Source organism: Megalops cyprinoides, chromosome 5 (genome assembly GCF_013368585.1).
Source record: "Megalops cyprinoides isolate fMegCyp1 chromosome 5, fMegCyp1.pri, whole genome shotgun sequence".
Classification (NCBI taxonomy): Eukaryota; Metazoa; Chordata; class Actinopteri; order Elopiformes; family Megalopidae; genus Megalops; species Megalops cyprinoides.
The window spans coordinates 6067316-6139404 of NC_050587.1; the positions used below are offsets into that span (position 1 = coordinate 6067316).

General features: G+C 41.2%; 5 protein-coding genes across 8 annotated transcripts in view; all 5 read right to left on the minus strand.

The window, feature by feature from the left end:
* Nucleotides 1-12603: 12603 nt before the first annotated feature.
* Nucleotides 12604-14232, minus strand: LOC118778542 (putative nuclease HARBI1). Its single transcript, XM_036530128.1, has 2 exons — nucleotides 13470-14232; nucleotides 12604-13210 (listed from the first exon to the last, which is right to left on the minus strand). The coding sequence occupies exons 1-2, from the start codon at nucleotides 14227-14229 to the stop codon at nucleotides 12771-12773; spliced, it is 1200 nt and encodes a 399-aa protein (XP_036386021.1). The 5' UTR covers nucleotides 14230-14232; the 3' UTR covers nucleotides 12604-12770.
* Nucleotides 14232-17249, minus strand: LOC118777607 (myb-related transcription factor, partner of profilin-like). The gene is made up of 4 exons (XM_036528704.1): nucleotides 17093-17249; nucleotides 16020-16391; nucleotides 14270-14600; nucleotides 14232-14238 (listed from the first exon to the last, which is right to left on the minus strand). The coding sequence occupies exons 1-4, from the start codon at nucleotides 17193-17195 to the stop codon at nucleotides 14232-14234; spliced, it is 813 nt and encodes a 270-aa protein (XP_036384597.1). The 5' UTR covers nucleotides 17196-17249.
* Nucleotides 17250-32643: 15394 nt separating this feature from the next.
* Nucleotides 32644-35740, minus strand: LOC118777608 (doublesex- and mab-3-related transcription factor 2-like). The gene is made up of 4 exons (XM_036528705.1): nucleotides 35715-35740; nucleotides 35060-35307; nucleotides 34557-34659; nucleotides 32644-33695 (listed from the first exon to the last, which is right to left on the minus strand). The coding sequence occupies exons 2-4, from the start codon at nucleotides 35264-35266 to the stop codon at nucleotides 32644-32646; spliced, it is 1362 nt and encodes a 453-aa protein (XP_036384598.1). The 5' UTR covers nucleotides 35267-35307; nucleotides 35715-35740.
* A 4339-nt stretch (nucleotides 35741-40079) lies between these two features.
* Nucleotides 40080-43651, minus strand: LOC118777346 (doublesex- and mab-3-related transcription factor 3a-like). Of its 4 annotated transcripts, XM_036528160.1 has the most exons (3): nucleotides 43083-43651; nucleotides 41913-41930; nucleotides 40080-41220 (listed from the first exon to the last, which is right to left on the minus strand). In XM_036528160.1, the coding sequence occupies exons 1-3, from the start codon at nucleotides 43453-43455 to the stop codon at nucleotides 40271-40273; spliced, it is 1341 nt and encodes a 446-aa protein (XP_036384053.1). In that variant the 5' UTR covers nucleotides 43456-43651; the 3' UTR covers nucleotides 40080-40270. The 4 variants fall into 4 exon arrangements, with proteins under 4 accessions (XP_036384053.1, XP_036384054.1, XP_036384052.1 ...); XM_036528161.1 differs by lacking the exon at nucleotides 41913-41930 and having other exon boundaries at nucleotides 40080-41226; nucleotides 43125-43651; XM_036528159.1 differs by lacking the exon at nucleotides 41913-41930 and having other exon boundaries at nucleotides 40080-41226.
* Nucleotides 43652-49816: 6165 nt separating this feature from the next.
* The window catches only part of dmrt1 (doublesex and mab-3 related transcription factor 1), a 23302-nt gene continuing 1029 nt past the window's right edge, over nucleotides 49817-72089 (minus strand). Inside the window, exons 2-5 of the mRNA XM_036528162.1 lie at nucleotides 70289-70469; nucleotides 65645-65802; nucleotides 61900-62068; nucleotides 49817-49987 (exon numbers count right to left, since the gene is read on the minus strand). Coding sequence (XP_036384055.1) covers nucleotides 49839-49987; nucleotides 61900-62068; nucleotides 65645-65802; nucleotides 70289-70469 — 657 coding nt within the window. The 3' untranslated portion in view covers nucleotides 49817-49838. The remainder of the gene's footprint in view (nucleotides 49988-61899; nucleotides 62069-65644; nucleotides 65803-70288; nucleotides 70470-72089) is intronic.

Below are 72089 nucleotides of genomic sequence, written 5' to 3' on the forward strand. Positions count from 1 at the left end.
AACAAGGGATTTTACAGCCATTCGCCAGTGGGGGGCGATGATTAAGCAGCCAGCTGTAGTAAACTGTTTGGGAATTTGACCAGGACAGAAGGAGTAACTATTTCAATAACTACCCTGGCACCTTTGATGACCACAGTACGTCAACTCTTACAGCACAGAGTCCCTGTCAGCACTGTGGTGTGGGCTCTGTACAGAGTATAAAGGGAAGACTGCCCCCTACTGACACAACACTACAGCAACCTGTTTTTGTCTCGAACTCTTTGATCCAAATGCTAGCCTGGCTAACCTGTTCTAATCCAAAGCCTGGTCCCATTCAGCCCCATTTAACTCTGTCCAATTGCTGACCAATCCAAATCTCTCAGATCCACATGTTAACAAATCCAAATCTCTCAGATCCAACTACTAATCAAGTCTGGCCCCATAGGTCAGCGAGGAATGATGGAACAAGCTTATGCTGGGACCACAACTCTCAGTGTTATTGAAATTCTACTGTTATACATGCAGACATTTTATGTACAGTGATTTTACGGCTCACATATATACCATTAAACTGACCTCCAGTAAAGTAATTAATGAATGGAGTGTAGTGGAGCAGTGCTCGCTCTCTGAACCTGGCCTCTCAGCATTCTATTAAGCATCCAGAGGTGCAGTCACTGCTGCTTCCTGCTGGCCCGGTAAGGGCCCATGAGCACAGCGTACCTGGTCTGGGTCCAGCTGCTGCCAGGCCACTGGGACTCATTCTCCTTCTTCAGTTTGCAGAGCTGGAACATGAGCAATTTGTGCAGACAGGGGATGATCAGGACAGCCTCCTGCTTGTTCAGGTCCACCTGAACAACCCAAATCATGCCGGTGATTACAAGGGGAGTGAGCTTTTCTCAGCCTAAAAACATGTCTCAAACAATGATGCCTTTTCTGGGCATTTTAAATGATTTTCGGTATCGGTACAATTGATGGGGGACAACTAAATTCAGGGGTCAGTTTGATGACTGAAGATAGCATCTATATGTCAGTGTCACATTGATCAGTTACTGTGATGGCTGGCACACAATGCCTTCAAAACACGTAGAGTTTAACGTGGCTGATTTTTTTTTCTTTTCATTTAAATGTAGCGTACTTTCTCTCCAGTCAAGAACAAGAGGGGATTGTGAGGTGAAATGTGCTTCTTCTCTTGAAGATGAAGTGTAGACTCTTCTGCAGTATAGACCTTGTGAGGAAATTGTGACAGGAAGTCATTGTGTGTGCTGACCAAGCGATACCCACAATCACAAGCCTCCAGCAGGTCTGGGGAGAGAATGCTGAATGCTGCACATGCAGTAATCCATGCAGCATCTACACAACATCCTTATGAAATTATGAACAGTCATACATATTTTTATCTCTTTTTAGAAAAGAGGGTTTCGAATTGCTGGCAAGCATGTGCTTGTCCTTGATGACGTGGTCACAGTTGGCCTGACCCAGCCTCAGTGAAGCAGGTGATACTAACGTCAGGGCTTTCACATTATGTACAGGAAAGTATGAAAAAAGGTGCAATTAGAAACAGCACACAAGGACGGGACATTTCTTCAGAGACAATGATTGCACATTGCAGTTACGGAGCAGGACATGTAAATGACAACCCTGGCCACATTCCCTACAAACTGTGAAATGAAATAAAACCTGAGAGACAGGACTACACTGCTAATTTTGCATTAGCTTTTTTTTATTAAATTCTTAGTAAAGATGGACAATTCTTACGCGGACCATACACAAGCCCATAGCAGTGAAACACTGCATTTGTCCCATCGAGACAAGGTGGGATTTGACATTTGCTGATGTGCAATTGATGATTCCAACAAAGGAGTAAAAGGAGAACAATAAGCTAAATCCAAAAGCACATTGCGGCTGTATTAAAAATGGCAAAAGTAAGTAGGCTGATCCATCTGTAAAAATGCATCTTGCAGGACTCCCATCTAATTGCCATGGTTGTGCAGTTTTCTAAGTTGTTTTCTGCAAGATTTTGTACTCACCATGGCAACTGTGACAGAGCACCTAAGAGAGATCATTACATGCCTAGATTTCAGAAGAAACATTAAAGAAGTTAATTCATCCAAAATTTGAAATATGGAAATTAAACTCATGCTGGCTATTTGGTAAAAGCAGTAAAAAAGCTTAACATGCGAGGACAAAGTGCATTGTGGTCTAGCTCAATGTGTCCTTCACATTTCCTCTGCTCTCCTTTCCTGCTTTCAGTTCTGAGAGCCTGTAAATCTGCATTTCACTGAGAGATTTCTGAATTGATAATTGCTGCATGAATACAGGGATGCAATTGTATTTCCCTCCATGAGATGTGAGCATATCGGTGTTTACATCGATTTCCAATCCACGCAGAGCTGTTTGCCTCTTTTGGAGGTATAGCTCTAGTTCTTGTTACCATGACAACATGAAATTAATAGTGGATTTTTACCAAAGGTATGAGGAGTGCATCACTGTCTTCTTTAACAGTTTTCCAATCACTGCACCACTGTAAATCTCTGGATTAGCTCTGCTTTGGCACTGGATTTGGCACTGCATTTACTTGGTTGTGCTTTCTAATAAGTAGCTGGAGGGGACTGCTTCTGACCTGTCTGTGATGGCATGGGACACTCCACAGTGTGGCCAGGAGCATGCCTCCCTTGTCTGCAGGTTGTGCCGATTACACACACACACTCACAAGGCCATAGTAATAGTAATGACTTGCATTTACTTACCTTCTTTCAGGCGTAACACGCCTTGGTGGTGAGGAAAGGATCTGATTATACAGGCAGACTGAGGGGTGGTTAGATGGCCAGAGCTTGATTGGAAATTTGTACAAGTCATCAGGGCAACATTCAAACACCTCACAAGTGTCAGGGGAATTTTAATAACCACAGTTCACCCAAGACTGCCCCCTACTGGCCCAACAACACCACTTAGAGTCACCAGCTAGTTTTCCTAGGATGGACTTCATCCAACTAGTTGCCAAACTGAAATCCTTAACATATTTTCTATATAGGTGAATGGTGAAACTGCAGGAATGCAATGCTACACCAGCAGTTTAAAATGTGTTTTATTTTCCAGGAAAAAAAGCAGAGTGTTGATCTCCTCTGACAGACTGACACTTTGCCAGAGATGTGCTTTACCTCTCAGTCTGACACCTCCTCACAGTTAGGATCAATGATCAATCCTTTTTTCCCCTCAGCAGGTTTAGCAGCCCCTCTGTCTTCCTCCCGGAGAGAAAGAGGCCATTACAGTCAATTCCTCCCCCGAAATGCCTGCAATCACGACATTCTCCAACAGCGGCAAAGAAATTTATCAAAAAGAATCAACATCAAAGTCATTAAAGCACTTTAAATGGGGAGAGTGCACGCTGAAGCGAACAAACAGCCAAGCCAGAGGAGACCGCGCACATACAGGGCGTGCAGCACATAGACCCAGTGGGACATGGAGGGAACACTCTTTGTCTCACTTAATCTCTCTGGATTGTCCGTTTTAATGAGAAGAAATGACACACATCCTCTTCAAACCCGCTTCCCCCGCTCCCTGATCAAGGGGCTACAAAAAAAAAAAACAAGAAACCATTAAAGCCAAAAGGTTTGAGATGGCTTTGCCGAAAGATAAAACTTTTTTTTTTTCTCATCAGTCTCAGTGAGTGCTATATTCACTCAAATTGTGACATGACATTGATGTTCAATGACAATTTAATTTTGTGCAACCTCCTGGCATCAGTGTTGGAACACTTCCAAATTCTGAGCTAAAATGACATTGTATTATAAAGGACCAAAGCTTCATTGACAGTTAATCCTCCTGTCTGAATTGAATCCTCTGAGGGCGGGAAGAGGGGAGGAGGACTTGGTTCACACGTATATTATAAGAAAGGCATAATGTGTCTTTTTTCATAAGAGCTGAACCTTTGAATGCATCAGGCCACAGGAATGGCATTACCAATAAGGCCTTTTGCTCTGCTTTTTTCACTAATCAGCAGGGTTTGCAATATTACAATATTATACAATACTTTTCCATATATAGCAAAGCACTCCTGTAACTTCTCTCAGCAAACTGAACTCATTCCTTTATAATTTAGCCCTCATTCTTAGAATTAAATGCGCTTGACACATTAGCTTTCCAGACCAGCTCTGAAGTGTGGAGTCAGGCAGCTTGAAAGAGACTGGAGAACGCATATCTCTGTAGACTGTTCCTCTGGGCTCATCCAGACCCCTGTAGACCCTTTGCTCTGGCTCATCCAGACCCCTGTAGACCTGTAGGCCTGGAGCTGACTTCACTCTGGTTCTCCTGTGTCTGCAGCCTCCTGGGATTCAGTATGGGAACTGACACTTTTCACCACACTGCTTTCCTCTATGGGTGGCATTATCTTATCATCAAACATCAAACATTGCCACATTAGCATGCATGCAGATAATCTGAAAATTTATTAGCGTAATTACAATGGTTATCTTAGTCTGTAATATTGTTTTGTTGTTGTTCATTCTTTTTCCTCAAATTGTAAACATCCAGGCAAGAGGACCAATACAATGTCTAGTCAGAGCAATGGCAAATCATAGAACATTATATCCTAGAACCAAAAAGCTGCATAACACCCAAAGTGCTCCCAATGTCTCTACTGTCTTTTCCCTTCAGACTCTGGGATAATTTTCATAAAGCAGGATTAAGAAGGATTTAGAAGAAGCATCTCCTAAACACCAGAGTATCTTTGAGATGAAGCTATGGCACAGGCCACAGGGTCCATGACTGGAAGGGCTGAAATGACTGATTGATAGTTCCTTGCTCTACCACTTGTTGTCTATTGAAGGTAGGACAGCACGCCGGATAATGAGTGAATGCCTGCTCCATAATCCCAGCCCACCCCATGCCCATCCAGACTCCCACTGTGACCCCATCACACAAACCTGCAAGCCCATGTGATTCGCAGCTCCTGGATGTACCAGCTAAATGCATCCCAGAGTGCCAGACCATTCAATAAGGCGGTTCAGGTGCTCCTCCAGACACACGCTGAGAACAGGTGTCATCTGCAGGGAGAGCTGTGCAGTAGACCAACGCAGCTCCAGCACATCGGCACCGAAACTGGAGCCCAGCCTCCGCTGTTCTGGGATGCATGTACGGGACCTTAGTGCCACTATGGTACCTGAGGACAGAGACACCTCTAAAGGCCAAACCCCCATAACAGAGTGCCACGCCCACTTCCCAGAGGGAGGCGTGGCCTTGGTCAGTGAGGTCACCTAAGATGCCCCAGACTGGCCTTGAGCTTCCCACGTTTTGACAGGTGATATTTCAGCCATATCGCTAACCACGGGTATGAGGAAAAAATGGCGTATTTCCATATTAATTGAGAAGCTGACTAAAAAAAGCAAACCTTTTCAGTGTGAATAACGTGCGTCAGTGCTAATGCAAGTCAAGCACTCAAGGAGATCACAAGACTCTAACTGGCATGATAGGAGGGCTCCTGTCAGTGAGCATGTGTGTGCACATAATATACCCTTCACCTCTCCCTCTCACAAACTTATAAAAACCACTTAGCAGTAAGATGCTGTCAGGAGTGGATCTGAGGCAGGTGGAAACTCTCCTTCAACCATCCCATTACACTAGTCATTATATTTACCTTTACTATAAGGGTCTAAGGCAGTGCAGGCCCATCCTGAAGCAGATAGCCACTGCTGCAGTTTATTCTCTGATGAAAGAATTACAGCATTAAAGACAGACTCTAAATAACCACAGTAAGAATACTCTGTATATAGTTAAACATTGAATCTTGAATCAATAAATAATCCCTATTCAGAAGTGGTCAGACAAGGATAAAGTGTATAATACAGGAGTATGTGACCTGAAGAGAAAAGATATGCCTGGTTGCCTGTATTATTTCTCAAAGTCTGCCCTAAAGGCTCTTGGGTGAATGAGCTGTCAGGCATGGGACACAGTGCAGGTGCATTCTGGGAGAGTGAAGGCCATGATCACCACTTGCAACCTAAATAAAGCTTCTCAGAAAGTCTTTCACGGAACAGCACACAGCACTGTGTTCCATGTTTTAAGGTTGAAAAGTATTGGATTACCACCCCTGGCCAGGGTCTGGCTTCTGTGATGGGGTTGTGTCTTTGTGTTGCTAGGACTGAAGGTGGTCCTCCAGGAGGCCTATTCAATGGTGAACCATACCTGCCATTACAGCAGCACTGAGCATCAGCCTCATTTAATCTTTTCTGAATAACTGAGTGGTACATATTTACCTTAACACTGATGTGGGTATCTTTAGCAACATGCTATTTTCTAAGGGGTTTAATTGGTACATATTAAACACAGAGTGTTCACCAGACAAGTATGTAAGGCCCATTAGCTGGCTGCTGTGGCTTGGCTAGCAGCAGGATGCTCTTACCCTATACTGCCAGCTGCAGGGCTCTCTGGGAATTGACTTTTACCCTTGGGCATCTGTTTGATGCAGATGTACCTCTGAAAGCATATGAACCACAGTAACATTTCTGGGTATTTTATGCCCCCCAAGACTCTGCATAGGTGAGTGTGTGTCAGTTATGTATACTGTGTCTTTTACTAAATCATGTTTGGCTGCACACCAGGGCATTTACATGGTTGTAGCCATATGGTTGTGAAATGCTGTTTTAGCACAAAGACGAATAACATGTGTGTGACCACAGGACTTGGAGGAGGTCCATATTTTAGATTTTTTTTCTACAGTTACGAGAAGCTTATCTAACACCTTCTCCTCCTCAAATTTCCAATCATTTAAAACATCTGTGGATAATGGTGGGTGTCTTATTCAATTTATGTACATTTTTTAAAAACTCTGCCTCATATCTGAAGTGATAACTTTATTTCCCAATGACATGGCTGATATTGTAGGCAGAACTGTGAATGTTCTGTTTCACAAAAAAATTTTAAAAGCATAAAGTAAAATAATATTAAGGAGCTTACTGTGTGTCACATAGAAGATTCACCAGATAAAAATTCCCTTTTGGGTAAACAAAAATAATTATTTGAAATTAGCAGACAGTTCCACGTTCCTTGTTTAACCAGATATATTTTCAAATGCGTATGTATAGAACAAATTTCCTTTGGAGCAAAAAGGATAAAAAGGCACATTACTCTCGCAATACTAAATATAACCACAAGATGGCAATAATGTCTGAGATCTTATTATGAGTACAAAGATCCATCACGTGGAAATTCTCCTGTACAACATAAACTTCAGTTTTCTTTTCACTGTTGGTAAGAACACCTGAGCTGAATGACAGCTCTCACCATTAACAACGTAACAGTCAAACAAACCTGCCCTGGTTCAAACAATTATAAGCAAACTGCACTTCACATCACACAGTATCTGAGAGTGAACTTCTTTGGACAGGCAAATGTTCAGTCAAAAATGCATTCTCTAATATCATTCCCAATATAAACCTAATATGATGGCCAACTGACCTTGCCCTGCTGTTAAAATCCAAAGGGCACTGGACATTGTTAAGTACAGCATTTATCCTCCCTCTTTGTTCATGAAATGATACACTGTCAGCTAGCTTCTGTCTAGTCTTCAGGTGCTAGGATCTAACCGCATCATTGAAAATCTTTTTTCAAGATGTGGTGGGATTCCTCAGCGGTCATGTAAGAGATGAGAACACGGGAAGTGCTGTCAGTGAAGGCTTCTTTGTAGCCGCCTTTGAAACAGGTGCTCTGGCAGTCAAACGCCCACCCCACTCAAGATCATAACCACCTCGACATCTGCTATTCTGGTTTAGCTGTCCAGGGTGCTATGCTTCAATGTCCTTATCATTTGAGATTTAATGTCAAGATCTATGTGGACGACACATTTTTTTATTTTTCAGTAGTGGAAGTTGTTATGCATTCATGTTTTAGTAATTCTGATGTATCTGTTGTAAAAAGTTGAACCAAACCTTGTAGGCCACAAGTAGCCCCATGCAATCGAAGTGCCAAAGGCCAGCAAACAGCCACGGGTTCTCATCAGCCCCTGCTCTCTCCTTAGAGATTATTTTCTGTTTGAGTTCCTGCTTTTAATTACCCCTCTGAATGTGTTGTGATTTTTAATATTGAGAAAGGAAAAGTTCTGCTTTAAATGTCTGAAAACAAAAACTTTCTGGATACACCCAAGGGCCCTTCACCCAATGGATCCTTTAATGGTACTGCTTTATTTCATTTAACTCACATCACCAATGCTGTCAGAAAGTATAAAAACAAGCCTTCTGCTGACAGGCTACTATTTGACAGCAGAAGTTTGTGTAAAACATTTCAAAGCTGATGACAGATTTCTTTGAAAATAGATCATTATAACTAATTGCTGTATAGAAAAGCTGATCATTTCTTTTCACTGAAGCATTTGATTCTATTTTTGGTCAGAGTGAATGAGACAGTTTTACTTTTTTGTCTGTATTACAATGAAAATTTTAGTTACTATGGCTTGATATTTTTCTGTGTCATGCCTGACACATCTCCTTGCCTTGAACAGTCATGTTCAAAACCAACAATGACATCAATAATAATAACTTTTTTATTGTCGTTATGAATGTATCTTTTTGCAAGGTGTATGGATAAGCAACTATACACAATCTGTATATTTTTGAACATCACCCGTACATTTGCTATCTTATAACTGTTAATTCCATGAATTGCAATGCAAAATCCCCATTAGCTCAGCAGGCCCTGTAAAGACAGGGAAAGACTGGTATAATCATGGATGTGTGGATCAGTGAAACACTAGGAGAAGACAGACTGCATCTCAGCAGCCAGGCGCAGTGGGGAAATTTAGCGATTCGTAAGTAATCCCTGCCTGAAACATTAACGAGGATTAAGATTGGCCGGGAAGGGATCTGCTAAATAATCGTCAGGAGGAAACGTGGCATGCGTAATTCTGTGTATACAACTCCACTGTTTTACATAATGTATGTAATTGTGTGTTACAGTTAAACCATCAGCCATCTTCATGGGCTGTTTCTGTCCCCATTAAGTAATCAAAGCCCATTTATTTATTCTTTCTTGATTTGCAGTTCTGTTTGCTCTAGTCCTTAATGTCAGAAAGGTGTTTGTTAAGTACAGAAGACTTGACCTGCTTGGGAGCATGAAACATCAATAATGCTTTAAGCCAGACTCCCTCCTCAAGATAACAGTCATGGGAAATGAATCTCAAACAGTGTCTCGGGGAAAAAAAAATCCTTCAGCGCACAGCAGCTGGAGACCCTAACACCTAGGAATAGGAAGCAGCATGGAGAGGTGTCCATGTAGCAGACTGCACCTTGCAGATGCCACCCCCACCCCTGGTTGTGCAAAAGCTAGTGGATGTCTAGTGATCTGATGATTTAGCCTTCATGATTTCCTTATTTTATTATACTTCTCAGGAAACCTGTAGCAGTTCCTTAGAGAAGATTAAACTTATGAAAATAAATGATACATCAACAAACTTGTATTTAATACATGTGGACAAATTTTGACATTGACAGAAATAAATGCTATTTTATTTATTTGCACTTACATTTATTTTTGTCCACATCATTTTAGTCAACATATATTTCCAATTTTGACAGGTTCCTTTGCCACTTTAGATGCTGTTCTCCGCTGGCACCATTCTGAGCGTTTCCTGTGCATTTGAGCTGTAGGAGGCGTTGGCACAGCTGAGGAAGGCAAACAGCCATGCAGCGAGAGCTGTGTGTGCTGACTGTCAGATGCCGTTCCGTGCTCCACAGACACTAAACTACCCACTCAGCACCAGAGTAGACTAACTACAAGTGTGGAGTGGCTTTTGATGTTTATCAGTGCAACAGTTGGCATATTTTAGAATTCCCTGTTTTTTTAATTGGAATAATGAAATCTGATTCAAGTGTGAATCGTAGCAATGTAGCTGGTGCTTAAAATTGTGCAAACTATGCCAAATTCATAGGGGTTGGCAACTTGGCATATATCTGAGAGACCTTCAACCTCAGTCTTAGACCTTTTCAACTTCTAACATGCCCCCATCAGGCCTTTTCTTGAGCTGCCCAGCAGATCTGGAAATGCAGGTATTGGTGCCTTCCATGACCAGCATGGTTCTTATTCTCTACATTCTCTCACTTCTCTCTTAATAAGATACCACAGCCCAGGGCTTTACTCATCACTGGACAAACAAGGATCTTAGTAATCCATAGTGCAATATCTTATCTGCATGCAAATTTATTTTCTCTTTCAAAAGTTTTAAAAGGGCTGTGCTTGCCAAAACATGGCCTGCATGTTTGTCCTCAGATAAAAACGTATGTATCTGTAAAGATCATCAGTAGTTTCTTCCTGGGTTATATTAAAGGGACAATCCAAATTTCAAATTCCCTTTTTGAAATAGTTACTGTCTCATTAAGTTTACTCTAAAATCATTCTGTGATGCTTTCATGTCAGATTGTCAGTGAGATTCCAGTGGCCATTCACATGCTTTCTGTAAATAACTTGGGTATTGGGTTTTTCCCAATACATGAGTGCTCTCTTCAGGCGTATACCTCTGAGCCAACAAAAGTTCAGCATGACATTGTAATCGATCATATTACGAAATGTGGAAAGGTTATGTCAATGGAAAATTTAGTCTTTCTTTAAAATTGAGACCTAACCAAATGCCACAGATTACCTACTGGAGTGCAACACTCATAAAACAACACACAATTGGATTTTTCTTTTTCCCTGAGGGAAAAACAAAATAATTTATTACTGGAAGCATTCGCTATTTTAGACAAGTCTCACTTCAAGGTTAATGTAGAATTGATGGCTTGATTCAACACTAAAGACTTGCACTAAATAGATTTTTGTGGAAGCTTTACATACACCACTGACAGTGTGACAAGAGATGCAAATGTTTCTGAAACTGCACAGATCAGTTTACTTGCTAATTAGCACAAATAAATGACAGCAATTTATCCACTAAATTCAATGTGGCTTCTGCAGATTCTCCTTTATTTTGCATCACCAGCCCCAGCCACTGTGGAAATGAAATGAGTGCTATACAGTATATCAGGACAAAAGAATTAAATTCACTCACATGAACACCAGTGTAATTTCAGTGTCTCAGCAACATACTCCCATTCGCTCTGATTGCGGTGCCAGCACAGCCTCATCTCCTGGCAGAATGACACCCCTCTAGGCTCCTGAATGGTGCAGAATGGGCCTAATCTTATGCTTTGCCAGGAAATCAGCTCAGGATTGCAGCAGTTTACTGCAAGGCCCCATCCTGATATGCACAGATACAAGGATTTCCATAAAAGTGACATTTTACAATCGCTTTGTGGTAATGACAGTGAAGCCTCACAGACTGCCATGGCAACGCTCACCATGTTTACCATGTGCAGGCATGGTGTGTGTCCTGCCAGCCTGTGACTCCACAGATGCCATACCTGCCAGGCCAGTGGTTGCACTTCAAGTAATACCAATACCAGTAAAATCAATCATAAAGGAGAAGTATGTCTATGGAGTTCACTTTGCAGTACACAAACAAATCTTTATTTATGGAGTTTTTCACCTCTTTACTAGATTTACTGTCCTTGCCCAATACAATGTGCAGGTAATTCTGCAATGGTTTCATGCTGCATTCCATTTTCTGCAAATTCTAATGTAACATGTCATCAATGTAAGGATTACAGATCATTTGGTTTTGAGTTGGGGGATCTTGAGATGCACAGCAATCCCTCGCCAGCTACGGATGTTGGCTTTATGGGGGTTTATGGGAAATTATGGGGGTTTAAGGGGCTGGAGGAATTAAGAAGGTGCTTAAACACCACAGAGCCAGTTCATTCACCGAACACACAACAGCATCAACACACAGGTATAAATATGCATTAAAGAAAATAAAAGGACATTCACCTTGAATCTTGGGGAATGAGGTTAAACACTGAGCAATAGTACAACGGCATGAGCCAGACTGGTTCAGTGTGTCTCTCAAGTGCATGTGTGGGCTACACAGCTCTTTTACATGCCGCAAGTGACTAAGGAAGAGCATGGAGACCAGGATGAGCACCAGGAAACGGGTAGAGGAACACAGACACACGGGATCAGACATTCCCACTGTCATCTCACACACCCAAGCCGCAGAAAACCACAAACACAAAAGAAACTCAGCCAGCATGATACACACACTTTGGTATAAAAATGGGAAAGTACAGACACCTGGAATCTGCAGATGGTGAAACCGCAGATGGAGAGGGACTGCTGCATTTTAAAGCTAAAGCAACCTATCTATCATATCTAATTACACAAGGACCAAAACGCATGTAAAAAATAGGAAAACTGTAAAAATGTGAATGAAAATATAAATGTACAAAATATGTAAACTGCTAAGAATAAGGTGTGAATGAAAAAGACTGTATTAATCGCAAAACATTGAGACTGTACTGGATAAAATGTACCAGAATTTTAGCTCCTTTTCAGGCACATTTAGCACTCTCATTTATTCTGATTCTTTGCTTATTATAGAATAGGGTTTTTCATGCAATGTTCTCACACTGATTTGCTATCTACAACACAGCCTACATTAACAATTAAAGTATACACTGTGCACCCCAGTGTAAGAGAACCAGCTTCAGCAACTGACTAGTTTTCCTTAAACTGCATTATAATTGGGCTGTGTGGTGTCTCTGTCTTACACCCACTTACTATAACTGGAAGATAATACTGTGTAGTCTTTATATCAGGCTTTCTATAGTCAGTGATGCCAAGTCTATCTTCTACCTGATCAGCCCCAGGCTTGCCGTAGGTTATCACACTGAAATGTGCTAACCCATTGTAAAATGGGAATTCTTCTCGCCCTATGCAAAAAATTGCTGTATGGTGAAGGCCTGCTTCTCCTGGCCGGCAGTGACCCTGAGGGCCACGATCTCCTCGCTGTCGGACAGTGCCTCATCGTCACTCTCGCAGTTGTAGTCGTCGTGGGCAGAGGGGAGGTGGGCGAGGGCGGTGAGGTCGGCGAGGGCGCCGGCGCCATGCCCGGGCAGCTTGACGTCGCGGAGCAGGGCGATGTTGTGCAGCACACAGCAGGCCAGGATGACACGGGCGCTGGCCCTCGGGGAACACTGCAGTGGCAGCACCGCGCGGTCCAGGCAGGGGAAGCGGGCCTTCAGCAGCCGCACCGTCCTGCCCACCACCGCGTGGCTCTGCCTCAGCGCCTCGTTGTAGCGCACGTCTGCCTTGGTTTGAGCGTTCTGGAGGGGCGGCAGCAGCCACTGGTGGAGGGGATACCCAGAGTGGGCTGCAGGAGACAGGGAGAGGAGTGGTAACAGCGACGCACCCCTACAGCACAGCTAAAGCATCACTCATGAGCATCACTACGGCACAACTAAAGCATCACTAAAGCCACTCACAGCACAGCTAAAACATCACTCATAAGCATTACTACAGCACAGGTAAAGCATCACCACCAGCATCACTACAGCAACCTACAGCACAGCTAAAACATCACTAATGAGCATCACTACAGCCCCCCATAGCAGAGATCTGTGCAGCTGTACCTATGAGGTGGCCCTTGCCAAGGCCCCCCTTGCTGCAGAGCGCCTCCAGGGGACTGTGCTGTAGGACGTGTGCGCAGCTAAAAGAGCCCGGGAAGCGTGCCACGGCGCTGGTGATCCTGCAGTCTGCCGTCGTGGTGATCTGCAGGTTCATGGAGTAGAAGTGCTTGCGGTTGACGTACAGGTTGGGGTTCACCTCGGGGCGCCTGATGGCGATGTGGGTGCAGCCGAGCGCTCCCACCACCCCCGGGAACCCGGCGACGCTCAGAAAGTCCTGCTGCACCTGCTTCTGAACCGCCAAGGAGGGAAACTTGATGAACTGGTCCGAAACGGTCACAAGAGCGTCCGACACAAGCTCGACCACGTTCCTGACCACTGCTGGGTCGATTTCGAAGCAGTCCCCCATCGGGGACTGAAAGGCGCCGGTGGTGTAGAACGCAAGCGCGGCACAAACCGTCCCCTCCACCTGCATCCAGGTGTTCGATACATGCGGCCTGAGGAGGGAGCACAGGTACGCTATGGTGGCACGGTCGAAGTGAAAGCGCTCCAGGAGGACGTCGTCGTGCAGGAGCGCCAGCTGGATGGGGAGGGAGCTCACAGCCAGCGGGGCCGAGGGGGGTGGGGCCACGGGCCGGGAGGCAGGGTCACTCTGGGGCGAGACGGACAACGGCGGGGCGGCCGCGAGCGTGATGTGCTCGATGTAGCGGTGCACATCCCCCACCAGCCGTCGCAGCACCTTCACCGCCTCCACCTGCACCGACATGCTCAGGCGCTGCCGGTTCACGATCGCCGCCATCACTGGCGTGCCGTCGTCACCCTGCAGGCGACCCGGGTGTCGGGAGGCAGGGGCCGTGACCCGGTCGCTCGGCTGCCCCAGCTGCCCCTCCTGCTCGTCCTCCGGGACGTCCTCCTCTCTGCTCCGGCTACCACCAGCAGAGGCTTCCGTGTCCCCGGGCGCCTCATCAGTGTCCTGGCTGGGGTGACCCCTCCCCCCTTTAGCAGGGTGCCGGGAGCTGTTGACGTCCGTGTCCCCAGGGTGACCGGAGCAGCTGGCAGAGCTGAAGAACCCTGCTGCCAGGTGACCACCAGAACTCGTGCCATCCGTCTCTGCTGGGCTCAGGTCCATCCGGGGTGCTGTAGAGGAGAGAGCAGTCCTTAAATATCTGAGCACAATCCATACCTGTCAATTCCACAGCGGCCTGTTCAAATGCACTGCAAACCTTTCTTCAAAGCAGTTCCTTTAGTGCATCAGAGATCAACATGAGAGGACAGCCACAATTCCAACTTTAATGACACTGTTGAAAGATGAGGCCCATGCCACATCTCAGAGGTGTTTGCATTTATTTATTTATGTATACAGCACTTTTCATGCATGTCTGTAACACAAAGTGCTTTACAGAAAGAAAAAACTAAATCAAATGATAACATAAGATAAGACAGGGATATACCATACATTAATACTTATAAAACTCCTCCCCACACCCTCCCGTCCCAGGTATACAATAAAACAATAACAACAATAAGACAATAAAAAACAATAAACAATACAAACTGGGAATAAAAGAAATGAAACAAAACTCAATAAAAGGCCTTTTTTTAAAAGTATGTTTTAAGTCGTGATTTAAAAGCTGAAACTGAGGGAGAGCCTCTGATATTCTGTGGGAGAGTGTTCCACAGTTTTGGGGCATAAAAAGTAAAAGCAGCCATGGCCTCTAGTTTTAAAACCAACTTTTGGGACACAGAGTAGGGCAGCAGAAGACGATCGCAGTGCTCTCTCTGGTTGGTGCAGTATGAACATGTCTTCAATATATTCAGTGCCATCCCATGTTTTGCCTTAAAAACCAAAAGTAAAATTTTAAAATCAATTCTAAAAGAAACTGGAAGCCAGTGCAGGGATTTGAGTACCAGGGTAATGTGATCATATTTTCTAGTCCTTGTCAGAACCCTGGCTGCTGCATTTTGAATGACCTGCAGTACAAGCACAACTTTAAGGAGATATTTAGCTTATTCTGACTAGGCCTGAGGCACATGTCTTGAAATTTCCACCTTAAACCAATCATCTTGCTCTGAAGTGTGATTTGGTGCTAGGTTATTCCAACGAAATGTGTCATCTGTAGAGTAGGCCACAAACCTAAACACAGCAGGGCTATGCAGGTTTACTGCTAAGGTCAGAACATCTCCACAATTCTATAATGTCAGTGATACCTTAAACAGGTCTGCTGCTCATACAAACCTCAACGAAGCATATGATTAATTAAAAAAAAAAACTTAAGGTTTTAATTAGTTACAACTGGCAAGGAAGTTCTGACAATAGGCTTCAGGAAGATGAATACACCCTAAGGGGTGTATTCACAATACTTGCTATACATGAGTTGTGCTCCAATCCATCAATAATCACTGTTAGACACCAGTGGGAACTGGGAAATAAAAACCTGAGGCAAAAATGAAACTGTGAAATGACAAAAAAAAATATTTTGAGTTGCATGAGAGTTTGAAAAAACACGGGAGAAAATACCAGGTCAACAGTATAACCGTCCGAGTCCATAAACTTACCGCCTATATCAGGAACATTGCACGGCTGCACCGGAGGTTGCTTCAGCAATGACAGCAGCTTCTGCTCCAAGGGGGTGAGCTGCGGCGGCGGGGTTTGGCCGGAGTCGGCGTGGGTGGACGACCTCTGGGCTTCCACTTTGTCCAAAAAGACCCGCTTCATGTAGAGCCATTTCTTGCGCACATCCTCGCCCGCCCTTGCGCCTTTCGACGTCTCCCCGAGCTGCGCCGCGATCTCGCTCCAGGTGCTGGTCTTTCGCCCCCACGGGAGGAAGCGGCTCTTCGCTCCGTAGAGTTCATCCCATCGCTTTATCACCTCTCTGATCAGTTTCTCCTCCTCCTCTTTGCTGTACCGCATCCGCACGCGTTTTCCATCTTTAGCGGGAAAGACAAGATTTACGTCAATGCACGGCAGGGGTGCAAACTAAAAATGCTACAGTGAGAACGTTCACAATTAAGGAAATTGTTGTCCGTTTGCATTATCCCTGCTGTCTATCCGTAGATGCAAGTCAACAGGCGCTGGATTTCAGAGTATTATGGTCTAACCATTTTGTTACTTTGTAAAAGCAATAATTTGCCAGTTAGCAAAAATGCCAGTGTAAAAAAAAACCACAGTGCTGCTTGGTGGGAGGCTTTACTGGCAATGACTTGCACCCACTTTGGGATATTTACAGCTGGCTGGACAGCTTACCACATAAATAAAACAAAAACAATAAGACTGAACGTCTGTCATTAATTCACTACATACAACCGCACACGCCATCGCCTTCACGTTCGTTGTGACCATTTTCCCCACGTGTTGTAAACAAACAGATAGCTAGCTAGCTATTGATTGGCTAACTCGAATGCGGAAGAAACTGGCTGACTCCAGTCAAGTAATTACCTAACATGCAAGACTACCAAACTGATCGCGATGTAAGTTAGGTGTCTCCTAACACGTCGAACGCACGGCGCATGACAACCCAAAATATGCAACACAAAAATGCAAATGCCGTACTTGACTTTAATGTGATACTAAGTCAGCCAGTTTGCATCAGTAGTTGGGCTAATGCTAGCTCCCTAGCTGGCTGTCATACCATCATTCTCAGGAGTCGATTGACCGCTCGCCTGATTCTTTCGCTTCAGAGGTATCGCTCCCCACTGCGAATGATCTGCAAATGTTTGATTCTGTCTTTCCATGTATACCGTTATTGCATTATTCACAAGGATGGCACAACTAAACAAACAGAAACTTTAAACCATTGTCCTATTTGCAACTAATGGCGGCTTTTCTTTCAAAGAGGTCAACTGAGTGCTGTCGTTTTGGATTGGAGGATGAATTCTTTATTTGTTCGTGCGCTTTGTAATGTCAGACGAATGCATTGTCGCCTCCTTGCTGCCATCTACAAGGCCGGAGGTTGCACTGCACCCACAAGAGGACGCCAACTCACGGATCGCATTCTGACTGCAAGCTTTCTGCTACATATATCAGCTGTCAGATTTCCCATGCTTTTTATGTTTTTCAAATAATGATGTCAACCCCGGTCTGCAAAAAAGACACTCGTCATATCAGCAAACTGAAAACATCTCAGCAAGACATTTTCATCACAAACATTTGTGTTTCTAAAGCCTCCTGTAGCAAACTCGTCCATATTTTACCCACCACCCGCAGAACACCCTCTGTCTCTTTTATAACAGCTGCAACATCTGATTAAATGCAAGTGTCCAGATATTTAATTATCTAGCAGGTGATCCAGCTTTTTAAAACATGCACTATGCGTAAACAACATAAACAGCAGAAATATGCGCCATGACTGTTCTTCATTCTTGTGTGGTAAATGATCAGTTTTGGACAGGTTTAACAGTTCAATAAAACAAAATAATGCTGAAAAATCAGTGACAGTTGGGAACCCAGGCTAACAGCAATAACAGTGTAAGGATAAAATAGCTGATTATACACAATCACAGCATCACCTCTGCAGCACTACTCGAGCAGAAACAAAGAAATTAAGCCATCAAAGACATACTCCTCATGGAGCTGAGGGTAATTAGCGCAGCTGTCAGAGAAGGTTTGGCACCCCCCATGATATTTCTGTAACAGCAAGAGAGGGGAGACAGATGACACCTTGCTCATATCAGTGCTGCTGAGACAGTTGTGCTAATGTGAGTATGATACTGTTAGCATGCGTTATCATTTTTTGAATGTTGATCAGGGTTGTTGCATCAGAGGCTGATCCTCATCACCTAAGAAATGCAGTCCTTAGTGTCTTACAGCCGACTCCAGAACTCCAGAAGCGGCTCTGGTCAAGAATCACGCTATGTCTCTGTTTAAACAGAGAGATGTCCCTGCAGGGGCTGACGGAAAGTACAACGTTATTCACCATACATCTGTACACAGGAACACAGGAGTGATTGACCTGATCATGATTTTCCCTCTTCTGAAGTTTCCGACTTGACTTTTATCCCCCCCAAATCACGCCCATCTCACAGATGGACCTGCACCTGAGTTCACTCCCTCTCAGGGGGACCTAACATAGTGAGTAGGAGTGTGGGGTGGGGAACCCGTGAGGAAACCTGACAATGTGCTCGACCTGTGTTCATTCAGCCCCGTCCCTCTAAGGTCCAAGGCTGGGAAGCTGTCAATGACAAGACAGCAGAAAGAACTGGGACTGTGGCCAACAAAACAGAGCACTCACCAGGCCTATCCACCTCCCTGAGTTCTGCCAACTGTTGCTTACTATCAGGTGCAACGACTTGCGATTCCATCTGACATTCCAGTGAATTCCCATATGAAATGTATTGAGGCCAGCTGGCTGACTCTTATGTGAGCATACTGTGGAGAACTAAAAAGGTTTGCATGTCTGGGAGTGGAATGTTTGGACAATTTGAACACATAATCTTTAATTTACTGCACAGTTACTTTTAATGATGTCTGTAAACGGAAACACATTTTTACTTTTCACATCCAAAAATTTGACAATGTTAAAAAAAAACCCTGGAAAGGTAACTTTGTATCAAGGCATGTCATCCCCACTTGATCTAAACACTGCACCCAGGATCTGTCAAATAAAAGTACTTGCTTTGATGCTAAAAAAGTACAAAAAAATAGTTTTGTGAAAGTGGTTCACAAGCAAATGAATTTTCAGATTATATTAGCTGAACTTTAGTTGTTTTTCAAGGCTGATCCTCTGCATATTCTTAGGCCCTGACTGTGAAACACTGTGATTGGCAGGACCTGACTGTAAAACACTGTGATTGGCCAACCCTGACTGTGAAACACTGTGATTGGCAGGACCTGACTGTAAAACACTGTGATTGGCCGGCCCTGACTGTGAAACACTGTGATTGGCAGGCCCTGACTGTGAAACACTGTGATTGGCAGGACCTGACTGTAAAACACTGTGATTGGCAGACCCTGAGTGTGAAACACTGTGATTGGCAGGCCCTGACTGTGAAACAATGTGATTGGCAGGCCCTGACTGTGAAACACTGTGATTGGCAGGCCCTCTTGAAGCATGTGTTTACCCTGAGTTACAGTATGAATAGTTAATGGTCATTACAAATGCAGCAGATGCTGATATCAGGGAAATTCAACAAACATTAGAAAAACAGAAGAAATATGCATAATTATTATTCTTCATTTACAGTATGAATAATTGATGCTCATAACGAATGCAGCAGATGGTGATACCAGGAAAACGCACAAAACAACAAACAGAAAATAAATACAACAAACAGTAGACAAATGATAGAAATATGCATAATGATTATTCTGTTCTCCTACCATGTTTTGTTGGCATATAAAACAATTAGTGATTCTTGTGAAAAAATATTTTTAATATGAGAAAGAGGACTTAAGTGTCTCGGTGCTGGGAGTGTTGTGTTTTGGGGCCATGCCCAGTACTTGCACAGATTTACGAACAGATAATATATATATATATATATATATATATATATATAAAAATATATTTCAAAAAGATGTTTCTGAGGTATCTGTTCAGTGGAATTTTTACGCTACTTTTGGTGTTGATCAGCCCTTAATGGTAACGGCATCTGCTTGTGTACTGGTGTATCTGGGTACACTGGTGTAATATTCATGTAGTTTACTGCCTCCCAGTGTTCATATGGCAAATCTATCCATGTTGTGTCTGCGTGGAATGATTTCTAAGGACAAGACTTCATTAATGGTAACTGTAATTTCCAGGAAATCACTGTGCCCTGGTGGTGTATCAGTGTAGTGTGTAGTTCATAAGACTTTGTTGTTTGTCAAGGCCGGTTATGAAGTGCTCATGGAACCTATGTAACTTCTGTCTATTTCTGCTCTTGTGGAAGTTTGGAAGTGAAGTTCATTGAAGTGTCTGACACATGAGGGTCTGTCAGTGTTATTTTCTTTCTTTCAAATGAGCTCTGATGGATATTATCAAAGTTGTCCTCTTTGAGGAGATTTCCCAGGGCTCCTATGACACTGTCAGTGACGGGACATTGATTTCTGCAGCTGCCATGGAGACTGAAGGACTCATTCAGTCTGTTCTTCCTCTTCGATGGGGGGGGGGGGGGGGGGTTCACACAAAGGGAGATTACCTTCAGGATATTTCCATCACATTTCCATCAGAAAACAAGTTAGACTGTACAGCACCCTTCAAGATTCGACGTGAGATTATCAGTCAGTAGCTTGGCCCTCTCTCTCTGAGCCTAAGAAACGTCCCCTTCATCATTCAGGAGGTGAAGTCTCGCTCGGCAATTGGCAAGAATTTGTGGATCCCGCTGGCTGTTAATCAGACAGGTAATATGATTTGTGGGAAGATGCACTTATTTTGTCAGCGGGACTACAGTGCAATTTGTAAAAATAAAAAAAATTGCAAGCCGATACTACATTACAAAAGATAAGACTGTAGGGAGAGTCAGACCCATGTCTGTATAGCAACAATTCTATAGTATGATAGAGGCTTCCTGCAATATAAATGATTGTAAAATGTGCTGTTGGCAGGACAAAGTCTTTTAAAAAGTTTTAACTGATTTTTACCTTGTTCATTTGTTAAGAACTGAATTTCGTGAGTGAAGGAAAACATGAAGGCTCCAGTCAATCCCAATGTTGCATTTGCTCAAAGCATTTGCTGATTATATACATTCACTAGCATTTGCTCAGATCAAGTTTCATATCACTTTACTGACCACACAGTACCTCAGTGCCAGACACCTGCTGCTGTGTCTGTGGGTAATTTGACCTGAAAATCAAAAACATACATCTTAATAAATTCCCCCAAATTTTCAGATGAGCATATTGTTTTACAACACGCAGTGATCCCTATATTTACACATTAGTTTATGCTGTTGTGAATTTAGCAGCACTTGTGGAGACAATTATCCAGGGACGCTGGTAGAAATTATCAGCCTCTGAAAGGTTAATGCACTGGGCCCCTATATATATGTAACAAAAATATATGGTAGAATCTTTGAGGGCCCCTGTTTGCTTGGGGTCCTTGGAATCGCATGCATGGTGCATAGTCCTTATGCTGGTTGTTTGGGTATCATTTTAAAATGACACAGGGAAGCAATGGTCTAAGCCAGGCTGGTGCATCTCCCAATGCTCCAGTTTCCTCATAAAAACACCCTCCAGCAGTAAGGAAAACAAACTCACTTTGTAATTGCATCACTTCAAACCCAGCAAGGTGGTCTTCACTTAACCCTGCAGTGGAAACCCATCAACCTCCCTCCATAAACATTTATGGCCAGTGGAGGTAACGGGGAATCTAATTTTCTGACAGGAATTCCCATGAAATATGAAAACATTTCACTCATTTGCTCTCTATCTGCAATTAGTTGTGGTTGTTCACATCAAAGGCCTGGCCTTCCACCTGCATATGAACTACTGTGCTTCACAGTGGCATCCTCATAGCACAATGAAATATAAAATATCAAGTTTACACGGTTGTATGAACTTATAAGAAAACCTCCTGAAATAATAGGAGAGTTTTCACTCTTGTTAATGTGAAACATTTGGTGCAGATTGCAGGCCTCTGAAGAGGGACTGCTTGGCAGGAAAAAAGAGGCAGGCAGTTGAGTCACCTGCAGGGATCTTATGATTTAGATGTCATTATGGTCCCTGGAGAGCTGAATAGCTAACTATCCCCACTGGGATGACTGAATTCCTCCATGACTGCTTGGCTGAGTTAAGTTGGGTAGTATACACTTACGTACTGGCCACATTAATTCCAGTGAAAACTTGAAACGGTTGCTAAAACTTCAGAGGCCTTTATGACTCTTCAAAACGTAAGCCTCAGCTGTAAAAGCACTCTAACCCAAGGCATGGCAGCATTAAACTGTTTTTTTTTGTCTCTCTTTTTTATTTCTAGAGCAAAGCATGCTACTATATTTCAATTGTTTCTGAGGTTAAAAATGTTACATTTTTTGGTACATTGATTTTATTTTCATTCGCTCAATTATTTAAAATAGTTCCTTCCTCACTTTGTGAGGGAAAGCCAGTTGGACCCATTTGAATGAATCACTTTTTGATCACAGTGACCTTCATGGTGGTCTAACTTCAAACAACATGTTGGAGACTGCTGTGGTGTGGTCTTCAACATGATTCATCACCTTTTAAAAGTTACAGCAATGCAATAAATGTTTGTTTGAAGAAAATTCAACATATATCGAAGTGAAGTCCTCAGTCATCAGACATGTTTAGTAATTGCTGATCATTGATATTTAGTTGCACAAGCAGTAAATGAACATTTTTTTAAGTTATGTCACATGCATTTTTTTTATCATACGTGAGACTGGTTTCAGAGAGGGCACCCATTTATGAGCTTGATTGAGTGAACAGCCAATCTAGCAATAAAAATTGTTTAACAAAATCTAGAAACCCTGTCAAATAATAAAATTCTAACATGTTCTACAACATGTACTTGGTTGTTACATTCACTCCTTTAACATGTCACATTGTTTGAGTAGAGATACTGTCTTCTGAAAATGAATCATGAGAGACAGCTGTATTCAACTGGTTTGTGCAACATATGTTGACCCACTTCAAAAAGCATACTTCATAATTCTGAAACCACCAGGAAATGTGATGCAAAACGACTTCATTCCTGTCAACTCATTTACCTGCTAGCTATGTAGCAATTACAGTGAGGGAGAGACATAATTAGTAAAAACAAAAAAAAAGCTTTGTCACTTCCATCAGATGCTGGAGTTCCCAGCAAAGTGAAGTATGTGTGATGTCACAAACATTGTGAACCCCCACAGCTGTGAGCAGTAATTGGCCCCAGTGATTGAAGAGCCAGCTCAAGAGCTGTGTAAGCAAATAAATGGCTGTCAGTTAAAGTGAAGGGCCATAAAACATGGCCTGGTGCGACTGAGGTCTGGGGCCGTTTTCAGCCAGCTCCTCCTCAGAAATGTGATGCATCATCACTAAAGAAGCCTTTGTGAGGAATGGCGTGAGGTTTAACTACCGTCTCTGTCTTTCTCATCAGCAAATTCAGACTGTGGAGAAGCATGTGGCAGGGAATCATACTAAGGTTAGGGTATAGCTTCAGCCTAAAGGCTTAGCAGTACTGAGGCCAGGGACTACAGCCTTAGTTCAAAGCCTTAGTAGTACTAAGGTACTGAGCAGCTGCATACAACTCAAAGCAATAGCACAGTGTCATTTTCTTTTACATTTTGTTGTATGATGTCAGTGGCGTGTTCATCAAACATTCAACATTTATTGTATCCATCTGAATAGTGGAGTCTCTCGGAATTTATCTCTGAGGTTATTTCCTGAATAATTTAATTTTATATGTACATGATATGTACTAATGTAAAAATCTGACCCATTTGTAACAGACTTTGAAAGCAATACATTTCTGTACCCTCCATAGCTTGAATATATTTTGTTATATGTTTTTTGTTATCACTATTTTTTGATAAAACATACTGGAAGCAATTGAGATGAAGATTTATTTTTGCATGAGTTTGACTGTATAGACTTCCTGAATTGGAGTTTTGCTTTAACTCAACAATTCAATTTGACAGCAGACACAGTAAGATTTACTTGATGTATGCATTTTGATCCAGTTAATCTATTTCAGATAAAACACAGAGCATAAGCGGAGAACAGATTCATTTCAAAATACTACGCTAAAAAGCTTCATACATTAAAGACGTGATATAAAGAAAATAGCTATTCCAGATATTGTAAAATTCCACTGCTGTAAACGGTCTGTATTGTGGTAATGACCGTGAAGAGGAGTACACCACAATCTCCTACTGGTGCATGACTATCAGTTTATACAATCTGCTCCTTTCAAGTGACTCAAGGGGTTAGCAGATGTGGGAAAGTGGATCTCTCTGTCTTTCCTACTCTCTCTTTGCATGTACCTCTCTCTCCAAATCTGCTTCAGACGTAGTGATATTAGGTCTAGTGGGAATAGGCTTTGGCTCTGTCCCAGGGAGCAGCAATAAAGCTATTTTTCCTCACTGTGTTGATTTTTTACTAACTAATAAAGTTCCACGGAGCTCTGATCAGGCTCCCCTGATGAGCCCGAAAGGGGAAGAACAGAGAGCCTCTCCCAAAGGATTGCCTTGCTTAGCAGAGGAGCCTGCCAGGTACCACGCTGTTTCCACTCACACCATAAATCAGACTTTATACGAAGAAACTTTCTCTTTTCCCAAAAGTGTTACACGGCTGTGATCCAGACTCTGATGATGTGAGAACTGTGTGCAACATGCAATGCTTACTCTGAGCTTTGTCTTACATATTTATTAGGTATCACTTGACCTGGGAATCTCACGGCTGATGAAATCTGAATTCATCGCTTGCAGTTGTATCTGTTTTCATTCATGAAACGTAAACAGGCCCAAGATGAACAGAAATACACAGAGCAGTACAATAATATTCCCTTTTGAATGTTGTCAGATATTTACATTGTATTGTTGTGAGCATAACACTGTGCTCAAAATTGCACACAGCTGAACAGGTACACTATAGAGTAAGACCTTATTTTTAAACAGCGGTTTATTTAGTTTGCTTATTACACTATCTTTCCTTGCAAAGTCCAGCTACAAACAGGCATAATTTTATTTGTAATTTGCATATCCAATTTGCTCTTTCAATCACAGCAATTTCACATAAGGAAGAAAATCTGGCTATGACACCTATTGTTGCTCCAGACAGCCAGTGGAGACGTGTTTGTGTCCAACACAGACTGATCTATGGTCTTGGGCCCTTCCTGAAGAGAATGATACTAAACAGAATTATTCAAGGTATAGCCAAGTTGCTGTTTGTTGTGCAATGTACCTAAAATACATGATGAAGTATTAGAACTGTGTCTGCTGGATTTAAATGATATGTGAGTTTATTATTTCAAATCAAGCCAACTAAGGCTGAGAGAAAGGTTTAGACAGACACTATAACTATTATATTATAATGCTCTGACACCTGGGGATCCAAGAATGCACAAGTATACTGTGAAACTGCACATGAACACTACTGCCGTGAGAAGGAAGTCCTCAAATGTTATGGTGTGATTGTCAGAAGAAATAAATGCATCCCTCTCATTCTGAAAACTTCGGTAACAAAATGAGCATCAGAAGTTGCCTATCAAGTGAGTGCCCTGATCATAAGTGTATAAGCCTGGTTACTTTATGTTACCCTCATTTAAACCAGTCAACTTGGAACACAAGAGTGACACATAGGTGACTGTGACACCATCACCACCTGAAACACTGAAACACAATTTTCTTCCTTTAACACCATGCATATCGGGGTCAGCTATGTGGCTGTCTCTCTTTTATGGGCCTCTGCATGCACATAGCTCTATGATTTGGACAATTTCAGAATAAAACACAGCTACCAAATTTTGGGGACATTTTTTCATTGGTTTTGCCTCTGTTCCATTGTTCACTTTTTATTTAAAATAAATAAAACTATTTGGTGATGCTGTGACCTGGGTGTCTTCCTGTATTCTGCATGTTAATATCGATCTATATCAATTTCAACTTGCCTGGCTACGTAACGTGTGATGGACTGAACCCTGGCAGAGTGAGGTGACCTCACTGATGGTTCAGACTGGCTGCAATCCAGAGGTACTTACAGGACTAGTAAACCTTCTCCTGAGGGGGTCTCTGTGGAATCAAAATGGTACACAAACTGTACAGACCTTACAGACTTCTACTGAACTGACAGCTTCCACACATCATGCCAGGGATGTTCAGTGTTTTACGCAATGATAACAAGGAAGACCATTGCACTTTAAAGGTAAACACTCCAAATCAATCACCATGTATGACTAATATCCATAATGATGATAATTTCAGATTGATCACAGGAAAGAGATGCCATGGCCTTTGGGCCTGAGTGCTCAGAACATCTGCAGATCCGCGGGATCACCTTTGCATGTGTCCCTGAGTGTTACGTCTGAGGTATAAGCTTCACCACACTCTCCACAGCCACAGGGTATTGGCTTCCACACCTAGCAGTTTGCTGGAAATAATATAGACAAGTATTAGGGCAGATGATCATTCCACATGGTTACCGTGGGAGATGATGAGCAATGAAGGATAAGGCGATACACTTTCAGGGGAATGTTAGGCACATGTGGGACTGATAAATAATGGAAAAATCCCATTGCTCTGATTTATTCTAAGCCCTGAGCTTCACCGTATCCAAGAACAAGTTTAGGGCAGTATATCACATCACTCCAACTGCGCTATAGACATCTTAACATTTAGGAGAGGACACCGAAAAAGAAAAAAGATTGTTAAAAACTGTGGCTTGGTGACAAATTTCATCACCAACCCATCCCAAAAAAACAGCCTGAAACCAAAGAGGTTCTCCTACAGAGATGAACGGGCTGGGTTGTATATTCTGGATCTGATCAATAATATTCCAGATTCTCCCAGCCTTCTTTGACCTCAGAGTATTCTTTTGGGACCATAAACCCTGCATAGATGCAGCTGTCTTGCATATTATTGTACATATAACAGTATATGTATATGCATAATCTTATTTTGTTCCATTTTCTGGGTTATATCAATGGACAGATATTGCCAGTTCTTAAGTCTTATAGATTAGTGTTATATTAATACACTGTACAAATCAGATAGTACTGTGTCCTCAAACAGACCTTGCTCTCAGCTGAGAACTACTGTCTCATTGTGGAACTGTACACATCCTGTCCCCGTACTGTCACTATACTTACTGTATGCACTTTTGTACGTCGCTTTGGATAAAAGCGTCTGCTAAATAAATAAATGTAAATGTAAAATATTATTTTAGATTATGTTCCACTGTCATATTTTAATATCTTGTGGATTTTTATTGTATAGGTTCTGTCTCTCCAAGGAGAATGCAGAGTAAACAGCTTAGAGCACAGTAGCACTTTTCTGCATTCCTGCATGCAAACAGACCCACAACATGCCCTCCACTGACATCACTATGTTTACTGCTGGCATCGTGTTATCTGGTCCCGGAGTGCAGCATGGGCCATGACTCCTGCGTCACCATCAGAGATGAGGGGTAAAGATACAGCAATGAATAAAACAACCAAGCAACCATGAAATGCACCTACAGGCTGTGCCCCCATGATCTTTCAGACAGGCCTGCAAAGGCTTGCAGCGCCAAAGATCAGGACAAATCACTCATAGACGCATCAGCTCCTAATGGATTACTGCAGTATACATGTGAATTTCAAATACTGTAGAAACTGTATGACTGTGTATATGATAATGTATGTAAGTGTGTGGGAGAACTGTGTGTGTGTGTGTGTGTGTGTGTGCGTGCACATGTATGTGTGCATGTGTGTGTGTGTGGCATCATTGTTTGAAGGAGCCTCAACTTTCTGGCACAAAAATCTGTTTGCGAAACATATCATAAATGAAAAATCTCTGTCAATAACTGAACAGTTCTACATCACAGCCACAATAATTGGTAACATTATTAATTAGAAGACAAATGTAACAAACATGATCCAAAACCTTTTCTGCAGGAAACTGTATTTACCTCAAGAGTGCAAACACACAAACACAGGCCCTTTGTAACCAAAGTACAGAGATATTCTAGGCATACCCTGGAACACTGTGTATGTCCAGTTACAAGTTAAGATGCAGGTCCTGATTAAACAGGAAAGCAAGAGTATTGGTATTGATCAGGAGCCCAGTTTCAATCTATGTGTCAAACTGAAATCTGGGGACTGGAGGGACACTGCCAAAAACAGTCCATCTCTGGGCGGACTTGTCCAGGAGAAGACTTGGGCTCTGACATTTGTTACAGATGCAATATATTTCATTTTGATGTGACGCAGTGCAAAGCCATGGTGTGTGTAGGCACTCCCTCAAACATGAGCTAAAGCAATTTGTACAGTCCTGTCTCTCTGCTGACATGTGTTTGTGGTTTGGACAGCTGAAAACAGTAAAGTGCACCTTCTGGGAGGATCTATCAGATGATGGCTCTTTAAAGACGTAACTCTGATTTGTAGTGCGGTTCCGAGTTGATTTAGTGGTGAGATTTCATCCTGTCCGTATCTGTGTTTCTCAGGGTTGCGGGCCCAGTGGATATGCAGACGTCTGCTCTATCCAATCTCTCAGTTGATCAGGCTGAGCCTTTAATTTGATATCAATCAGTACTTGACATTTCTGCACTGAAATCTAAATTTAAAAAATGAAAAATGTTTTGAAGGTATGTTTGTGCTAAAGAAATACAACATTTAACATAAAAGGTTTTTAATGTTACAGTTTTATTCAACATGGTTCTTAATTTGTGCCCCTAAAACTGGATAAAAAGTTACAGATCAGGATTCAGCATAATAGATTCAAATTATGGAGTCACTCAGGTATAAGAGTCATTCATACCAAGGAATCGTTCAGATTAAAGAGTCATTCAGATTAAAGAATTACAAAATTAATGCATTCTTACATTAAGCAAGGGGCCAAATTTTGAACAAATTTCTGATTGTAGACTCTAGTTTATTAAGGGTGATGTTTATATGGGGCAGTCACTTCCACTGCTCCCCTCCAACCCTCCCCTTTAATACTAAATCCCCCAAGGCAGAAACATCACATTCAGAGACTCTAAATGCTCTTTTATACACTTACACATGTCATAGTGCCCCGTTACATAGCCCCTTCCTGTTCACAGTCTTCCGGAGAGAGCGTGCTGGATACGTGTGGCAGTTTACCAGCTATTTCCCACACATAAAGCAGTGGACATGCACACCATAAAGCATGCCCAGATGGTCTGGCTTTTCCAGAGCAGATCTGTATCACATCACGGTCAGCTGTTAGACGTCCACTGGGTGAAACCAGCCCCATAAACACATTCACTCTCTTTGTCATCAGTTATTAGCCACAAGAATTTTATCCTTTTTTTACACACACGCAAGCTTTGGCATCATTGCCTAGAAGCCTGTCTTTTCCTACACGGTCCATAAATACAAAATATCAACACAGCAAAACATCTTTTTCAAATGACATGATCTGTAAAAAAAATCTCAAAAAACAATGTTAACTTCAGACAAATCAAAAGGGAATGATTAACTTTTCCATAATGCCTCTGGAATCCCAAAGCTTATTTTTCCCCAGAAGGTAGTTGGGCAGATGAGTCTGTCTCTGTTTGAATCCAGGACAATAATGATCTCAATGTCATGTGGAAATTCCGCAGCCAGTCGTAAAGCAGAGCTTTCCCATCCTGTGAGACTGCACAACATCCACAGGTGCTGGAAGAGTGGGCTTTATTAGGAGAAGTGCACAGAGCACACAGTATGGATATATGTGTGTTGTGGTGTTCTTTAAAAAGGAAAGGTTAGAACGAACAAGTTATCCTAAAAAATGGATCGCATTCTGCTTGGAGCATATTCCCTCTGTGGATTTTTTTTGTAGTTTAAATAAAATTTTGGCATATTTCTTTTTTGCATCCAAGAACGGATGATTAAAAATATAGATAACTGAATGAAAGCCACTATTTGACTTATTTATGATAGTGCTTGTTACAGCATTGTTAATGATTTGAATAACCTGGCTGCAATAGTTTACCAATATTTCCTGAAATGGTGGTTCTGTATGAAAATGCTGATGAGTACTCGTATTTAAGAGTTAAAATATATTCCCTTGTGTCAGTCTTAGTCATATATTGTGATCAGAACATGTATCTTTCTTTTCCAGTGGTATAATGCATGCAGAGGGACAGTCTGCTCTCATTCCCAATTTAAAAATAGTAAAGGCAGAAAAATTATTTGACCGATCTGCAGGGTAAATGAGTATCTCTTACTAATTTACCTCCAAATGCTAGCTGCAAATGCGGATGGCTTGACATCGCTCAAGTAAAGGACATATAACTTTGTAATAACTCTTTAATGTCTGAGCCAGTATCCAGGACTCACGTAATCTTCTTACACCTGTGACCCATGTGAAAAAATCCACCTCATGTTTTAAAAGGAAAAATAGTGTAAATGAACTAATGGAGGTCCAGATGCAAATAAGTGCATATGTTTTGCCTGTCCTCCACTGACTACATTGGTATGGATTATTTTAACATCAGCAGGCTTCATTCAGGTCTTGCCCACTAACCATGAGTTGCTTAGGAAGACATGTCTAACAAATGAAGGAATTCACTGATAAATGGAATGCCTTCAAACATGCTTGAAAACCCAAGGCCACTGATACGTTCTGTACATCTGCTTAAATTTTGCAGAGGTCCCACAAGTCACCTGATTCATTATGCTGTTGGAACTCCTTGAAAAACTCCTTGTTGTTGAAATGATTTCAGTCATATCTTGCACTGCCAGAGACCAATAATTCAGTTTTATTGTGCATATCATTTTCATGAGATAATTCTATTTTCAAATTTAATTCTTCAGTCAAAGTTTTTAGCCACATCAAAAATGTTGTGAATTTTGGGTAGCATTAATTCTAGTTTTAACTCATACAGAATGTTGCAGGTTGTAGTTTTGTTGTGGAAGCAGTGTAGCATACTGGTAAAGAGCCAAACTCAAAACCAAAAGGCTGCTGGCTCAATTCTGCACTTGAGCACTGCTGCTGTCCCCTCAGGCAAGGTTCTTAACCCAGAATGGCCTCACTAAATATCCAGGTGTATAAATGGATAACATGTAAAAATTGTAACCTGTGGAAGTCACTCTGGATAAGAGCATCTGCTAAATGACAATAATGTTATGTAATGTTTTATGAAGCACCTCTCAAGTCTTGTGGACAGAAGGGTATCACCATCTCATTATACTTTATAGAGGACTGGATTGGTGCCTTCGTACCTTGAACTATATAGCATAAGGTTGATGTAACAGTTCATAGAAAGCTCAGACATTAAAAAGAGAAACAGTTTTGTAAAAGTGTAATAAGATGAGACAATCTTACAAGGACACAAAATAATATATATAATATAATGCATATAATATGTAATATAGCTTTAATCCCTTAAACGTAATGTCATTAGCAAATAGTTTGATATCAGTTGTTAAGACCTATCCCAGAATGGGAGAAGGTTCATATTCAATCTGAACCATCTAATAAATATAATATAAGCAATAAATATAAGCAAGACTGAGGTTGTTTCAAGGCTTACACATCATCATAATTCTGACAGTCATGCAAAATTTGATTTAAAGATTTTGGACACCTGCCAATAAACATGATATTTTTATAAACCTAAAAGTCTAGCTATCCACCTAATGAAAGTGTGATGTCCTTATAATCGCAGGTGGGTGTTCTCACCCACAAATCATCATTTACAGTACCAGTCAAAAGTAGGACACACTTTTCTTTTTTTGTTTTTACTATTTTCCACATTTTGGAATGATAGTAAAGCCATCAAAACTGTGAAATAACACAAATGGAATTTGTGACCAAACAATTGTTATAAACAAATCAATGCTATTTTATATTTTAGATTCTTCAAAATAGCAAAACAAGAAATTCATACATAGGCATCAACTTCACTATTTATATTTGTCTATGGAACAAATTTCAAGCACTTAAAAATACATCTTTACATCTTAATGTCTTTGAATGCATGTTTCCCATTATCTTAATCAGGTGTCTTAATCTTAATCTATCTTAATCTCTGTGTTCTTAAACTCTAGAGAAGCACCTGGTAGGTATCATCCTGGTTTAAGGAGGGAAACTGCAGTAATCATTTCAGGCCTTTGAAATTTTAAATTTGAAATGGAATGTAAACACGCACAGAAATGAAATAATTTCCTATTTGAGATTCTGAATAGACACAATACATTAAACCATTGCATTTTAAAGGCTTTAAAATGCTTTAACATTTTGGTGAGATAATTTATAAACACATAACAGTTACATAGAATGCATAGAATATAAATGTAGAGTAGTATGTAAATGAAAAAGTTGGAAGTTGAAGCTGAATGATTAAGAATTGTCCAACATGTTTGCATATTTACTAGGTGAAATATTTCCACATTGGGAGACCATTGTGCTAAAACTGTAGCAGAAAGAAAATTAAACATCTGATATTTGACAGTGGTTTCATTTATTTCAAATAATTTATTTCAAACATTGAGTGAGCTATTATAATATAATAGCAATACTTGATGAAATAGATTAATAAGACAGATTTTTTGAAACAATAACATGCTATTTATTACATTAAACAGAGATGGGACACAGAAGTGGTACTGAGAACCCCTTGCTCTGCATGTTACCGACACGCACCACTCACAGAAGCTGTGGGTCTCCTTAGAATCGACTCAACTGAAAAGGATAAAGACTCCCCGGAGGACAGCTTTGTTCCTGCTTTCTTAAACGTCAGGCTGTCTGTGTCTCTGTGCAAGCCGCTGTGGCCGTGGGTGTCTCTGCCTGTCCGTTCCCTGCGCTTCCCTCTGTCCTCCTCAGACAGGTCCCTGCAGTGTGGTCCTCTCATTTCGACACCCGCCTTCTCACCGAGGGTCCGCTGGATCAGGGAGTGCAGAGAATCAAAGTGTGTCATCGAGTTTGAGGACTTTGCGCCCTCTTTGCCTGACTTATGGAGGGCGTGTTCTGGGCTGCCAGGTGACAGGGCGCCGGGGAACGCTGGCGTGAATCCTCTCTTAGGTAACGAAATGGCTGACAAGGCCTTGCAGCACTGGGGCAAACCTCCCTGTGGTTCTGCCCATCTCCACCGAAAGTCACGCGTGTTCAGAGACAGCTGAGAGCCTCCTGGTTTGGTGGTCACCATGTCCTGGTGTGTTAAAAGGCCCTCTGAGGCTGCTGCAGTTCTGGCATCCCACCCAGGACAGGGTTTCATGTTGTGGGCAGGGGCAGCATACTGAAGCCCCTGGGGGCAGAGCAGTGGGCCACTGAGGCTGGAGCCCCTGGGCCAGGCTGGGAAGTGGGCCCCAAGGGGACATTGCCATGCAGCGGGGGCCAAGCAGGGGACATCAGAGGACCTCCTGGAGGCACCGTGGCATGAGGACAGGCATACACAAGAGGGAAGGAAGCGAGAGAGGTCTGTGGGTGGCAGCTCCACCTGTGAGGGACAGCAGGCCGACTTGTAGGAGAGGCCCTCTCTGTGCTGTCCTGCACGGCCTGTGTCTTTGGATGTTACTGCTGTCTGACTGGACTCCAGCATGGCCCATTCTGTGCACTCTCGCTCCAGCATTACTGTCTCCAGCTCCCTGTCTGCGAAAGCCCTCCTCTTCCTCATGCGCTCACTCAGAGCGGGATACAATGCTGGCCCTCCTCTGAGGGGACCTGTCTGGACTGGACCATACCCTATCAACAAAGAGAGTTATATGTACATCATTATTATTATTATTATTATTATTATTATTACTACTATATAATACTGACAGCAACAACAACAACAACAACAACAACAACAACAATAATAATAATAATAATAATATCACTCTGTAATGTCATGTCATATATACCTTTAACCAGGCTGAAATACAGTAAATTAAATCTATTAAATCTATTAAAAAGCAACAGTAAATCAATTATCAAAATACATTAACTAAATATGACAAAATAAAACTGCAATTGATATGCTAGTAACTTCACTTTACAAAATAATACAAAAAAAAAATACAAAATACTTATAAATATAAATAAAGATGATATCTGAAAAAATCTAGGACAACCTTCTTCCTGGATTTTCTTTCAAAATTCTGTTTTTTAAAAGGGAATTCATTCAGCGGTAAAATGTATTTGTATTAAAAATGTTCGAATCATATTCCATCCACTTTTAATGCTAAAAATACTGCTCATTATTAGTAACATGTGTTAATAATTTTCATGCAATAGGAAGGAAATAAATTAGAGTCAAAAGCATTTTATTTTCTTTTATATACCTTAATAGATAGTTTCATTAATGTAATCACACAGTAAATCCTGTCTGCTTACTGTTACTCTAAGGTCCAAAGCAAAACCGTTTGCGGTCCTGCGACTGACAGAAAAGGACAGACATCCAGGCAAAGCTGAGAAAAGAACAGAGGAGAGAGAAGAAGAGAAAGGCAGAAATAGCAGATTTATGATTTCCGAAAATCAAAAATGAATACAGTATTATCAAGTCATTATCTAGTTAAAATCGAGCTCTCTTGTGTGGTTATAGATGTTCATGCCTTGATTTACCTTGTAGAATACGTTTTGCCAAAACGCTTGAGGGTCGAGAGGGTTTCTGATAGAGCTCTTTTCTTTCCGTTGATATCGGCCGTCCAGCAAGTACGTTCTTTTCCTGAAGAGAAGTTGTGAGGAATTTTTTTAACTTAAGTAAAACGCAGCCTATATCTATACGTTATATAACTTGAAGTGAGACCAAATAAACACACAGACGTAAAGCTTATGTATACATTTTTATGACAGATTTCCATAATACTCTCAACAGTGGCATACAAATGTGTTTCTGCGCAATTCATAAAGTTCTACTAAATACCATTCACCACAATCATATATGAGAACTTAACTATTTGTAAACGCGTCATTTTTCCGAGAGTAAAATTATCCATTGGTGTGTAAAATAGTGCACATATGATGTTAAGTGCCATGAAAGTAAATGACATAGTAGAGAACATTTTAATTAACAATGTAAATCATTTTTCTATGTTGGAGCGGATTAGGCAGCGGGTGAGGCTTACCTCCGCCGCCTGCTGTCTCCGGAGCGCCACCTGCGCCGCCATGACGCGCTGTCTCTCCACCACCAGCAGGCAGCTGCCGCATTGACAGTCCCGCCACCTGCAGAAACGCTTGTGTCCCTTTAGGCAGGAAACAACACCGTGGTTTCTGCACCGCGCACATTTTGGAGTTCGACTTAGTTTCCGCTCATCTCCAAATCCAAGAGACATGCTGGATTCTCTTTCGTCCCTTCCAGTCGTTGCCTCGTCACCTAACCGTGAAAAAGGGATGCCGAATTCGGCTTGGTTTTTGCTCTCGGTTTCCAGGTTTTCCACATCTATGTCCACTTTTATCATGTCTCCTAGTGACGTGTTTATAAATAAAGCTTTGGGTCTTTCTTGCTTATTCCCTGACGACTGGACGTTCCCCTGTTTGATAGATAAACTCAATTGATAGTCGGTAAACTCTAATGGCTGTCACAGGAAACTTTATAGTGAGCTCTTGATAGCATGTTAAAACATAATTTGTCGCCGTTCTAACAAAATAATACGGCGAACAACCCATCGTATAGTATTTGTAATGACAAACTCCTCATCTTTTAACATATTTTATGAATGTATTTCCTAACATCAAACAAGGGCTCCAAAATGAATATTACAAAATGAAAATCCAACTTACCTAAACCAATCCAAAGAGGAATTGACCTATCATTTGTGGTTTAGTGATGTTTCTAACACTACCCCGGGAGTGTTTGTCAGATAGGGACACCAAGCACCTCCCTTGGAGGCGTGAGGACATGCTGAGTGTGATGTGATTGGCCAAATATCCCATATCTCCGTGGTTATTGGCTATGCTTAGTTTTTTTTTTTTTTTGGCCCTTTGAATGCAGAGCCGGGATAAAATGGAGAGAACCTCAAATGAAGTTACATGAGGAAAATTAATGATTGCAATGGTTCAAAATTTTACATAAAACATTTCGACAGCTGAACAATAAATGTGATAGTTATGTTTATTCTATTAAACTTGAATGGATAAATATAGTGATATAAATATAATTAATATAAATAATAACATAAAATTGAAATAAAGACATAGACGACGTGATGCGATATGTAACATATGTATGTTAATGTTTTCACTAAACAACACTTTTTATATACAGAAAATTGCAGAAATTGTTGGAACGTGAAACAGATAAGGCTTGGTACCTGTAACAACACAGGCTTGCGCATGAGCTCGTCGAGTGCAGTCAGACTTAAGAGATATTTTTCCGCACGTGCACCATTTTGGAAAACTTGATGCAACAGACTATCTATGGATATAAGTGTATGACAATAGACTGACAGCGTTGTCCCAAGAGGACTAGATTTGAGATCACGGACAAAGGTATAGGCCTACTGTAAATAACGCTTCACTGACAGCATAAGCCGCCAGCGTTGTAGCGAAACTGTGACTAAAGGTGATTCCGGCCAAATTTAAGCGTATCCTGTCCGATGCCCTCATGAGAACCAAATGGGGAGAGAGTGGGTTAGACGCAAATATTCAACTGTGAGATTCGTCTTGTTTTTCTGCTTGTAAAATGACAACTAACAACAGCGGAAACATTATGCGTGTGGGTCTGTTAACCCAATTCACTAAACAATTAACATAACGTGTTTACTCTCTACTATGGAGGATAGGCCACTTATATTTTACTTGTACTGTTCTTGCACAGCGCGAGAAAATGGGGTTGTTATCAGAAGAAGAATCGTATCTGTTTTAAGGTAAATAAATAAATTCATTAATTCCTTAATTAAAATAAATGACACTATCGAGAGTGCAGTCAGACCGCGTCACAAGAGATAATTTCATTTTAACATAAGATCTCGGGAGACCAATATTGTTTGTTGCCCACTGACGGCAGACATTATTTGCAACAAATGGACTATCGTAATTACTATAATTATTAATTATAAAACAATCTCTGCCTGACTTGGAAGTAAAAATACCTATTTTTTTTCTGGCAAACAATGCCTGATGATGAAACATAATAATGAACATAAAAATAAACACCTCGACGGGGTATCTTGCGTTTATTTATCTATTTTTTTATTCGTGCTGTAAATAAATGTAAAATGAAAAGGTAAAAACGTTCATTTTAAGACTGTTGTTTTGTATAAATCATGAATTTATTCTTTCCTTAATCCACAGATTATATATACTTACACTGTTTAAGTGTAAATGGATTTACAGCCAACTACTCAACCACTACCCATGCGTGTCATTCCCGCCAAGAATGCTTTGATCTGTCTTTCTCCTCAAAACAACATGGTCAGACTGTCAATCCTGGTAGATGTGTGTGACTTGTTTAGCAACAAAGCTTGACCTAAAACAAAATACATGCGTCTCTACAGAAACATCGGAAACCAGGTTCTAAACATAGTATTGCTTTCACATTTCTGCATTTCCAGTACCTATTTATTTAATTTTACCCATTCATTAAACTTTTTGACGTTTACCAGCATATACCAAAACACAAATTAACTATTACGCCATTAAAAATAGCAGAAATAATTTTGGTAGTGAAATACATTTAAATGTCTTCATTAGTATTATATTAATAGCGCTTGAAAGGTTTTCAAGGCGTATTCATGAACCGTGTAGAGATAAAGTAGGCTACACTCGTGTGCAAGAAATCTCACATATTTACAAATACATTATTTCTTTCAGAATTAAGAAGATAGGCATTTGCTTAGACGCAAAACGTTTTTATTTCATGTTAATTTTGGCGTTGTTTCGTTACACGGAAAAAAACTGAAAACACTTGCGTAAAATGCTTCCCTAAATGTCACGCATTTTCAAATGGCCTGTAGCTAGTTTTAAACATTTTGAGCGTCACCATTATGTATGTAAACAGGCGTAATTTAGACGTAAATTTATTGTTTTAGTTGTTATTACTTTGAAAACCTTTTTTTGTTTGTTTTGCCAGCTGAAAACCTTTATTATCTATATAGTACCGTGCTGTTTCGGTCATCTGCTACTTTAAACAAAGTGTAACACGATTCCTGTAGCTCATGTTAGGAATCATTTGAGATTTGATGAAGGCTCTGTTTGCTGTACATGAATGTGTTTCAGATATTTTATGGATTCGCGTTTCTTGCACTCTATAATAATATGCCATTTCTATTTCTTGACAGACAAGAAGCACGTGGGGTGCATGTTGGGGTAGGCTACTATAATTTATTGTTTAAAAGGGTTGCCTTTCCCAGAAGCATAAGGACATAATTCTACTATTGCAGATATAAGTAGGCTATCACAATAAATATACCTGTTGTACACACGTATTCGTAGGCTGTGTATAAAACAAAATTCTGTACTGAATTATTAACATGCTTGGAAGTAGTTCCATAAATGCTAGGCAGCTCATTGTTAAGTAAACAGAATTTTTGTTAAATAAAAACATTAAAAATCAAATAAAATGCTGCAATGTGACACACCATTGCCCAAGGGTCAGCAATGTTTAACATATCACCACAAGGTGGAGTCATTTAAACAACCTTGTTTTCTGTTGAATTTTGTTATTCATGACGATAAGAAAAGTAGCCAGTAGATGGCAGTATACAGACACTTACTGTTGCCCAAATACGGCTTTGTTCAGTTGAGCTTTATACTTATTGTTTGGTCTGATGTACGTTATCTGCAAATAATTTGATTTATTATGTTTTCGTTTTTTTAATCCTCCTCACATTATAATTCCCAAAAACGAAGATAAGCAATATTATGTGAATTAGAAATATCTCCACCTGATTACGGTGTGCTTATTTTATAATAATCTGACGAGAATAGTCGCGAATAATGGGCATAATACTAATTTTGAGTTATGCTACAGTAGATCAGAGATGGGTAAATCCCATAAAATCCAGTTTTATGTGTGAAGCTACAGATCTGAGGCAAAAAAGACAGAAAAGAATTCATTATGACTTGAAAACATTTTCATTTGGGTTATACTGATTTAGAAATATAGACTATTTCACAATTATTTGCCTGGGACGACAAATTATTGCTTCACACTTTAATTTCTTGTTCTTATTTTGACAAATTATTTTGACAAATACATAATCTGCTCTTTGGATTTATACCAAAACAGACAAATGGAGGTGTATATGTTTTATGGATTTTGAGGTCAGCAGCCATTTTCTGGTCTTTCAATATTTCAGTTACATTAAAATGCAAATCATCTTTTGGACTTGTATTTCTTACACTTAATATATTAGTCATCTTCATGGATTGGGCTTCATGACAGGATGATTTTTGTATACTGTAATGTTATTGCATATTTTAAAATATGGCACCAGCAGCTTCAATTGTAAAGGAAGCATCTAAAAATGATCTGCTGTGCCACTTATACACATCTTCTCTGAGCTCTCACCACTGCCTCCTGAGGATTATGAGAAGAAATGCTGAATTTCCCCAGTTACTTGTTCACGTCTTTCACCTGTGTTTCTACTGATATAAAGTTCCATCTTACAGAGCAAAGCAGATGGCTCTACTTTAATGCAGGCACATCAGTTTCCAAAATGCACATTGTTGAAGTTAGCATCTCACTCATTTTGGAGAAACACACTGCAATGGACTGGTACAACGCTGTTCAGGAAGTGTGTTGAGGGTTAGCATCTTGACTTCACAGGTGATTGAGCTGTAAAGGAAGTCCCTGAATGAAATAGTCTTTTAAAAGCATAGTCAGCTGACATTGCATTAATCATTCCAGTTTGCGATGTCTCGGTTAACACATCAAAATACCACAAAACAGAAGTCGATTACCCTGTTACATGAAACTTTAACTATTTCACATACATGCATAAACTGAAGCAAAAATAATGTTCACCAGCTTTATTTGGCATACTGTACATGCTACATCTTTTGGTCATTTCTACTTTGGGAACATATTCACAGTCCATTTCATGCAGTTGTGTCATTTACATGGACATCCACAGATACAAACTGAGTTTTTTTCTTTTTTTTTGCTCCTGTTTAACCAGAATGCTTCTAGTGTCATAGAGATGGAGGACAACTTACTGCTGAAAAGCAACAACTGCATATCAGAATGAAACCTTTCACCACAGATGGTGGTTATTGAATATTCTGTACATAAAACTGTCTCCCTCGGGTCCAAATATTTCATTTAACAAGGAACCAAAAGGGCAATGCAATGTGACTCCCGACTTGTCCCTCTGATTTCATTTGTCGACCTGACGTTATGTTGAAGTATTTAAAATTCGCGTTTCTGAGGAGTCTGACCTTTTGTCATAATCCTCGCCTGTGTAGAGAGGCTGTTTTGGGACGGCCGAGCAGCCCTCCTCTGGCACTGTAATCCTGAGGTCCTCCGAGGGATGCGAGGACAGGATCGGGGAGGTGCGGAACACGCCACTGGACGAGCTGGAGAAGGGGGACACGTACTGGGACCTGAGCTGGTACTGCTGCTGCAGGGTCATAGTATTCCACAGGGTGACATCACTATGCACAAAGGGGCTGCCCGGGGCCCTGGACAGGGAGCTGCGCAGCATCAGCGGGTACCGGGGCGCCTGGGGGAAGGGGTGCTGTAGGGCCAAAGGTCCAGGTGCCAAGCCCGACGAATCCGAGGGGAACCGCAAAGAGTCTGGCACCCTGAACGCTGATCCCACCGACCACTTGGAGGAGGACACAGGGAAGGACCCTAGAGGGTGGTCAAAGGGGTGCCCATTAGAGGGGAGGAGGAGGGCGTCGGAACCCTCAGCGAACAGCCTCTCGGGGTTTGGGGTGGCCTGGCTGGAGAGGAGCATCTCGATGGCCCCCACCAGGTCCCCCCCGCAGCCCCGCAGGATCAGCTCCAGGACTGCAGGCTTGTGGCTGGGGAAGACCTTCTTCAGCACCTCCAGCGGGGGGCGGTTAGCCTTCAGACTGGGGAGGGACACCGATCCTGACAGGCCCTCCGCTGCCACACCCTGCTCGCTGTGATATTTGGGACTGTGGGGTTTGGTTTCAGGGTCACTTCCGCCCTTTGGCGGGCTGCAGCAGCTCTCCTCGGACACAGGGAGGAGCTCGGGGGGGTCTAGGGGGAAGCATGGGCTGGGTTTGGACACCTCGGGGGAGCTAGCCCGGTCTTGCTCTCTGTCACTGCTGCTGCACCCGTTCTCTGGTCCTGACTGGTCACCTGATGCATCTTCATCTGGGTCTAAAATGAAAGCGTCATTGGAAAACTTTTTTACTTATGAGGCATATTTAACAATATTTATCATGTCATCATGTAATCAACAGGAAGAGGGAGAGAGAAAATGTTGAGAATGGTTTCAGTCCTGTTGCTCTAAAAAATCAAATAATCAAATTATAAATGTACTGTCTGAAACCTTTTCTAAATTTATATTTTCAAACCATGTGTAACTTAGCATTTCAGTAAAGAACTGGTTTAACGAACTTCATGGGTCCGAGATAACTGATATTTCACAAGAACTGAAAATAAATTGACCAAAGGAAACCCAGAGCGGACTGTCTCACTATATTCAGAAAGGATAAAATGAAGATTTTCTTCACATATTATCTTTAATAAACAGGAGAGTAACTATAATACTTTCAGTTGTATAGTTCCTTGATAATCGAAAAGATTCAAATAGTGAGCAAAGCAGTCCTGCGTTTACGCACTCCCCAGTTGAATTCGCTTCAGGCAAATCTCGAGAAAGAATCTGCTCATTTCCAGCAACATTGTACGGTCACCAAACTGTCCCACCACCTATGATTTATGAATATTTACTTATTTCACTCGAAAGCTATTAACAGAAAGCGCTGACTGACCGGCATTGAAGAATCTCTCATTGATCCGTTTTGACAACTTTTTTGTAAATAGATTGCCTGTTGCTTGGTAACATTTCACTTGAGTTTGGTCTCATCAAAAAACGATTGCTATTGGATTCGATTTCCAGTGTCATCTTTGACTGTAATCTTTGAAGGTATAAAATGCATTCATCAGAATGAAATGAATGCGATGGCAAATCGATACCATTTCCGCGTGAGCCTGTGATCTGTTAACCAATACACGTTGTCATAAACGTGCGACACGTTTTCACAAAATAATGAAAATTAAATATTTGTATTGCCCTGGCAGATCTGAGCTTTTAAGCCATGATCACAACTTTCTGTAAATAGAGGTAGATGTATTCATTTAACCGTGTTACCGTTTTAATAGGTCTAAATATAGCAGATCCACTTCGGTTGATATCGAAAATGCTCTATCCTACACTATTTAATTCAAGTATGCTTAATATACTGTATATTTCTTGAAAACGTGACAACTGCACTATAATGCACAGGCACACTGGAAAATATGAAAGCATTGTAAAGAAAACCTATAGTTTTAAAACCTGTTTAAACGCAAATGCACCGACTACTTAACAGTAATAATAATAATAATAAACATTTTACATATATATTTAAGATACAATATATGCACAGAGTTTTTGAGGAACTGAAAATCTGAAAGTGACCATAATAACGCAGGCAAAGCGCATTCGTTCGTTTGGCCATGTGTACAAGAATATGGTTTACATCTAGTGTCATCAAATGACTAAACTGAAAAAAAAAAACATCTCCAACGATGATTCAATTCATCATTGTATATTTAAAAATGTCCTGTGAATTTTCCCGCTTCACATTTCTGAGAATAGTTTTTCATTTCAACCACTCTTAAAATATTTTGACTACTACATATTGGTATTCGAAGAAAACGTACGGCTATATATAACATTAATCCAAACTGAAATAAAAATAACGACTGAAAATTTGAGTAAATCGTATCGTTTTGCATGCTTCGTCAGAAATCTGTTTCAGGATACCTTCCTGTTACAAAAAAAACCTTCTACTGCAAATATACAATGGAAAGGGATAATATGGGAACGAAAAGACCTAGCCTATGTAGTGACTGGAAAATGCAATAATGTAAACATTTCCCGAGATCAGGCTAACCGTGACATGAATACCTGAAACAGAAGCAATCGAAAAGAGTGCATTTTTCCTCACCTGTGGCATGCTGTGTGCAACCCTTTTGCTCAGTCGTCCACTTAATGTCCATTTCCCCCATACGAGGGGACGGCCTCTCGCTGCCCTCGGCGACTTCAGGCATGGACAGTCCGGATAAGGTTCTCAGAGATTCCGGGATGAGACTTTCCAAACTCTCGTTCGCCTGCTGTCTCCTCAGCGCAACCTGAGCGGCCATCACTCGCTGCCTCTCAATGATCAGGATGCATTTTTCGCAGGTACAATCTTTAAAGCGGCAGTAGCGCTTGTGCCCCTTCAGCCAGGAAAGCACCCCATGGTTCCTGCAGCGAGCGCACTTGGGTGTCCTTTGCAGAGGCACTCTTGGCTGGGAGACAGGGCCCCCCATGTAGAGATACGGTGATCCGTAGCCATTCATTTTTCTCAGATGTCAAAGTGCTCTTTGCACGAAGTTCCACAAAGGCACGTGCCTGTGATGCAGACGGCGCACAGTGTCTACGGGGGTTTGAGGTCGCGCGGCTTGTGGCGCTTCGCCGTACATGGACTGATCAGGAGTGTTAGCTCGCAAAGTGAAGATCCACCTTTCCCGAAAGTAAAGAAACGCACCTGACGGTCTGACATACATTAATGGGTTTATGTAACTAAATATCTCACATTACAGTGCGTTGTTTGCTGACCGAATCGCATGTAGTCTTCCGAAGATTGCCCCTCCTCTTGCTTTTTTATGGCGATGCTAACTCATACGGGTCCTGTTAATGGAGTGTTAGAAACAGACGATCTCTACATTAGATAATGGCATTCAGTCTTGCGTGTAGGCACTAGCATTTTATAGCGGTAAACACCGCGCTTGCACAATCCTGTTGTCATTCTGAAATGCAGACATTAACACAAGCTTTTATTTCATTTCCACAAACAACTAACTGACCGTGTCTGATCACATCAAATCTCAAAAATGGGCTACACATGGAGAACAAATTTCTAAAAGAGCTTGGATAAATAAAAAAAAATACAGTTTTCAATGACTGTTTAGACTTTCCAATCTCAGATATGAGTTTATCAAGAAATAAAAGATCCTTTTATTTAAACATCAGTGCCATTTCAGGTGTAGTTTCCAGTCCAACATACGTATAGGCAACAATGAAATCAGATCGTTTAATCTTGTTTGCTCTGATACACCTGCACACACCAAACACCCAAACTATGTGGAAAATGTCTCCGAAAGCAATATGAGATGTTTCCTGAAAGAGTGGCACGTCTGCTGGTCGCTGCTGAAGGCTTTTGGAGGAAACAATGGTCCACTCATGCCGTCAGTCAAATATAATCGAAGTTACGCTGGAGAAAATAATTGCGTGACAATGTGAAATAAATATATTTGTCTTGCAATGTCAATAAATTCCAGTGAATTCTCGAACACGGTCCCTGTGTGTGCCCTGTAGAATATATAGGGTATAATATGAATTATTGCAGATTGAAATTCAAATTGTCCATTTCCTCCAGATTCTCTTCTCTCTTTACGAGAAGTCAAGTAAAAAAAGTAAATAAATTAAAACTGAGGCAAATTTCTGCAACTACAGTTGGAATGCGCATTTTAAAAGATAAAATAATGGTGTGAAATAGAACAGTAAATGTTTATCATCACCATCATTCATATCTTTTGGATGATCCTATCTCCAGTTGACCTTATATTAGGACACAGAGCAGAAAGTCTTGTATTTGTCTGAATTTCTGTGGGTATCATTTGCAGACCCATAGAAAGAAATATACTTACACATTAGCATCAATCAGAAAACAATTTTGTCTTCAATGGACCACTTACATTTTGTCAATTCGATAAGCCTTTAAGGTAACATATCTATATAAAATGTTATCAATTGCTCCGATATACGTTCAGGTCGCTCTGCATATTACTATTTAAGTCAGCGTGAAAGTGAACTGTCGAATGTAAACAGCAAACCAGGGTTGTAGCCGGGAGAGGGTTCGAGGGAACGCCTAAATTTCTTTGGAGTGAACATACTGACCCACAACACCATGAACCTCCGATTCCCGTTTCTACACTCAAAGGGTTTATTCAAGCAAATAATGGGATCCTGACAGAAAGCCTATCCGAATAGGCTGCCATGGTAAATTTCACCACATGAACCCCGTTTCCAGGGCTATTAAGCTTTTAATTGGAAAATAGCAGAGGAACATTCAAGGTGACCATATTGCGCTCCTGTGTGTGTGTGTGTGTGTGTGTGTGTGAGTGTGTGTGTGTGTGTGGGTGGGTGGGTGGGGGGCTGGTGCAGGTGGGAGTGAATACAGAGCGGTAATGCATACTAAGATTGTAAAAGTTGTATGTCGCTGTTATAGAGTGTGTAAAATACGTTGACGTAGGGGCAATATATTTGTTCCCAGGTGACACAGCGATTGGAAATGATAATGTCTTCACTTATGATTTCACTGGTACGATTTAGACTACATTTAGAGTACAGTCCAATATGTGTTTAAATAATTGAAAGCGTGCGTGTGACGAATGTTATCTATATTTATATGCTATACTGTTTGGCTACATTGCAAATGTGGGCTACACATCTTTCAGGCTCGTGTGCATTCCCACAGGTCATGACAATCATTTTATCAACTATAAATCTGCCACAATCACATTGATTTTGAATCAAATTTACATTCATTTATTTTTTAAGAATTTGGCTTGCGCCATTGTGTTTATTAAAGTAGCCGACTGCAGAGTTGTAGATAAGAGGCACTATCCCATGAAAGGAGGGTTGGGCGCCCTTCCCGACCCAGCTTTAAAAGCTTTTTAATGATGTAAACGAAATAATAAGGCGAACTCAGCATTTATTAAATTATTTTTTTATATTTATAAAATATAGTAAATCAGCATTTATGATACTCGACGTTGACTTACAAATAAGCACAAGTTAGTTTTTTTTCTAATGAGGGACAGCTAATAGCAACTTCGCTTCACTTTTCGGCTACAATACAGTGAAACAGAGCATTGCATTTTCAAGAGTTTCGAATTTGAAATGAGCAAAACAGAAACACATTACAATAAATATACAAAGCAGATTCGTTTCAAATACTTACAGTACCAGCTATTTCAAACAGCACTGAGTTAATAAAACTCTGATGACAAATGCGGACTCCTCGAACAAAGCGTCTTACCCAGTAAAACATAATCCACTCAATATACCCATAACGGAGATCATATAAAGGCTTGGCTTTAAATGTGCCCACAATTATTGGTTAACATAAAGCTGAGGAGCTAAATCCTACTGACACACCGCACATTTAAGATCAAAACATTTTTCAGGTTAAGGACACAATCGTAGCTATATTACGAGTCTATAATGATATAAACGAGTAGACAGCAAGCACTTAAAATAATAGGGATAATGATAGAAGTGTGTTAAAGGCATGATTCGATATTGAAGGAATTGGATGACTTCTCTTTGAAAGCGCAGAGGGTGTACTTTCCACGGACTTCACCAGTACACCGGGGGAATATTTGCTGGACAGCTGCCCTGTGAAATTCACCCCCTCCCTCTTCCTCACATGCAGCGCCAAAGGGCTTTGAATTGCCCGGGTCTGTCGCAGGCTGCTCACAGCACATCTTCACCCGCGCCATTTCAATGCAGAGATCCCATTAACTGCTGCACTTGAACCATAAGATAATCTCTAGTGGGCTGAATATGTTAAGTATGGGATACACCTTGAAATACGTGGTATAAAATTAAATATGCAGAAGTTTCTACACTTCTCATTTACAGTCTTTCTTGTACTGCTCAATTTACCATTAGAATTCATTAGTTTGATCATTTAAAAATTACAGAATAGTGTGTAGCCAGCCTCGTCGGCGTGTCTATACGGACCTCTTATGACTTATGAAGATTATAAATGAACTATTCCTTAATATTCTTTAAGATCACGCCAACGGTCGGTCCCAAGCCACTGAATTTGCCATCATTACAATGTCCATTGAAGTCATGTATGTGCATTAAACAGCAGAAAAGTAGAAAAATAAAAAATCAGTAATGCTCCTATCAGTGTGCTCTTATGAAGACTGTCTGTAAGGCTGTATTAGCTGCATGGACAAAATCAGATCAATGCCAGGTTAAATAGGCTGTCTGCCCCTTTACGTGTGGATGACAGACTAGCCTGTTCCAATGTGACCTTGATGGGGATACACTCTGTCTCTCTGGTTCACTCCAGTGGCCTGTCAGTTCCTTGCTAGACTACAGCACACATATATTCCCAACCAATAAAGATTGGTACGTCTCACATTCTCAATGTCTGGTGCATTACTTTAAAATATCAAATATCTCCTTTCCTGTGATGCAATGTCTAAGTTGAAGGAATTTCATTTTTCACATTTACTTCAGAATAAATGCCTTCTTGACTGACTGGATGTGGCAGTGGGTTTCAGTTAGCAGGAGCTGTTTCCTATCAGCAGGCCACTGGGGGATATTTTGTGCTCCCAGGAAGGCCAATCCCACTCTGCTGACTACTCGTTCTTGATACTCCCACCTTCCTTACCTGATGCCCATCAGCCAAAATGATGCCCTTGGATTTATATGGAAACATCCTCATTACTTACTACATATTTAAGGAAGTGGTTATATGTATCTGCACATTTTTTGTAAATACACAACCATTAAACACCTATGTTGTGCTACCAAAAAAAAAAACACTTGCTTGAAATCCTTGGTCAAAGTTAAGGACACACCGAGAAGTAGAAGGATCTGACAGCCCCCTCCTTGTTTCAGCATTAGCTGAAAAAAAAAATCATTAGTTTATACTAGGAAAGCAGGACTATGGAGACGCTCATAGGCTTCATTTCAACAGGAATGGAGGTGTCTGTGGTTAGAATGATGTGTTTATTTGAATTTAATAATGCACAGAGCAAGAGTCATTGACCAATAGGAGCATAAGAAAACAACCCAGGCAACTTCCACCCAGCCTGCACCCAGTCCCAGAGGCACAGCTGAAGGACACAGCTGCACTGCACTGGCTGCTGTGCCAGCCGCTGTGCTGGCCACTCATGACAACCATGATAAAATGGCCTTCCTTAACTAAGCTCGTAAAGCACTGCGCAATAAAACTCAATCTTCTGTAAAATCCAATTAAGTCATTATCTGACTGATTGTATCTTTAATTGAAAACAGAAGAGACAGTAAATTTCTGTGATATATCAGGATCAATCGATATCGCTGCACGATCCAGTCTCAAGAAGAGATTTATAATGTCAAACCCATATAGGTAACTCCACATTATTCTCTCTAAAACCACTGGTGGATGAAATTAAGAGTAAGTGCGTTTAAAAAAAAAAAAAAAAACAAAAACACAAGATGGTCAGGTTATTGATTACAACTTATGGGGTGAAATCAAATGGATGTTTTAAAAGCAGAGCAAAGAAAATACAAGTAATTCTCCTCGATTTTCTATGGCTCTACCAAAACACACACACACAGAAATTCAGTCATCAATAACAATTTTATTTCCATAAACCTGGTGGATGCCATAAACACTGGAATGTACTACTATACACTTGCTATAACAGTGTATAAACAAACAGTACATAAACAAATATAGTATAAATTTAACTACTAAAACCAGTCTTGTAACAAGTAATCAAAAATGAATCACAGAAAAACTTACCCCCCTTACTGTTAAAGGAAATACAAACATTTAACATATCAATCATATCACTGCAAGGACTTACAGAACATTACTATATACTACTAAACTGATTTAGAAATGAGGTTGCAGAGGACCTTCCTCTGGTTCCAAAACAACAAAATGAAATCTGACAGAGTTGTTCATAATAAAATGATCAATCATCCAACTCATAATGGTTATACCACTTACAGAAGAACAAATCAAATTTAAAGTAGAAAATCTAGTGTAGGTGAGTAATCCATTACCACACGTTACTTAAGTACAGACATACAGAATGAAACTGAACTCTAAAATGATCTCTGAGAAGCTGATGAACAAAGCATTCATTTAGAAATGAGGTCACAGAGAACGTTCCTCTGGTTCCAAAACAAGAAAATACAGTGTGATACAATAGTTCACAATAAAATGATCAACCAACCAATTCATTCAACTGTTGTACTACTTACAGAATAACAGATCATTTAAAGTGGTAAATTTAGTGTAGGTGACTAATCCATCACAAGAAATTACTTAAGTACAGATATAAATCTTTCATTCATTCATTTACCAATTCAAAATGCTCTATAGGGAAACAGGAATATCTTACAAATACACACTTCAGCACAGTGTGTTTCAGCTCCTTTATCAAATTTTGCTTCAGACAATTATGGAGAAGGAGCCGCAATGAGTAATGAATGTGTTGAATGAAGCCAGTCATTTTAAAGAGCTGAATGAGTATTGACAATCTGTATTGACAATCTCCTTTTTTCATACAGACACTACTAATTCAAGCAATTATTTGTAAAGATTTTTGTTAGATACCAAAGGGTGAGTGTCACCAATAGTCTAAAACCTGGACAGTCTCCCCAGTGAAGCCAAATACAACAAAAACTACCAAAACAACATTCACTTGAGTCGTACTATTACAAAGTCATGCAAAAATCTTGCTGAACGTACTCAGCTCCATAATGTCGGCAGTGCATTTATTATTACAAGTTTCAAACATAACAGGGATGATGACAGAAAGGAAAGGATACAGCACTGATAATGAAATATCACTGCTGATGCTACAGGTCAAGCTTCAGTGATTTTGGGTTTGATTTTGAGCTTTGACGGTTGGAGTGGTTCTGGAATGTCCCCTCAGGGTCACTCGCTGGCACCGTCGATGACAGAGCTCACAGCGAAGGCTTCGGACTCAGAGCTGGTCTCGCCCTCTTGCTTGGTCTCAACGCTGGCCAGGGGGTTGATGGACAGGCAGGATGGGCCAGAGTCATGGCCATTACTGGGAGTGAACACTGCAAGCACACACAACAACAGCACACACTCGCTCCAGTCATTTCTTATTATATCTTAACCTATCAAATGTAGTACTTGTCTTCCTGTTTTGCTTTTCAAGCTGTTTCAGCACAAAGTCACAGTTGTGGTAATAACCAGTGATCCTGATTTCCACAGTAAAAATATGAATGCTTTAAAATACATAGAGCATGAACAGCACTGATCCAAAAACCATCAAACACACTGTTGCAATAGGCCTATATACTACTCCATACACTTTTTTATAGGGCACTGTCTGTCCATGTCACCATCTTAAACAAGAATTAAGAGGAAATTTAGCATTTTAAGTTTTTTGTGGTAAACATTTCTAATATTGCTTGCACTTACAAAATATACTTTATATTACTGTAACAAATAAATTAATGCTGTCCCCTGAAAGTCAACGAGTCGAATCATCTGTCGGAGACCCGTCAGTCAACTGAGATTCTTCAAGGCAAGCAGTGTTTTTTTTTTTTTGTCAGTCAGTGTGCATTACAGTAACAGGATAAAACAGATAGAAGCTTACAAAAATGCACAGGGATAACATTTCAATGGGGAATCATAAATATACTTTTATAATCTAGCAGGGCTAGCTGGCGCACTTGCTAAAAAAAAATCACAACATGCGCTGGTGGTTAACTGATGAGAGAAGCTGAAACCTGAGGTGGAGTGGTTGGTAAACTAGGCTAGCAATAACCATGTCTCAGAAGAAGTCTAAATTATGGCAGCATTTCGAACTTTTGAAGGACAACCCTAACAAAGTTAAAAGCAAGCTCTGTATGTAAGAATCTGCTTATCATTCAACAACATCGAACATGGCAAACCACTTGAAACAAATTGCAGCCATTCTGCAATTATCTGGGCAGATTTACAATACATGTAATGCAGGCAATAAGTCTAGTTATGAGGCTAATTTAAAATACATGTTATGTGTATCTCTGCTAGGCCCATCCCACGTACCGTGGTGAAGATGACCATGGCTCGTCTACTTCATCCTCACATCCGAGATTAACCCAGAAAACTCTAGATTTGAGGCCCCCACTCACAGAGACACAGAAATGAGCAATTACTGACAGCATCGCAGATTTCATTGCACTAGATATGAAGCCTGTGAATATTATTGAGGGTGCAGGATTTAAGAAGCTAATGGAAACTCTGGAGCCAGGGTACATTTTCCCTAAGAGACACCGCGCAGTGATGGTAAAATATGACACAATGAGAGAGGTGGTTATGGAGCAAAACCGCAGGGTTTAAAGCAACAAATATTTCTGAGTCTGAAATGTTTTTTTTTTTTGGGGGGGGGGGGGGACAAAATTTAGCATTACCACAACAACTTTAATTCAAAATTGTACAACAAAAAAAATACATTAATACAAATTTGTATCACCATGCTCAAATTAAAAGTTCTTCCTTTTTTTTCTTAAATGCTATTAAAAATGAAGAGTGCAACTTCAATAAAAGTTGGTCGAGTAGCAAGATGCTGTGTTACAACTTTGTCTAAGTCGTCATCATAGAATCGGACCATTATATTGAAAATTCTGTCCATGTTGCAGTTTGAGGACTCCTCAATGTTCTGTGAAAACATCTGTTTTGACAGCTTGTGTGCTAAACATTGCCTAATGTGACAGGCAATGCCGTGAGTGGATAGGTAGCTGGCCTCTGTATTTGACACGCTATGTTTGGAGAGTGCAGCTCTGTCCTGTGATATTTTGCAACGTCAACTAGCGCTGGCGCTATCCTGAAAGACAGGTCATGTTCCACTATAAATGTGGACTTAATGATTGCACATGTGGTCCTGGATGGATGAAGCGGCAGCAGCTACAGTGGCCACAGCACAAACAGCTGCTTTGTGGGAGGGATCTATATCATGCCAAGAAAATATCTTTTGCCGCTTGTCCCATACTGTATTTTTTTCCAACACACGGCGCAAAGCAGCTCCCGGGCTCGTTTAATTTGTGACAACGTACGCTGAACGTTTGTCCGTCATTACTGTTTTCATCTAGCCAAACCTATCTATTTATTTTTCAGCCCCTGTTCTACTGTGCTTGTGTCTGCCCCAACCTGCACAAGTAATCAACTGATACAGTCCCCGCATATACTTCCTGGCACCGCCTCACAGAAAGTTGAAACTAGTTGCCGATTGGCCACCATTGGTTAACACTCATCATAAAATTGCATTCTGGTCTGGTAATATCAGAGCCAGTATACGCTAGTAATAATTCATTACCTGATCTAAAATCTGTGCATGCCGGATTTCCGGCGTGGGGCCAGAGATCTTTAACCCATGCTACCGACATTTGGACATCACAGCAAATGAAAGCTTACATGACAGTGACTGTCCATTTTATTACAGATGACTGGTGACTGGAGTTGTTCGTTTTAGAAACAGAAGAGAAAAGAGATGGGATAGAGTCACACCACAGCAAACATTGCTCAAAGACTGAGCGAAGTCATGGATGCATATGACACTCCAGGAGAAAAGCAAGTGGCTGTCATACATGACAATGCAGTAAACATGGTTCTGTGCTCAGACGTTAACTGGTGATCCGTCCTGGGGAACTGTGCGAGGGGTTCGTTGCGCGGGGCACACATTGCAATTATGCATTAATGCGACCCTAAAAGAGGTCTGTCACACCATAGCAGCTACAAGGCATCTGGTTGGTCACTTCAAAAAAAGTGCTGAAGCCACAGCAGCACTTAAAGAAAAGCAACTCCTACAGAAAGTGACTGAACACGAACTGACCCAAGATGTGCCAACCCGCTGGAACTCCACGTTCTACACGCTTGAACGTCTTGTGGAACAGAGATGGCCAGTTACCGTGGTGCTGTCAGACCCTGGTACCGGCAAGAGGGCCGACCGAGATTTAGACATAACAGCGGCCCAGTGGAGAATCGCAGAGGACATCGTTTCAGTTCTGAAGCCCATGGTCACTCTGACGGAGTTACTGTCACAGGACTTAAATGCTTCGTTGTCTGCCACTCTGCCTATGATCATCAAAATGAAGACACGCCATCTGCAAGTGCGCGAGGATGACAGTGCAGCCACTAAAGCACTGAAGGGCAAGCTCACTGCAGAATTTGACAGGAGGTGGGAGCTGACAGGGAGACTTCAAAGCAGTATATATATGCAAGCCGCAGTTCTCGAAAACCTCTCATTCTTAGAGGATGTTCAACGCGACGAGGTATACAAAACGGTGGCAAATCTGGCCGAGATTGAGTCTCAAAACAGTGTGCAGGGCCCAGCGCAAATGGAAGGCGAGGACAGCAGCGCGGAGAAAACTGAGCCTCCTCCGAAAAAGAAAAAGGATGACAAGGAGAAGGAGATAGCCATGCTGCCGATGATGTCAACTGATGAAGAACAAGAAGAGGAGGGACTGTCACTGATTCAGAACGAAATGAAGACATACTTGCAGGATCAAACAAAAGTTGATGCGGGGCCACTGAACTGGTGGAGAAGAAACGAGGACCGCTATCCAAAGCTGTCCAGAGCAGCCAAACGTGTACTCTGCATCCCCTCCACGTCCACACCATCGGAGCGAATACTCACAAAGGCCGGCTTCATCGTTAACAAGACCCGAAGTTCACGTCTCCCAAGTAATGTGGACAAACTAGTTTTCCACTCCCACAACATGGTTGAATCAAGGTTGAATAAGATCACTGCATAACATGGGGAAGTAAGACCACTCATGTGCCTTGTGATTTATATAGGCCAGGTCAATCATTCATTTTAGACCTATTAGCTATTTGTTGTGCAGGAAAAACAGACTTAAGACAAACATTTGCTTTTTCATCTTAAAGATTTCAAATCTTAAATTGCAAGTGTTTAATTTGTTTATTTATTCGTTTACACTTAAGATTTATTTATTATGTTTAATGAGAAATACAGTAGCCTAATAAGCCTATCCTGTTGAAGATGAGAAGTTATTATTTCAAAGCGGATGATGCTGTGAATTTATTTAAAAATTTTCAGGCCTACTGTTTTTATTTTCATCTAAAAATAATTCCAATCTTAAATAATTTCATTCGTTAATTCATTCTTGTTTAGATTTATTTATTAGTTTTTATGTTTAAAGAGAAATAAAGAAGTAAGCCTATCCTGTTGAAGATGTCAGTTATTTTATAGTGGGCAATGCACTCAATTTATTTATTCATTTGTTTATTCATTTACACATTGTTTTTAATGTTTAAAGTGAAATAAAAAAACATAGGCTATAAGAGCTTGATTTAAACAGAAATACATGTGTGCTGCCTGTCTCATTATTCCAACAAATCCATATGGTAGACCGATGTTATTATTATTATGTCAGCAATTCAAATTTTGCATCATATGCAGCTGTCTTTTATTGATTTTTAAATGCTCAAAAATATGTTCCCATGACTCTGTTGCATTTGACTATGTTAATGTGGTCGAAATCATCACTGAAACTCATGCCAATGGATTTTCTAATTGCCAGTCTATATGAAAAAAAAAAGGAACAAAGTCGAATCTTCATATTGAACAGTCAAATCCGATTTGACTGACAAAATTCTCGAGTACAGCCCTAAAATAAATATATTGCTTTAACTTGTTTAACAGGGCATACACTGAACATACTGTTGAACTAGTTCAACAAACAGAAATTTTGCATTTAGATATTCTATATATTATTTGAAGATGTACTTTTGAATGGAAAATTGCAAGGATAGCATGAACCACCCTGCAGACAGAGCAGCAGATTTACACATGACTGCCTATCAACAGTCTCCAAACTAAAATACACTAGCTGAGTAAATTACCTATTGTTTATGTAATTTATTTATACATTTTATATTTCATGTATTAATAATATAATAAGCATAATAACATGCTGCTCACATGTCATTTTTGTCTGCAGTTTTGTTTAGTTTTTTATTGTACATTTATTTATTCACCTTTTTTTAAACAAATGTGAAACATACATAAAAATATTTTGAATATGTGCCCCAGTGTCAAAATGCTAAATTATCTCTCCACCAATCAATATATTTAAGAATGAATATATTTTATAGCATGTTTGCATAAAATAAACACAAGGTGTATAATCTGTACTGTACTGTGTTCACATTCTTTGCGTATTGTCATACTGCTGATTAACGTTGCCTTCAGTAACTGTTAACAATAGGGAAAAATATTACTATATTTACTTTGTCTATCAGGTTATGAATCAGGTAGGATGTGTAAATCCAAATGACTGGGTTTCTGACCTTTCTAACCTCAGCAAATCACAGAGGAGTTACACCCCCCAACATTCCCCTTTCCTTTCCACTGTCTATCACAGATATAATTAAGAAGCAATGAAGAGGAGTCATTTTTCTCCTCATTAACTTTCTGATTGGTTTGGGCCTCAGTATTCTGCTGTCCTGCAGTTTGTCACTAGCTCCAAACAGGCCGATCGTTAATACCAGTGTTTGTGTAGCTAACGTCCCGCTCTTTCCATGGTCACATGTACAGCAGTGACTCACAGGCCCCTGGATCACGTGTTCCCATGGCAATTCCCTTTGTATTCATCACAAGGAAATCTATGATGTAATTAGAAAAGCGCACTGGTGGCTGAAAGGTGAAGCCATTCATTGGGAGCTAAATTACAGACTGCCATGTATTCAACTGACAAGCTCAGTGTCAACGCTCTGTAGGGTTCGATTATCCCTACAGGACCATTTAATACAGATTACTGCCCAGAGGTACAAATACATGCAAATTGTCTCTCTATTTCTATTGACCTTTTGCTGTTAACACAATCCACAGCACTAAACACCATACCTAGATACAGTACACCAAAAAGAGACAGTTTCTTTGAACAAGTACAATTACACCCACGTTTTACGGGATACATTAAATAATATTTATTTTCACACACCACCTATTAAGTTCACAAATGCCTATCTGTATGGCTAACAAGACAACTATGGCCCTGGAAGGTGAGATATTTCCACTTCTTGTTCTATCCAAACCATCAACCACATAGTTTGATCAACAGCTATAATTAATTTGTGCAGATGCTCAGTGCAGTAAGATTATTAATTTGTGCAGGTGATAGCATGCTCAACGCACTAGGTACGCTACAATTTAGATTAAAAAATGTTTCATCATTTAGGGAACCACAAACAAAAAAACATTAAAAGTTTACTGTTTGCCTAAATCACATCATTTCACATCTACTTCCTACACCTAATATAAGCATCACCTCATCCAAGAGCTTGTTTGCAATGCTATGATAAAGCTGGAACTCAGCTAAGTCATAAAAATGGTACTTAGCAACTAAACATAAAACATCAGAGTCTGGCAATCTAATACATCTGTAAAGAAATGGGTCAAGTTAGCATTAGCCTTAGATTCAACAGAACACAGCCTAAACAGCATGATACACATCCAAAAGACAACATGATACAGAGACCCTCTACAATTCACAGGACAGTTAGCTACCTGGCATCAGTAGCACCCCACCCCGTGTTAGCTAGTATCAGTAGCGCCCCACCCCATGTTAGCGTGTTAGCCGCCTAGAGCCACATATTCACATGAAATACTGAAATGTTTAAACAGTGTCCATCTGCAGAGTTGGGGGTGGGGTATTAAGCTGAATACAACCCTCGAGAGCGATGGAGGTTCCTTTAACAACAATACAATGACATAGCCGTCTAGCTCAAGCTCTAGCATTGGCAGGACTTAATGGCCCAGAAAACAGGGGAACGGCAGGGGACAGTCGTTCAGACAGCTGCAAACTCCTCAGTCAATACCGCTGGCAGAGACTGATGCTAACGCTAACACCACAGCAAAACATATATAATCACACTGGTTCAAGGCTGAAAACAGTTAAACAACCACCTTATCTCACGGATACGAATATTATCTAACATAACTTGTCTATGATTTTTTTTATTGGGCAAAATGTCATTTATGATATAAGATAAAAAAATATCAACTGAATACTCACTAAGAGTACTGGACAGGAATAGTGCCCCTGTATGATTACAAGCATAAATACCAGACCTCTACCGAGTATGTTACTCGTGCACACATTTGAGAAATCTAACATTAATAGCAGAGCATCGAAATGTCATAACAAAGGTTTCTAACAGTTCACAATATAGGAGGCACTATAGCATTACATGCATTCAGATTTCTTTTATTCTAAACTGATATTAGGAATGAAATAATATTTCAATTGATTGATACTATTTCCAGTAATTAGCCACTTTCAACGTATTTCATCAATAGTTACATATAGTCTTTGTATATAATCTTTATAATTTTATACTGACGTCTTTGTTTAGCTCATTATTATTTCATATTAAAGTCTTTGCTGGCCAGAGCAGCAGCTGTTCTCTGCATCGCGAGAGGTGACTCCATCCCCATTATGGGCACATTTGGCGGTGCGCTCAGTGGCCTGTGAGGGCTGACAGGCAGTGTGATGGCAGGGTCAGAGGCTAATTAAACACATAACAACCTCTGATCCTTCATTGTTAACTAATCTGTCCTGGGTGACAGTGTGTGTCTGAGAGGCGCAACGAGTCGGTGCTCAACCATCACCTCTGATACCGATCAGGTCAACCCTTCTCAGAATCTCTGCACCTTTGTGTGCTGCTTGTCATCATCTTAAAACATTGAGAATTAAACACTTAGACATAAAGTCTATAAATGACATTCCAAATAAATACAGAAAAAGTACATAATGACTACAGAAATATATGACATGTCCTCACTGGGTAGCAGTGTTCATGTCTGTTCTTTTCCTATCCACTACTTGCATATTACTGCAGAGAAACAAGGTGAAAAATGGCAGGAAATTTCAGTCTGTGCAGGTGGATCCCACACATATCTCCTGTAGTAAAGACATCTGGCTCTTTCTTCAGCTGACAGCCCTTTGAGACTAGACAGCAGGTACATTGAGGACATAAAACACATAAAATGGGCCCTTGTCTGTTTTAGCTTCAGGCAAGTGCTAATGGAGATGTTGTACATCACATTACAAGAGTACTTGAGCCTGCAGTAAGCAATTACCCTGGTATTTAAGCAATCCCAAGCACTGCAGCAGGGTATCTAGTCTGGCAGTCAGTTGTGGCAGACAGAATGTCACAGCAGAGTTACGAACTGTCCCCTGCAGTCACGGTGAAGTTGCACATTGAATAAGAACCAGCATGTGGCCATTTATGTCCCAGACTGCTGCTTCTTCCTCCTCCACTCAGAGCATTTACAAGCTGCATGCAGACGCCTGACAATATACACATAACTATTTCTGAACGATAATTTTCTGTCTGTCCATTCATCTACATACTGTCTGTCTACATACACATATGTTTAGGTGTGCTGCATTACAGTAAGATCCAGTATAAAATGTCCAACAACCTTTTCAGATATCTATTCATGACCTTTTCATTTCATTTCAGAATGAAAACTGATTGGTCACAAACTGCCACAGATTGCAGATTCAGCCAATCATCATAGCCCAAATTTCCATACACAGTTCATCTCTGAGGTGAATAACCATCCACACCTGGCTTTTAAATGAACACTCCATGCAACCTGGGTAATCAAAGTTTATTTATCATTTTTCAATAAAATCCCCTAAAATACTTAACTAGCACATTTTTTGCCAGTAAAGTTTTCCAATGAAAAAACACTGAATGCAACAACCCTCATTCCTGTAGTTGTGTACAGCTATAAACTATGAAGTTTATGCAAAAGAAAGGAGTGGTAGTTACTTGGAGGCACAAGCATTTCCTGTTAAATGCACTCTGCTTCCTCTACATGATGAGTATTCTAAAACTGGAACCGCTCCTGTGGCTGGAATGGAATGGAAATTTCAGTTCGGACAGAGAGAAAAGCTTTGGCAATCATCAGAAACACACAGGCGCAGGAACTCTGCAACACTTAAAAAGAGTGTGTAATAAACATTATTGTTCTGATCACAAATGAAAGTAAAAACTAAATCTCATTATTGCCAAAATGCTGACTCGATCCAATTACCCAGTCTTTTCATAAAGAAGTTCCATTTTGTAGAGAGTCTGTAAAATGCACACTTTACTTGAACTAAAGCCACTGGTCCAAACACAAGAAAACTAACTTTGACCAAAAACCAACCAAACAAAACACCCGCTGTCTAATATAACACTGAAATTCCACCATAAATCAATGCAGGCAGCTGATGTGGGTGGCTGGGCGCTCTCTCTCCTGGCGCAGGGCGGGGTGATATACCACCGCGCCGCCTCCCATTTGCGATTTACAGCGAGGTGGTGCCGACGAGCTCCCCGCAGTAAACACGGCGCAGGGGCGTATTTCACAGCCAGCGCCTTTATGAGGAACACTTCGCCACCCCGCCATGATGGATGCACACGGACGTGTGACGAGCTTCATCACCGTTTGTAAATCTTAACTGTTCCTGCTCAGTAACTCCTGAGGCAGGGGGCTGGTGGAAGGACGCCCGCGCTCTGCTGAAGGTTATCTGGCCCTGCCTGTGGCCCGCTGCAGGGGGAGGAACAGAGGAGCTGTAGGCTCTACGGAGCATGTGCACCCCAGCGTTACAGAGGTGCGCTCTGACCTCATCGCTGTGGTAATACTGTCCCACTGTAAGGTACAAGATTCTTTATGCTGTCCCAGTAAGCACAAAAAGACACAGCATAACACCTGGATCCCTGGACCTGTGTGCACTGTGTTGCGTGCAGGTCTCAATGTTTGATATTAAAATAGGGATATTTTAAGATCCTCTTGTTTGGCAGAATTATTATATTTTTTACATTACATTTATAGTACATTTATATGTAGGACTTTTACATTGTCAAGGGTACAAAAGTGCATCTAATAACATCAATAACCAATATTAACACTGATACTAATATTTAAATCACACTGCAAAATATTCCCAATATCTAAGAATTCAAGCTCATCCTGATCCTGATCTTGTCACAAATACACAGGAATATACATAAGTCAGGTGTCTAATTTTCAAAAAAATCATTGGGGTACCCCTTGCAGAAATGCTGCTTTTAGCCTGTTGTGAAGCAGACTGCTATACTACATGACATAACCTTCATACTAGACACTGGTGCCTGCTTTGTTAAACTAACAATTCAGACCTACACACAGCCACAGACACATCTCAACACACAGCAATTTGCCAAATTTTCTAAGTGGCCAGCATGATGGGAAAAACCACATTCATGGGGAGTGATGCTGAGTGCCGTCCTACAGAGACATGACACACGCACCATGAGACAGCTAATCGGCAGTGGTGTTACTGGCTGTACCAGGCGGGAGGATAAAGGGAAGATAACGGCTATCTCTGGCAGTGACAGGCTGGCCAGCCACACAAGGTCACAGCTGGACCTGGTTCCAACGCTTGCGTCCCACCATGCAACGCTGACTCCTACACAGACCGATTCACGCTACAACTCTGTGGCCCTTTACCGCCATCTTCGGTCAAGCTTTTGTTCTGGAACTTTCATTTAATGCGGCATGTCATTAGCAAGAGAGAACTATTCAATTCATTTTCAACAGTAAAAACAAATGCAACCTCATCCACAACCAAATTAGAAGTTAACTAAATGAGGTCTACAACCAAATTATAGATTAACTCTTGAAGTGGTGGTGTCTTGACTAACTCCGGCACTCATCGTTTTATATTTTAAAGTTCTGATATTGCAGATGAAATGTCTAAATGATGACAATAATTTCAGCATTTGAATGTAGCTTGAAAAATGATAAAATGTTACATTAGTTGCATAAGTATAAAAAATATATAAAATACACAAGTGTTCTCATTTGACCATGATATTCTAGTAACTGGCACTTACGTAAGTGTTAAATGTCCAGTTTTCCGCCATTTAACAATCACACAGTACTGCCAATGTTTTCAGAGCTCAGACTCCACATTGAGGAGTCAGGAAGAGTCAGGCTGGGGGAATGCAGAGAGGAAATAGTTTATTTTCTCCACATTTCCTCCATCACTTATGGTCACTAAAATGACAAACACGTAACTACTCATTCATTTTTTTTTATAAACCAGTAAAGTAAAAATAATATCAAACGGCTTCTGAAACACATATCACTTAGTGACTTCAAATGTCTCCAGGTCCGGGGACAAAATCACTAAGTTCAGAATGGTGCCCACAGCTTCTGTACTGACTTTTGGTGATTGACAGTTCATAACTGGCCAGCGTGATGGAGACAGGACCACCCAGCCCACAGGTGCTTTTGTCTGGTAATGGTGCATGACCAGCTCTCCTGATGAGCAGAGGGGAACCCTCATGGGCCAACAAAAGGAACCCACAAGAGAAACTGGTAAACAGCCAGCGGTGGGAGAACAGAGCTGTGACCCCCTTCCCCCCCGGCAGGGAGGTGAAACCTTGCCATCTCCCTACGGCTGCTCTCCCTGTGTAAGCACCCACAGGAAGTGCACTCATGACACTATGGCACCTGTTCCTACTGATGGTTATAACAGTAAATATAAAACACTTATCACTTTAGATTTCCATGCTAATGTATCAGCACAAATTCGGTGGTTAGCAAAAGAGCAGGAAAAATAAAACATCAACAACAAATCACCACAGCACCCTTACTGATCATGCTTTCCCACAAGCAGCCAATAACAGCTTCTTCACTGTGCCAGCCCCCTCTCTCATTCCAAACCAAGAATGTTAATAGGCTCCTACTCATTCCCTTATTTCACTATGTATTTATTCACTCATTTATTTTAATGGGGCTCTGGGTTTTACGGCATGCAGCTCCTACACGTGTACCTGTCCCTGCTCTTGATGTCGTCTGGATAAAACATTATGGGCCCAGGAGAACCCAGGAGAGCTCAGGGGAGCCTAGGAGAGAACAGGGGAACCCAGGAGAACCCATGAGACCCCAGGAGAGCAGGTGCTGCTCGGTACTCACTGGTGGCCTTAGGCTCGGGGAAGGTGGCGTTGTCCTCCAGGGTGAAGATGGGGGGCACGCAGGCGGGGGCGGCCAGGCCCTGGCTCAGGTAGGAGGCTGCAGAGTAGTATGAGTGCATCCGGTACTGGGGGGAGACATGGCCGGACAGGCAACCCTCGCTGCTGGGCATCTGCACACATAACCGCACAGCAGAGAGATGGAGGTGAATATGGCGCCCCTGGTTATCTCATACAACTGAGCCTCCCTAGGCAAAATCCTGAGTAAGACATCATTAAATATGCTGATGTTACTGCACTGGCACACCGCAATGGCAGCAACCTTCTATCCCACCACATGCACTTGGGATACAGTACAATACAATAATGAATTTAATAAAGTTCAATAACTCCAAAAATACTCCACTCTCTAAGGGACCCAAACATACAAGGCTGAATTCGTCTGTGCTTACCTGTCTATTCAGCCATATACTCATGAAGCTAGTCTATGCTGAGGAGTCAGACAGGCAGTGCTAGATGTGCTGAGGCCTGACAGGTATTGCTCTGACTCCATGAATGAACATATGGCAAACAAAGGACCATCTTACAGAGGTATTCAGTACAGAAGACACACATGTGAGAAAAGAATTTATATCACACTATTAAGCGCACATAATGTGAATTACATATTTATCCATCATAAAACAAGGATTTTAAATCAATACTCAGCAGCTACCAGAATTAATATACTTGACTCAGGTGTGCTAACAAAGTAATTACTGTGGAAGCAAATTTAGATGAATATGCATTTTAAGAATTTAAATTCATGGTATAACTTATGAGAAAAAAAACTATACAATGTTGAATAATAATAAAAAAAAAACAACAAAAAATACAACAAAATGGGACAAAAAACTGAGTTCACTTACAGGAGGTCGTTCTAGAATGACTCTCCTCAGGTGAACTTTATTCTTCCTTTCAAGGAAGCCGAATTGTGCCAAGCAGCTCAGCGCTTTCAGTTTTGCTATTAATTTGATTTCTGACAGCAATACGTCACCTTTTATAGTCCACACCATCACTCTTCTCCCTGACAGCTTTATAAACAGTCATTTAAACAATACTGACTCCTGTGCAGCTTGTGAAAAATACAACAGAAACTGAAATGGAATTTTGAAATGTGAATAGTATGCTCATACCTAACACAAGAGTGAAATCGTACTCAAAACACAAACCTCTGCTGTCTGTCACTGCTCTCTTTATTAGAGTCTAGTAAACCAAAGTCTGCAGCAGGTAAACCCAACCGATAGAGGCAGAAGCTGTTGCTTTTGAGGTGCGTTTCACTGCGGCCTGCTGCTGTGGTGCTGCCGTGCTCCATCTCCTGCACTGGCACACGCCTCCATACCTCCCCGAAGGCTCTTATCTGGCACCATCGCGTCTGGGTGCTGAGCGCCACCCTTATATTTTCACTCAGCACCTGCATTAGGGCAGGGCCCTCTCACTGCCCCCAGGGGCTGGAGATGGGAGATCAGATACCCCTCACCCACAATGCCCGCGGATCATGGTTTATGCAGCACCCCATCGCCCGACTGCCACTTCACCAAGCGAGAGAGTAGGAGAGAGAGCAGGGAGCCCGCACACTCCTCATTCACGCCCCCTCAGAGCTTAGAACTGGGGAGAGATGGCACTTTTATTTCGCAATGAGAGCCCGCTCTCAATCCATGGGCGATTGACTGGTGGGCTTGTGGTTGTGTTAGCGGTAACCCCTAGTCACAGGGTCACTGCTGCTCTACGGAGCTCAGGCACAAACACACCGAGGTGATCGGTGCTCTGCTGTTGTTGCTGGGACAATTCAAATCAATGTTTTTCAGGTTGCTAAAACAACCCAATATTTGGAACATTGTCATGAGCAATATTTTAAACTTATCTATCTACACCACGGCATTCCCATGACAACCATTATCAATGATCTCACACATTCTCGGACAAAGGAAAAACAATGAATACCTTTACTTACTTGGGATAACAAAGTGAAATGACCTCTGCCTCATTCTTGTAGGGTTTGAATGAATGAACTCATACAATTTTCTCCACCACAAGTTTTTTTTTTTTAGAGGAAACCAAATTGCAAATGAGCCTTGTGCTAACTTCTGAATTAATCAGTTATGCTGTAAGAAGGCTTCAGAATAAGCAAACCTGCCAGAAGAAATAGGAAATTACAAATTAAAAATGTCAACTCAGCTGCTTTTCAAAAATGAATGGACACAGTATTAATTTATTAGCTTCAACTGCTGCGTGTCAGTAAAACATAACGCACCATCAGGTAGAAATATGAAAGTGAAATTACATATCTGCAAGCGTGTTCATTCCTCTGTCCCTAACGCACACATGCAAACACTCATAATCTGGAACACTACTAGAATCCCTCAATATGAATACTCAAAATTTTTAACATATTTTTTTACGTGATGACCACTTAAAAATAAATGAGTAAATATGCTTCATACTAAAAAGACAGCCGATTGTTTTAGACCTTCTGTTTATATTGAGACAATATAACATCCATTCACCTTCAGAATACTTTTAACTGCAAACAATTCACGTCTCATTTTTCAATAATTACATTTTGAAATTCTGTATACAACAAATTTAGCTTGCTGCTTTCACTCCTCTGTCCATGCAGATATTTTTAGGGATTCTTAGCAATGCACGTTTACACGCATTAATGGTTCCTGATTAGATATATAAGAAGGCATGGTTCTTCCTCCTGTTGCTACACTACTGGATTTTCTGAAGGGCACAGACTGGATTCTAAAGCTGCACCACTTTACAAACCAATTAACCACAATACCTGACCTGTGTATTATCAACAAAATGTACAGTGTTTAAGGTGACTAGAACCAGTATATTGGGGGGGGGGGTTACTGACATATAGAGGTACTGAGGCAGAGACAAAAGCACTTCAGAGAGGAAAGCCCCAGAGTATGCTGGTGCCTGGGGGGTGGAAAAATGTTTATGGCCCAGAGCACTGGACCGTGAGCCCTCAGGGTGGAGCAGGGTAATTACGCGTATGGGATCGGGGTTCAGGGGGCTCCCTGTAGCGGGGGGAATCGCGGTTCCGGCTGTGGGGAGCAGGGAGGTGTAAACAGCATGTAGAGGTGTAGAGAGCGTGAAGGCAGCACACCTCGGCCGCCAGTCGGGCAGAATGGTCACAAAGCCACTGCTGCCGAAACGGGAGCCGACCCCCTGGCTGAGCTGGCCTGGTGGACAGGAACCCCCCGTTGGTGGCCTGGCGACACACTGCCATCCTCCATGCGGGTCCTGGCTCCCTTGCAGCTTCACAGCACACACAGGAACACGCAGCTCTGACTGCGTCTCACCTCCTCACACCTACTCTGCTTACTGTTTCACTTGGTCTCATTCCCTACCTCTTACCTTTAGTTACGCCATTTAACATCTTCATTACATACCGTTTACTGCCTTTGAAGTGTTCAGAGACTAACCTTATTATCCTCAAACTGCAGCAAAAATGAATAAAAGATTTCTATAGTCAGTACTTCTGCCATCAATAATCAAATGCAAAGGCATCAGGTCTGCCAGTTCACTGGCCACATTAGGGGGAGGAGGAGCAAAGGGGCTACTGCCCAGCTGCTCTTTTAAACAGAAAGTTTTCCTTCCTTATGGGAGCAATGAAAAGATTTAATTTACCCAATTTAAGCTGTTGGAGAACAGTCTGGACTAAGATGATATTGACTAACTGTTTGTGTAAGCACCTGATACTGCTGGTAGTTGTACAGGTTGCTGTAGCAGGTCGGGTAGCGGGAGGGCTGGTAGAAGTTGTAGTAGGAGGCGTCCACTACCAGGTCAGACATGCCCTCAGACAGCCCCTTGCTGGTAGACATTGGGCTGGACGGCAGGGTGGGGCGGGTCCCTAGAACACAAGGCGTAGGTCACATGAAACCATACTGGGAGTGCTCCTAGGAAACACTAACATTATCCATGGCACATGTATATGTATTTGTGCTTCCCTGGCATGATCTTAAGCTCACAGTCCTTTTGGTATCTTAAAACTTCCCATCACGACATGTAGGGCCATGTAGAGCTACAGCTACAGACTAAGGATGCAACTACATCCCCTGCCTAAGATATCGTTTCCTCTGTAAAACATCAGACACAGTAGCAATACCAGTGCACAACATTACAGACACATGCTTGAGCCCATTTTAATTTATTTAAACATATGATAAAATTAACTTAACCAGAAGAAAGTATGTCTGTTAAATCCAACTCAAGGCTGACTTAATGCCACCATGACTTCCAAAGGTTCCAAAGGGCTTCTTATTTATTAAGGAAGTGAATGCAGCTTTAGTCTGGTAGTCAAACTGCTATGCTGACTAATTAACTCTGCTCAATTTGATCTCTACTCTGTCACAGATCCTTTTTAGGCCTGAAGAAGTTCAACCTGCCGAGGACAGTGATGGTGCACTTATACACTGCCATCACAGAGTCCATCCTCACCTGCTGGTACACTGCTGCCACTGCCAAGGACAAGGGCAGACTGCAGCATATCATCCGCTCTACAGTGAAGGTGATTGGCTGCAATCTGCCATCCCTCCAGGATCTGCACGCCTCCTGGACCCTGAGGCGGGCAGGAAAGATTGTGGCCGAACCCTCCATCCCAGACACTGACTGTTCAAAACACTACCCTCCAGCAAGAGACTGAGGTCTCTCAAGACCAGGACCACACATCACAAAAACAGCTTCTTCCCTTCAGCAGTTGAACTCATCAACAAGCCCCCTGACCCCCGCTGACACAGACTCTGCCCCTAACCCCTCCTCCCCACCACTGACGCATAAAAATGCATTGCACATCTGTTACACTATGTCTGCATTATTTAAAACGTTCAGTCATGTCTATTCTGCTTTGCAAATCTAATATTTTATATTTCAATACTCAGTGTATTTTCTACCTCTTTTAATATACTTTATATTATATTCATAGTATTACTGTACATTGTACAGCTTTTGCACAATTTATTTTTTTCTTGATCTTTCTTTGTTTTTCAGTACTTGTTGCTCTTATTACTCATTGTACTTTAGTGTTGTATTTGTATGGAGCACCATCATACCAAAACAAATTCCCTGTTGTATGGAGCACCATCATACCAAAAAATTCCCTGTAGGGGCAATTAACTAAATTCTGATTCTGACGTACTAGTGTCTAATTTTTCATCAAATAATAGCTGGAACCACCACAGATAAAATGAATAACCTGTTACAAGTAACCTTGGATAAAGAACCTGGAATTTCAGGTTACTGAAGACATCCCATTAAAGACAGCCATGTGTGTATGAAACAGATCTCTGTGCACTTCATGGTACAGTGTCTGGCACAGCACACGCTTGCTGGTGTGAACAGCGACCCATCACCGACCCAGCATTCAGAGATATGACCGAAGGAGACCCCAGAACCCTGTCAGCGCAAAATCAACGGGTGCTGAGATCCTCCTGTACCACTCTGTCACCAAAGTCGGGCCCGCCTTCGCCGGGGCAGCCTTGACCCATCTGGTATTCCACTCCTGGGAGTGCTATCTGCATGCCAAGAACAGACTGTTTCTCCCACCATGCGAAACCTACGGAACGATGAAGAGATGGCCCAACTTGGCACTGCACAATCGCTGCCCTGCAGATACGCCAGCACTGCAATAATGAAAAGCTGTTCAGAGTTCTTCCCTGTCGCCTCCTAATTTTTCCCCCTGTAGAGGCATACTGAAAAACGAGGAGGCTCAGGACACAATGTGGGAATACGCACATGTGACACGGATGAGATATGCGATGTACGGTACCAGTCAAAAGGTTGGACACACCCGATTAAGATAATGGGAAACATGCATTCAAAGACATTTTTATCTAAAGACTTATGCTTAAATGCTTGGAATTTGTTTCTCAGACAAATATAAATAGTGAAGTTGATGCGTACGTATGAATTTCTTTCCAAAAAAAAATTAATTAAAAATTTTTTTTTGGCTACTTTGAAGAATTTAAAATATAAGATAATTTTGATTTGTTTAACACTTTTTTGGTCACTGAATAATTACATTTGTGTTATTTCACAGTTTTGATGTCTTTACTATTACCGTAAAATGTGGAAAATGGTAAAAATGAAGAAAAAGCCTTCTATGAGAACTTTTGACCGGTCCTGTACATATTTGGTATACACGTAAAATAATTTTAAATGGCTATCATTTCAGTCCTCCACGTGCTGTTGGTTGCAAGTATCATTTTTTTCTATTTCTTGATTCTTTAAAAGCCAATCAATGTCTTCACCACTTGAGTACATTTTTACAGAAAAACCTTTAACTGTGAAGTCTTAATAAACCATTTTAATGAGACAATACAACCCCCAGCGGCTGGGTTACAGAGGATCTATTGAGCAGCCTGCGAGGGAAGCTGCCCAGCTATGTATTTACTGCATCCAGCATCCAACTATACACCACGCCTAGAGTTCACTCAGAGTTCAACATACGGATTCTTTCCAGGAAAAATAAAGCTCTCTTCTGATAAATACACTAAATGCTAATGGTAACGGACATTCATTTGTCACAGAACAGTGTTTGGTGCCTTCTGAGTAATAGCAGTAATTAATGAAACCAAGGGCTTAGAAGGAGGCCCCCTCTGAGCTGTCACTGTGGGCAGAGTGCATCTTGGGCTGGAGGCTCATCCCCTCACATGCTCAGCTACAGAATACACACTGTTCCTGTGCCTGGGATTTTTCAGGGGCATGCATTAAAGATTAATTTATTTTAAAAGCTAATTCTACAGCTAGTTAATCCCACAAACCTAACGCATCTGCAATTAACAATGCAGTTGTGTGCACTTCTATGCTGACATCAGTAAAAGGGTTCATGACCAGGATTGCTCAGTGAATCAGGAAAAACACGTTTTTGATAATCTGTATCTTGGAGCCACTTATCAAAGAACTTCTTAAACTCAACTCCCAGCCATCGCTGTCAGCTCCCACAGCCCCGTCACCCTGTCAGTGAATCCATTCTTTTTTTTTTTAAATCATCTGCTGGTGTGTCTCCCCCAATATGCTGATGTCATTGGTTTTCAGTTTCACCATATTCAATGTTATTCTTAACCCCTATTTTTGATATTTTGTTATGTATTTGTTATGTTAACTGTAACTGATGTAATTTGTCATCTTAATGTATGTCAGTCTTGGTTTGTGATGGAATTTGCAACTAGTGACAAACTTTAATAAAGGGAACACAGCGAAACCACACAAGTCATGTAACACTAGATCTGACATCAACACCCATTGTACATCCCACCTCTGTTCTGTTAGGGTCCGCCTGCTTCTGATTCCCTAATGCTACGTTCAGACTGCAGACTTTAATGCTCAATTCCCAATTGCTGCTGAGATCTGATATTTTTGTCTGACTGTTCACACTCATCTTTGAAAATGTCCTGACATCAGTGTGAACGGACCTATATCCTTAAATGTCCTGCACATGCATATAAACAACAAAAGGCGTCACGTGACACAGACAGAATTATAACGAGGGTAACATGTCACATCAGAGTGACATGAAAATATCTTGGGCCAAGTAATTAAACACACTAAACACTGATTTGAGTGTCAGCACACAGGTTGCATGGCTAGATAAACACATATTCATGTGGCCCAAAGTGGGGCTGAAACAAGAAGTGACTTCACTTTGTTCTAAAAACATCCAAACTGGAAAAATGAGAACTGGGCCACTTTCAGCTGCAGTCTGAATGAAGTTTATGTGACATGCTAGTTTGTTTTGGGAACTCACAGAAACTACTTAAGCAAACTCATATCAAACAAGTGTTTGTAGTTTGATCTTAACTTCCGGGATTTTTGGGTCTCATCTTAAAGAAAGAACTTCCATGTGGGACATTATTGAGTTCAGTCTGATATTCACACATGGTTTCTCAACCCCCACAATTATTAAGTGTCAAAACAAATCCACCTTTCGGTTCTTCCATCACCAACAATGTGCCTGCACAAGATGTCCTCCAAATTAAGCAAAAGAAATGTATGGAACATGAGACATTCAGAAGAAAGCATTAATAAATGGTTTGTCAAGAGCTTGCCCTTTTCAGCATTTTTCCACTCTTCATTTAGATACAGGATAGTGTTGGAATCTCCTTTATGAGAAATGACACAGTGTGTACTCAGCACATTTTGTTGTGAATACAGTGTGCTTCTCCAGTATGCTGGCAGTCTTTGTCATGCTTGCTGATATGGAGATGTCTGACTGTGCAGACATATGAAAAGCTCTGGGTTGTGCTTGACTGTGCTAAGGTGTGAACAGCCCTGGTTTGTGCTGGGCTGTGCTAACATACGAAAAGCTCTGTGTTCTGGGGTGTGCTCGGTTACGGGTCTACCTGTGGCGGAGGGTGAGGTGGCAGAACTGCTTGTGGCCGTGGGGGACTTCTCCCCTGCTGAGAAGAAGGAGGCCCTGTCCTCGCTGGCCTCATTCTTCACCAAGACCTCTGTGCTGGACAGAGAGACCAGACTGCAGATGCCCATCTCCTCCTCCTGCGCCTGCTCTCTGCGCAGTGCTACCTGGAGACCAGAAACAAGGGGGTCGCAACATTGGACATGGGGGGATGGGAGTGGTATTAACAACACAACATCTGCTACAGGTCACTTCATTGTAATGCCCCCACAGGCGATAACACCACTACGCTGCACAAAAGTCACCAATGGGTAGTATAACTTGAAATCTGACCCTTTCATGTAGCATGGTGGTTAAAGAGCAGGACATGTAACTGAAAAGTTTCCCGTCTGATTCCCCATAGGGGCACTGCTGCTGTACTCTTGGACAAGGTACTTAACCCACAATTGCCTCAGTAAACATCCAGCTGTATAAATGGATAACATGTAAAAGCTGTAACCTGTGTAAGTTGCTCTGGATAAGAGCATCTGCTAAAAGCTAATAATATAATGTAAATTACGTTCTTTTCTCATATGTGTGACTATTACTGCCCACTGTCACTATAAAAATGCTCTGTCATTCATCTTTACAGGAAGGTTTGACACATGTATTAGGAACAGACAGATGCTCTGACTGCTGTGTGACATACTAACAAAAAGTCATTTCTAAAATAAATAAGTTTGACTTTCTTTCCATTTAGGTTCTACATAAGCAATTAAATTAATAATGTTGGCAGTACTTGTGTTTACTTTATTGTACAACATTTGTCATTCATATTCTTATCGTTAAAAATTAAATTTTTGACTATCAAAAGACATATACGTCTTTGGAGAAAACAGAGCAAGTCTCCTTGTTTGTGTCATAGTAATACACATTAATTGTTACAGTAATATACATTAATCTGTAGTGTAGTTAGCTACTCTCTGCCTGACACAATGTACTCCTACTAGAAATGTGGTGTGTGCATATATACATATATGGAGAGAGAGAGAGAGAGCTTGTCAGCACTACAGTAACCATAATTATAGTTACAAAAATTCATAAGGTTCCTTCATGGCACCACTGAGAAGTTTAGGTAACTGGAGCCACAGTAATCTGTATGTATTCTGGAAGAATGTCACAGATGTGGCCCTGTGTAACTTATTTTGCCGCAAGAATGGCAGTATTTCTACAGTGTTTATTCTATCTTTTGTGTTCCGTTTTTTCAACAGCTTTCACATGCTCCTCTCAGATTTCGCAGTTATCACTTACAGTCCCTCAGCCACACAGGTCTGGTCCCAGACTGCTTAGCAGAGTCCCCGGCAACACCAAGCTTTGCTAAATACTGCCGTAAAATGCAATTTTATCACGACATCCAATCGGGTTCAGGTTTGATATATTTATTGTTCATACTGTCTAGATGTGTTTAGAAATTTTTTTGTTACTCGAAGGTCCAATGTGGCGACCAAAATGATCATGTATGACTTCTCACGGCATTCATTTATTAAACAGTGGCCATAGTTACCGGGGATTGAAGTCAACTATAAATTTCAATCCCACGTCTATACATAGTAATAGTCATGCCAAAAATGGATTTTGAATTACTTTTGTCATTCGGGCATTGAGATACTGATCAGGCATGGACTCCATATGTGCTCATATTCATAAATTGAGACATTTAACTGGAAATCGCGTATTATTTTTTGCAGTCTGTAATTCGCCTTTACTCTGGCACTAGATGTAGGCTATTATACACCTGTATACTTTAC

Excerpts from the sequence above, each read along its gene's own strand:
- LOC118778542 (XM_036530128.1), bottom strand. The coding sequence starts at position 14,229 with ATGTCGGTGCAGGTGGAGGCGGTGAAGGTGCTGCGACGGCTGGTGGGG. Across the intron at positions 13,211-13,469 it reads TGGCAAGGGCCACCTCATAG|CCCACTCTGGGTATCCCCTC; the intron begins GTACAGCTGCAC and ends TGTCTCCTGCAG.
- LOC118777607 (XM_036528704.1), bottom strand. The coding sequence starts at position 17,195 with ATGGAAAGACAGAATCAAACATTTGCAGATCATTCGCAGTGGGGAGCG. Across the intron at positions 16,392-17,092 it reads ATCGACTCCTGAGAATGATG|ATGGAAAACGCGTGCGGATG; the intron begins GTATGACAGCCA and ends TTCCCGCTAAAG. Across the intron at positions 14,601-16,019 it reads CAATGTTCCTGATATAGGCG|CACCCCGGATGGACCTGAGC; the intron begins GTAAGTTTATGG and ends TCTCCTCTACAG.
- LOC118777608 (XM_036528705.1), bottom strand. The coding sequence starts at position 35,266 with ATGTCTCTTGGATTTGGAGATGAGCGGAAACTAAGTCGAACTCCAAAA. Across the intron at positions 34,660-35,059 it reads GGAGACAGCAGGCGGCGGAG|GAAAAGAACGTACTTGCTGG; the intron begins GTAAGCCTCACC and ends ACTTCTCTTCAG. Across the intron at positions 33,696-34,556 it reads GGCAAAACGTATTCTACAAG|GGTATGGTCCAGTCCAGACA; the intron begins GTAAATCAAGGC and ends CTTTGTTGATAG.
- LOC118777346 (XM_036528158.1), bottom strand. The coding sequence starts at position 43,455 with ATGAATGGCTACGGATCACCGTATCTCTACATGGGGGGCCCTGTCTCC. Across the intron at positions 41,227-43,061 it reads TTGCACACAGCATGCCACAG|ACCCAGATGAAGATGCATCA; the intron begins GTGAGGAAAAAT and ends CTTTCATTTTAG.